The sequence below is a fragment of the Rutidosis leptorrhynchoides genome, chromosome 5, assembly GCF_046630445.1.
Source record: "Rutidosis leptorrhynchoides isolate AG116_Rl617_1_P2 chromosome 5, CSIRO_AGI_Rlap_v1, whole genome shotgun sequence".
Classification (NCBI taxonomy): domain Eukaryota; kingdom Viridiplantae; phylum Streptophyta; class Magnoliopsida; order Asterales; family Asteraceae; genus Rutidosis; species Rutidosis leptorrhynchoides.
The window spans coordinates 89,013,648-89,085,736 of record NC_092337.1 but is presented as its reverse complement, the minus strand read 5'-3'; the positions used below and the strand labels follow the sequence as shown (position 1 = coordinate 89,085,736).

General features: G+C 35.6%; 2 protein-coding genes across 2 annotated transcripts; one reads left to right on the top strand and one right to left on the bottom strand.

Annotated features, from left to right (window-relative positions):
• Positions 1–35,955: 35,955 nt before the first annotated feature.
• LOC139847560 (UDP-N-acetylglucosamine transporter UGNT1-like) lies at positions 35,956–39,137 on the top strand. Its single transcript, XM_071837247.1, has 10 exons — positions 35,956–36,226; positions 36,790–36,866; positions 37,037–37,186; positions 37,287–37,420; positions 37,545–37,675; positions 37,770–37,814; positions 37,913–38,010; positions 38,108–38,215; positions 38,482–38,538; positions 38,610–39,137. The coding sequence occupies exons 1-10, from the start codon at positions 36,094–36,096 to the stop codon at positions 38,682–38,684; spliced, it is 1,008 nt and encodes a 335-aa protein (XP_071693348.1). The 5' UTR covers positions 35,956–36,093; the 3' UTR covers positions 38,685–39,137.
• A 164-nt stretch (positions 39,138–39,301) lies between these two features.
• Positions 39,302–71,316, bottom strand: LOC139848825 (uncharacterized). The gene is made up of 7 exons (XM_071838515.1): positions 71,187–71,316; positions 40,910–41,122; positions 40,727–40,826; positions 40,516–40,615; positions 40,170–40,258; positions 39,780–40,038; positions 39,302–39,512 (listed from the first exon to the last, which is right to left on the bottom strand). Exons 1-6 carry the CDS (start codon positions 71,314–71,316, stop codon positions 39,792–39,794), a joined length of 879 nt encoding a protein of 292 aa, XP_071694616.1. The 3' UTR covers positions 39,302–39,512; positions 39,780–39,791.
• Positions 71,317–72,089: the final 773 nt, after the last annotated feature.

Here is a 72,089-nt window from a genome sequence, read left to right as displayed (position 1 = left end):
ATCAGAGATCCAACGGGCACTCTTAAGTGGGTTCCGTTAACCCTCAAAAGTGGAGGTTGAGCATCCTTGAAATTTTTGTAGAAAAAGTCTCGTCTTCTCACATTATCTTCGTGAAGAACAACTTTTACTTGCTCCTTCACTAGATTGACCACTTGCTCGTCAATCGAATCTAAGAACATCTTCCTAACATCCTCCAAAAAGGCTGCGTGACACCTTTGCATAATGGCCTCAACTTTGGCCATGAACTCGGCGTCCTCACTCGTACCTCCGTCATTAGTGTCGTGTCCGTTTCTCATCTTCATTCTATAAAACGGAATAGGTTAAATAACGAAACAAAATACATGACACATATATATTCACATATACACCTCACCGCCCCATCTTGCTCAACAAGCATCGTACATCGCTTGTTTGACACGATTTGAACCCGTAACAATGGTAGCTAATCATTGTTACGCGAGCACATCGCATCAACTTACTAGTACAACGTCTATCTTGCTTGATGATTGCAATTACAACACAAAACAAGTAGCGAATGGTTAGTTCACATAAACCTATGCACTAACCAAACCCGGTCCGACCCGTCTCCTACAAGTCCCGCATAAAACGCATACACAATAAAGTCTAAGTCTAGGCACCTATCTCAAGTTGCCTAAATCCCTTAGACCATGCTCTGATACCACTTGAAACATCCCAACCCGTATTCAACCGGTTATTTTTTTTAAATAAATAATCATTTACGCGCCATTCGAGTGGTCGCAAGATGTAAAACGTTCAATACAACCCATTTAAACTCACAACAAGTTAAATGTTTACAAAAGGCACGAAGGCCATTAATTAAATGTAATACAAGTTCGACCCATTAAAATGATAGTTTTAATCCAAACTACACCCGAGCATGGTTTGGGGCTAAACTACCCAAAACACTAGGTCGATTTGCAAAAGCTTCAACAAGCATCCAACAAGGGAAATCTAGTGCCCAACAACACCCTTCCCTCTCTCCGCACCTGCATCTAAAAAGTAAACAACGAGAGGGGTAAGCTAACGCTTAGTGAGTGCAATAATTATACATATACATATTATCCATTTACTTGCAATCACTTACACAATACCGCATACAAGCTAGCAATTCAATTATCATACCAATCTCAAGTATAACGCTACTAATCTACGACCACAAAAGCTAGCATAACAATAGTAATGGTGTATCCTATCGTATACATACATAAGGGTACAATATTCGCATGAAAATAGCATCAGGAAGACTGGGAACAACAGTTTTGTGAAACTGTCCATCAAGCGTTCTCCGCTGTGCAGGCTGCTTCCGTCACGCGTAAGCCCTGAAGGCCGCCTAGTGCTTAAGTCCTGACCGGAGAGCGTCACATTCAGCATAAATTTTGTATCACGAATAACAGAACATATCACCATCTGACACGTGTCCCCGAACCATCCGGTGGATCTATCACTATAAATAGACCCCTTGGGTCGTCATTTTACACACTCAGACACTCTGACAACCTGTGAGCAAAGGTTTCACCTTTCTCTCTTACATAGTACTTTCTCTCACTAGAAGTCATCTGGCTAGTAGCTCAGCGCTCAATGAACAAAAGATTTATTAAGCCACCCCACAAGTTTCTATACTTGTGAACTGGTCTGCAGGGATTATTTCTCGAGGGTAAACATCAATCGGCAACACTCCCCCACTTTTAGCTAGATACTTCTAGTGCTGTGCTGATACACTAAGCCTTGCCTCGTAAGGAAATAGGTATCAACAATAGCGCCATCTATTATCAAAAAGAATCATCTCACCAATACTGACAAAGAAGGCGAGGATAAAGAATTGGTACCCATAGGTGTAGGCATGATACATCCATGGAAAGCTGGACAGCGGAGGAAGGCAGAAGTGTTGGAAGATTGGAAAGAACAATTAATAACATTTCCTTCTATGTTTAACACAAATCCGTCCGATAGTCCAGTAGTTATAAAAGCACGAGTTTCTAATTGCAAAATAGGCAACATTTATACTGACACAGGAGCCGGAGCAGATATTATGTATGAACATTGCTTCATACAACTCCCTAAATACGTACAAGAGACGATGAAGGAAATGTATGTGCCGTTAGCAAGTTTTACAAGTGAATAGTCTTGGTCTGAAGGAAGTATTCTTCTTGAAGTAGTTTTGGGCAAGCCACCCCTTAAACGCACAGTAAACATCGAGTTTCTGGTGGTAAAAGCTAATTTACAATACAATCTAATTTTGGGAAGAACTGCCTTGATGACGTTTGGGGCTGTGACATCAACTGTGCACGGCATGATGAAATTTCCAACGCCTGGCGAAATAACAACGTTATACGCAGAACGGCAGAAGTCAATTGAGTGTTCTCAAGTAACAAAAGCAATAATTAAGCTAATAATACATGAAGATGGGTCAATCTCGCCAAATCTACAGTTTCCAGATCAAAAGATCATAATTGGGCATACGTTATCTATAGCATGTAAAGAAAAGTTATACAATATTTTGGCAACGAATTTAGATGTCTTTGCATGGAAACCGTCTGATATGACCGGTGTTCCAAGAGAAATCACAGAACATAGGTTAAATGTGAATCCTAATATACATCTTGTTTGTCAAAAGAAACGGGGCATGGCGCCAGAACGAAATAAATTCCTCTGTGATGAGGTACGAAGTTTGGTGGATGCTGGAATCTTGCGAGAGGTTAAATATCAGACGTGGGTGGCCAATCCGGTCATGGTAAGGAAGCCGGACAACTCATGGCGAATGTGCGCAGATTTCACAGATATCAATAAAGCATGCCCAAATGATAATTATCCTTTACCTGAAATAGATTGGAAGATTGAATCATTGGCAGGATATCGATTTAAATGTTTTTTAGATGCAGCTAAGGGGTATCATCAAATACCTATGGCCTTAAAAGATGAAGACAAAACGGATTTTCACAAGGCGGAAGGCATATTCTGTTACATGAAAATGCCTTTTGGTTTGAAGAATGCAGGAGCAACATATCAACGACTTATTGATATGGCATTTAAGGATCAAATTTGGGCGAAATTTAGAGGCTTATGTCGACGGCATTGTCATAAAAAGTCATACTGAAGAAAAGATATTGCGAGATATACAAGAGACATTTGCGTCTTTGCAAAAAATCAAAATGAAGTTAAATCCCAAGAAGTGTACGTTTGGCGTAGAAGAAGGAAAATTTTTAGGTCATATTGTTACAGAACGGGGTATTAAAGCTAATCCTAAGAAAATTCAAGCAATTGAAGACATGAAATCGCCGGCCAGCAAAAAGGATGTTCAAAGATTAAACGGATGTTTAGCAGCATTAACAAGATTTTTATCCAAAGCAGCAGAAAAGTCCCTTCCATTCATGAAGGTGTTAAAAAGTTGTCTCAATAAAAAATATTTTGGATAGACGGCGGATGCCGAAGGAGCATTTCAGGAAGTCAAGCAATTATTGAAAACATTACCTACGTTAACAGCACCAAAAGAATGGGAAACTTTGATTCTATATTTAGCTGTCTCAAAAGAAGCAATTAGTTCTATCTTAATTGTAGGACGTAATGGCGTGCAAATGCCTATATATTTTGTTAGCAAAGTATTGCAGCTCAGTGAAACGAATTATCCACCAATTAACCGCATGGTTTATGCCCTTGTGCATATTGCACGACTTTTACGAAGGTATTTTCAAGGTCATCCTATCTTGGTGTTAACAGACCAACCGCTAAAACAAATACTCCAGCGTCCAGAGTCATCTGGCCGTCTAGCGAAATGGGCCATTAAATTGGGCGAATATGAAATCAATTTTGCTCCCAGAAATGCGGTTAAAGGACAGATATTGGCAGATTTTCTTCTAGAAACAAATAAAAAAGTGGAATATGACAATAAAATGGCATCACAATAGCATGTTTGGGAATTGCACACTGATGGGGCCTCCAGTGAAGAAGGAAGAGGTTCAGGACTGGTTCTAACAAGTCCAGATGGAGAAGAGTATACCTATGCATTGAAATTTTGTTTTTATGCGTCCAACAATGAAGTAGAGTATGAGGAATTACTCTCCGGCTTGCGCATAGCAGTAGAAATGGGCATAAAAAACCTAAGGGCATATGCTGACTCTCAAATTGTGGCTCAGCAAGTTAATGGAACGTTTGATGCAAGAGATACATCAATGAAGCAGTATGTAAAGTTAGTAGAAGTAATTTCAAAGAAATTTGATAATCTAGAGGTCGTGCAAATCCCTCAAAATAAGAACAAGAAGGCTGACGTCTTAAGCAAGTTAGCTACTTTAACCTTTGATCATTTGCACAAGCGAGTGTTAGTTGAGGAACTTAAGGAAAAATCAATACATGAAAAACCATTTATGACAATAGTTGAAAGTGCCAAGGAAACTTGGATGACTCCATATTTGAGGTATCTGCATGACGGAGGGTTACCCATTGACAAGGCGGAAGCCAGAAGGATAAGAGTAACGACACCAATGTATGAAGTAGATAATGGTGTTCTTTATCGAAAGTCTTACAATGGTCCGTTGTTAAGGTGTTTAACCAATGATGAAGCATTGAAAGTGGTCAAGGAGATGCATGAAGGAGTTTGTTCTCAACATTTCGGCTTTCGTGCTGTGGCATCACGGATTATGCGACAAGGATATTTTTTGCCTTCCCTTTATCGAGATGTTGCGAAGATCATAAAAACATGTGAGAACTGTCAGAGGCATGGTACGGTTCAGTGTCTTTCGAAGTATGACTTGATACCAGTATCATCCGCTTGGCCGTTCTACAAATGGGCAATTGATATTATGGGACCATTCAATAGAAGTACAGGTAATGCTAAGTTCTTGGTGGTAGCAATCGATTTTTTCACAAAGTGGGTTGAAGCAAAGGTTTTAGAAAAAATAACAGGAGAAAATGTTAAGAAGTTTGTCTGGCATGATATTGTGTGCCGTTATGGGGTTCCAAATGAAATATTCAGCGACAACTGCAAGCAATTTGCAGAGAATGAATTTCGAAGTTGGTGTGAGGAGCTAGGAATAAAGCAAAACTTTACATCTGTTGCTCATCCTCAAGCGAATGGGCAAGTAGAGGTTACTAACAAAGAAATTGTTGCTGGCATTAAGGCACGGTTGGGATTAAGTCAAACTGGTTGGGTAGATGAACTACTAAATGTACTATGGGCACACCGTACAACTCCAAAGCGGAGCACGGGGAAACACCCTTTAGTCTAGTATAGGGTACAGAAGCAGTAATACTAGCCAAAATATGTGTTCCAACACAACACATTATGGCATTTGATATTGAAGCTAATTCTGAAGCATTAAGGGAAAATCTCAACTTGTTTGAGGAAAGAAGATTGATGGCCGCCATCCGACAAGCAGATCACAAGCATAAGATGGCAAAATATTACAACAAGAAAGTGAAGCATACACAATTTGAAGTTGGTGATCTGGTGCTACGAGATAATGAGGCAAGTAGGCAAATCAAATTTGGAAAGTTGGCACCAAAATGGGAAGGACCTTATAAGATCACAAAAGTAAACCAGAATGGGTCATACATGCTTGCTGCGCCATCCGGCGAGCAATATGAAAGAGCCTGAAATGCAATGAATTTAAAGAAATTTTATGCGTAGTACTATATGCATGGGCAGCTTGATCACCTGTCAAATGCATGAGATATAGTCATGAATGTAAAAATTTCTTTATGAATATGAATAACAGTAATTATTCTTATGGCAATATCTTTCATAAATTTTATCCGGCCAAGGATTTTTTTTAGCCCAGGTGTCACATAGCTATGTGTCATCCCTACCTGCAGAAAGAAAGATAACCTTTAGGTGGTAGAAGTACAATCATACTCAAAATGGTTGTATCGATAGTGAGACATGTAGAACTCACTAAAGCATCGAAGCGTTAAAACGTATCTACAAATGTCATGACACAACAATTATACACAAAAATACAAAGCAAAACGGATAATGGACTATGACGTCCTGCAAATTATTTGAAGGCAAAAATACATAAATTTCATGACGGAAAGCGTATAACGGAAAACATAATTTCAATATTAAAAGGCATAGTGGTTACGAAGTAAAATATCAATACATAAACTACGGCATCTTCATAGCAATTACAGCAAATATAGAATTAAAAGTTATGCAAGACATATATACATGAAAGCATAATATTTCATTCATTTCGAGGGCTATAATTTAATATGTCATCAATGATTACATTTGGATTTTTACAAAGGTTTTCAAGATCAGAAATTTTCATATTTTCTATTAAGGCACCGGCTGCATTAGCTTCTATGGCAGTGGATTTGGAAGATCTGGTAGTTTTCTCTTCATAAAATTAAAAAAATTTAACCGTTCAGTAGACTTCGCAAGGTGGACAAACTCGCGTATCCTATGAGATAACGCTTGACAGTTAAAAATACGGTTCACAAGAGCAGGAATCCCAGCAATCATACGTTTTTCATTCTCTTCTTTAGCCTTAAGCTGTTCTTTCAGAGAATTATTCTCCTTTACTAATTCTTCAATCCTGCTCAAATGTTGCTTTTCTCTGAGTGATAGTTCTTTCACTTGTTTACTAAATTCTCCCCTCTGAGTGCTGCAGTTTAAAAAATTCCTCTTCATCGTATCATAATCTCTCTTTAAGGTTGAAGCCACTTGTTCCAGCTGGGTTATTTTCTCCTTTTCAGCAGAAAGTTTCTCACTTGTGGTAATTTCATTTTTTTCAAATTCGGATAAGCGTTGAAGGTCATTCAGCCCAGAAGCAATATTGAGGATAATACTCTGCGCTTTAACCTTCTTAGCATCTGCACCAGACAGGTTATTGAAAAATTGGGATAGTGATGGACATACCATGGCATTCAGATAACTCATGAAACCCTCATAAGAGTGTGGTGGTCCTTTGAGAAAGGAAGAAAGAATATCTGTGTCAAGGTTGGGAAGAATAATTTGTTTTTGAGAAGAACTAGTGCCAGCTTCTTGTTAAACGGATGACGGAACATTTTGACCAGTTCTTCTTCACTTGGCGTTGGACGGAAGAGTTGCTAGTGTATTATCTTGGTGTGATGCAGTAGCTGTTGGAGATAAAGGGAAATTGTTACTTATAAAAGAGTTCCAATAGGACTCACAATACTTCAAGGGTGGCATAATGTATAAAGCAGGGTTTGGATTATAAAATCCACCAGTACTGGGTCTAAAAGAAAACAAATTTGGGTTTTGGTTTAGTATTTCATATAATTTAGTGTTATCATTATCATTACCCGAGGCACGACGTTCTCTAGAAGCATTCGGTTGATACCTATGTCTATTTCTTCTTCTTCTTCTTCTTCTTCCTCCCTTGCAGCATCCTTTTCAGGAATGGGAGTATTGTCAATAATTTTTTGTGTGATGAATTTAAGTTGTGGATAAGACGATGCGCATGGCGGTAAGTGGGCTAATTTCTGCAGAGTTTACATAGTCAAAGTAGTTAGTTGAATACGCAGAAAGAAGAATGTTATTAGCATACATGGTAAAAATAAACTCTTACTCTTTCTCCCAAGAAGGACACAAGCATAGCCTTGTGTGATATCCCAATCATGGCTTACGGATGTCAATGAAAGCATATGTTCCTCATATTTGACATCGTTGATCTTTTCGACTTTCAGTTTTCTAAACAAAGCACTCTCTTTGCTATTTAACCTTGGAAATGTAACTGATACGGGATGAATGTATTTACGCCAAACACGCACAGATGAGTATTTGTTAGCAATTGCGTCTTCATTTATGAAGATAAAAGAATGATGCCAATCATGGCAGGGATGATCAAGTGCAGGTCTCAAAAATCCATCAACTTTACTAAATGTAAACCAACCTTTTTCGTACGATGCTATGCGTACCAAAGAGCAAAAAATCCGAACAGATGGCACTATGTTACTCGCATGACAGTACATCTCAAATATGAGAATTTTTCGAATAGATGCTGGTTCAAATTGGCCAACGGCAACTCCGTAAAACTTACAAACTTCTAAGAAGAATGGTGTAAACGTCAGTCGCAAGCAATAATTGAAAAATGCATAGCCATAGACAGCAACCTTACCAGGAGGTGGCGAACAAGCTCTGGCATCAATTGAGGGAATTATCGGCTCGACACCAGCTAATCTTGGAAAACGTTGCAATAGCAGTGTCAAATATTTGTCATTCACTAAACTGCGAGTAATTGTAACGTCTTTTATGGTTGCCATTAAGGTTTTAATGAAACAGGGAGTGCAAAGGATATTAATGGTGAAAAATGAAGATTGGTAAGAAAAAGCTGTAAAAGTGAAGTTCGATTAGGGTTGTTCGGTGGTTAAAAAGGAAAGAAGGACGTGACAGCTATGACTGATGGTAGTTTTGGGGGCTTTATTTACACCCACACACGTGTATGGTTAGAATTTATTCGATAAACGCGCCTATTACTCCCAGTAAACTCAAAGAATCAACCTATTTCGAAATTCAAATTTTAAGTTTAATAACTTTAACTTATTGCTAAAGTTTAAGTCATTAAACTGGGGGGGGACTTAATGGTGTATCCTATCGAATACACACATAAGGGCACGATATTCGCATGAAAATAGCATCAGGAAGCCTGGGAACAACAGTTTTGTGAAACTGTCCGTCAAGCATTCTTCGCTGTGCAGGCTGCTTCCGTCACGCGTAAGCCCTGAAGGCCGCCTAGTGCTTAAGTCCTGGTCGGAGAGCGTCACATTCAGCATAAATTTCGGATCACGAATAACAGAACGTATCATCATCTGACACGTGTCCCCGAACCATCCGGTGGATCTATCACTATAAATAGACCCTTTGGGTCGTCATTTTACACACTCAGACACTCTGACAACCTGTGAGCAGAGATTTCACCTTTCTCTCTCACATTGTACTTTCTCTCACTAGAAGTCATCCGGCTAGTAGCTCAGCGCTCAGCGGACAAAAGATTGATTAAGCCACCCCATAAGTTTCTATACTTGTGAACCGGGTCTCCAGGGATTATTTCCCGAGGGTAAACATCAATCGGCAACACTCCCCCACTTTTAGCTAGATACTTCTAGTGCTGTGCTGATACACTAAGCCTTACTTCGTAAGGAAATAGGTATCAACAAATAGCATATAACACGAACGATATAATACGCTACACTACAACATACAACCATGGTTAACCAATCGTACAAAGGAATGGTACTCGAATTTCCCATCCGTGTTCATAACAACCGTTAGTGTACAACAACATATATCACTAACCCTTGGCGGAACGACAACATATATCCGTTCATAAAAACTGTTAGTGTACAACGACATATATCACTAACTTGGACAACACATATCCGTTCATAAAATCCGTTAGTGTACAACGACATATATCACTAACTCGGACAACACATATCCGTTCATAAAAACCGTTAGTGTACAACGACATATATCACTAACTCGGACAACACATATCCCTCCAAACAAATAAATACATTACATACATACATGTATAGTTATCCCACTCACCTTAACACCAAGGTGATGATTATAATCCGCACGCCTCAAGCAAAGTACCTAATACATTAAGTACCCAAATCAACATACAAACTTGTGGAGCTTACCACCAATACATAACTCTTGAGCATTTAATGACCCAAACGCATTAAATGGCTCACTTACACCAAAACCGCCCATCAATGGCCTAGACTCATTGTAAATCACTAAAAGCTTGTGATTAAAGTCTACTAACACTAAATAACACGAATTATGAGTATTTCATACCCGTCTTACCCAACTAGGTCAACAATAGCCCATTTACCCCATTTTAACACTTAGACTAACAAATTTTGGTCAAACTTAACCCATTAACAAATCTTCCATCATTTTACATGTGTATTAGTGACTAACAACACAATTAACACTTAGAAACCTCAACTTACCTGACCAAACCCTAGATTATAGCTATTAGGGTTTTCCTTACATCAATTTAACCCAAACTTACCCATTTAACCCCCAAATGGGTCTTACAAGTCTCAAATGGATCAAACCCTAGCCATAAATCAAATAAACTCAAAACTCAGAGTTAAGACTTACCAATACAATCACAACATAGCTAGAGACGTAGGGAATAACTTTAAAACTTGGACTCGGGTGAGATGGTCTCCTTCTTCTCCAAGTGAGCTTTCTCCCACTAAAACCTTAACTCTCTCTCTAAAATTGAATGTGGTGTAGATGGAAGTGTGTTAAATGAGTTAGGATCACCATTGCATCATTTTTCTAGATCTAAAACCGTCCACAAGTGAAAAGACCATAACACCCCCAAAAGATTCCATTAAAATGGACTTAAAAGTCATTTCAGCGACTTACATCGCATTTTGCGACCATGTGTCGCGTTTCGCGACGCCCAGAACTTGACAAACCCCATTGAAACGTGATAATGTGGACAGTTCGGGGTTTCAAAAGTTGTCGCGTTCCGACACGACATGTCGCGGTTCGCGACACAACAGAACGCGATACACCCATTTAAAACGCGACAGTTTTGATCAGAAATTCTGGGCTCACCTAATGTCGCGTTTCAACCTCACCTGTCGCGGTACGCGACATCCTCAGATGCCACACAACACAACTAGATGCAACAGTTTGCATGAAGGTGCCCCAACTCAACTCTTAAAGCATTTAGTCACATACACAAACAAGTATTAACGTTCTAAGGATTAAATAGGTACCTTATGACATGTACGAGGAGAAACGGGGCATTACAGCCGGAGTTCTCGAGAGGCATTTAATGCGCTTTTAGGACACGGAACTTAGGAATTGAGACATGAATGACCTAGTATACCTATTGACTGTTCCAAAGAGACCTCTTATGAGCTGTTAAGATCTAGCTAGTGCCCTGACTGTATGATCCAAACCTATTGCATGTTCTTGTTTGATTGTTGCCCTAGGATTAAGTCATATCAACTGTCTAGGTACCTGTTAGGTTTCTATCTGCTTTACTTTCAGTATATCAACTTTAATGCTGTATAATGTTTGTCTTGGTTTGATCTCATTAGTATGATGAAATGGTTGTTAGTTTTCATTTAAGGTTTTGTCAACTTAACTCGACGGACTCCTTCCGTTTGTGATCAGTGTTCAATCAACAAGACACGTTGTTATTCAGTTAACCAAACTGATAACGAGGGTTAGGATTAGAACTCAACTCACTAATAAACCTAGTGCTTTACTAAGGATAACCTCCAAGGTATAGTCACATTTCAGTTATACAACCACGTGACATACTTTTCACTACTCAACGAGAACTCTGAGACTCTAGAGATAAGTAGGTCTGTGTAATTAGCTCATCCAACCAGATCTACACCATTTCAATCATAAGCTTTAATATCAACATAATTACCTTTCCCTAACCCAAACTAATATCTTGGTCAACATTTCCTTGATCTGCATACTCCGGACATCCTCCCACTTTATTTACCTTCCTGCAATTAGGACTTTAGCTTAAACCAACTACTATCTTTTATCCAGGTAATTTAAATAAAAGACAATTATCCACTTGATCTTCAATTCGTTAAACCATTCAAAAGCACGACCCTAGGTTAACTTAACGACACCGCATGAAAGCACGACCTAACGACACCGCACGAATAAAACCTTCCGTTTTGGCTATATCAATGACTAATATCAGTAGCTGCAATTTAAATGTCAAAAATTTTAGTCTTAGCAAAGTTTATTCTGAATCCCGCAACATCTCTAAAACATTTGGTAATTTTAATTAGTATTGATATGTTACTACGCGACCACTCTCCAAAAAATAGGGTGGCATTCGCGTATTGGAAATACGCGAGATTTACATTTTCTGGCCCAACGAAAATGCCCTTATACAACCTAATGTTGGAAGCATCACAGAGGATAACAGACAAAGCTCTGGCCACAATAATAAAGAGGAATGGTGAGAGTGGATCGCCTTGACGAGGGTCTTTTAATTTTTTATAGAGAATTCCCTTGTTGGGCTTCCTTTTATAAGGATTGATGCCCGACATGATTTTAAACAACCTTTAATCCATTTTCGCCATTTAGAACCGAAATTCATAAGTGATAATATCTTGTCCAAGAATTTCCACTTGACACAATTGAATGTATTTTAATAGTCGCTTAATAACTTATTTTTTGACCTTTCAAAAGACTTAACGACGACCTTTCAAAAGACTTAACGACTTCATTTGCGATAAGAATTCTATCACAACTGTACATTGTAAAGTATGTTTGTTGGAGTACAGTAAAAATAACTATATCAATCTTCAGTCATTATATATGTATGTATATATATATATATATATATATATATATATATATATATATATATATATATATATATACATGTATATATATGAACTGGCCTAATCAAGAGGGATGTGAATTTTAGGAGGTAAAAGGGAAGTAGATTCTTATTTTTTTATATATCTTTTTAAAATTTAGTTATGAATGTCAAGATCAAGTGAAAATATGAACATTTTTTAAAAGACATTTTGTGATGAATGTTATTATTTTGTCTAGAAAACGCTCGACGAATAACATCTATTACAATGAATAATATCTGACCTCACCAAGAATAACATTCATCGTGATGAATCTTATTCTTCATGCGTTTTCTGGTCAAAATAATAACATTCATCACAAAATGTTCTGTTTAAATGTTCATATTTTCATCTTATCCTAATATATGTGAAATTATTTTAAACAGTGAAAATTAAATAAATTGCTTCCCCCATTCTCTCCTTAAATCTACTTCTCATATATATATATATATATATATATATATATATATATATATATATATATATATATATATATATATATATATATATATATATGTGTGTGTGTGTGTGTGTGTGTGTGTGTGTGTGTGTATGTGTGTGTGTGTGTGTGTGTGTAAAATAACATAAACTTCATAACTAAGGAACTATTATAAACTGGTGAAAGAACCTTTGAACGATACAAAGGAAGTCTTGGCAAGCCTCACAACTAGAAAGTGAAACTAAAACTAAATTAGCTCGATGAACTATCTATAGAAGTAGGGATGACAATGGATCAGATATGTATCGGATGATGTTGTATTCATATCCATATATCCATTTAATTTAGTTCATCCTTCCATACTTATATCCGCTGGATTGATCGGGTTAATGGATATCCATTAAATATAAAAAATATGTTATAATATTTTTTAATATGCGATGAAAACAACAACGTGTGATAGCATAAATAATTATAACATGACATAACTAAAATCTATTCACAAAACTGTATAATCTTTATCGAAGGTAAACACAATTTGTTGAATTTATTATTAAACATAGAGTATGAAAAATTAGATATGTGATTTGTATGTTTATTTTGCTAGATATACATGTTTTATTGTATAATCTTATGCCTCCATTCTTAGACTAATTGTAACGGTTGCAAATAATGGGGTCACTTGCTGATGTGGACCAAAAGAAACGTCATTTTTGGCTGTAACAAGATATCACTTTTGGTGTCACTTCGGTAGTTGGATAGTGACGAGAAAAGAAACGGATGTTTCTTGTATTTTTTTATTTTTTTATTAATTTAAAAATATTATTTTTTTCCTTTTTAATATTTAACTCAATTATATTTTAACACATCATCACAATACTCCTAACCAACACCAAAAAGAAACACCACAATTACTCCACTCAAAAAAGAAACATGACCAACTCATCAAAAAAATTGCAAAAAGCAAGAAAAACGACAGAAAGAAATGCTACATCCGTAACAAATGGTCTTATTGAAATTCAACTTAAAAGTTTCGAGGGGATAACAAATAGTCAAAAAAAAAAAACTAAACATTGATTGGCAACAATGGATTGCACAACCGCTTCTTTTTTATTCGGCCGTTTCCAATAGGGTTGGCGTCAGTTAATTTGGTTTCCCGTTTTTTTGGATCTCCTGGTCTCGGCTTTTAAATGTATTCGTAGCAACAGCTTTCATTCGATGCTTGCTGTCGTCTTCGCTGACCGAGCCTTGCAGCTTTCTTTCGGTGATTTAGGTGCAACTAAATGGGTTGTGATTGGAACACTATGTCGATGTTCTTATTAGGATTGTTCCCCGCTCTCATCCCTACTTGTCTTTTCGAGTTCGTGTTTAGTCAGTTTCGATTTTCTTTGTAATTATAGTTGGTCGTTTGGTTTAGTTCCTTTACTTTTGTATTGATGATCCACATTGTATTCTTTATAGTTTTCTTTAATAAAAGTTTCTTACCTTAAAAAAATAAAAGGTTGAAAGTAACATGTAAATTCAACGGTAAATGTATTTTTAATAGTAAATATGTAAGCATATGTCTATATTTATGTATTTGTATATGTATTTCAGGTGTTAATGAATATATTTAATGGTTGAAACTTTTCATTCATATCCATATCCATTTAGTTCATCCATATCTGCATCCATATTTATTTAAGTTTATCCATATTTATGATAAAGCGAGTGAATCGGGTGAATATCCAATAGATCGAGTGACGATTGTCATCTCTATCTAGAAGCGTGTCGAGCTGAAGGAAAGTTAAAACCCGGGAGGCAACGAAACAAAATTTGGACTATATAGTTACAACAACGAACAAACAAAAGTTGTTTTACATTAAATATTCCAACTCATCATATCTATTAGTAACAACAACGAAATTTGGACTGTATATATGCTTTGTTAGGCTCTTTATAACTCTATAGGTCTTCAACAACAATTCTTGGACATCTTCGGTTGCTCTATGTGAAATACAAGTTAGATCATTCGAATGGATCTCGAAAAGATGTAATTCTAAAAAGATTGAGTGGCATGAGTGGCTTCATAATCCTAAGTGTATCATTGTTTAATTTGTTAGCACAACGCCTCGTTAGTTAACATTGTGAGGATAGGATTAAAGCCAATGTCTTGTGAGTTGTAAATTTTGTATTGTTGCTTTGAGTAAAATAAACTCTACTGCTTTTAAAAAAAAAAAAGATAGATGCTTACATACATCATTAATATCTTGTTATGTTCAAAGAATATGAAAATGGAGTTTGGAGAATAAGATTTTTTTTTTTTTTTTTTGTCGGGTGGGAAGTGAACATTGATGCCAATTGTGGGAACGAAAAAGGGAAATAACATAGGAGTGGTGGGGGCAAACCAACATCCTTCCTACTTATGTTTTTTCTACTCTTTTTTATGTCCACGTTTAAGGTTACTTATCTCACTTTCTTTTTACTTTTCGCTTCTTAGTTTCTACGACTAATTCCACTATTTTTTTTTCTTTTTTACTTTTTGGTTGTTAGTTTTTACAAGTAAATTACTACAGTATATAAATATTCAAATGAAACTAACTTTTAAGTTGAGATCCAAGGAATTAATCAGAGTGCGACACGTGGCGCGATAATCACATGTGATTGGAAAAAAAATTCAAAAAAAAAAAATTCAAAATTTTTTTTTAAAAAAAAAAATTTCGAAAATTTTTTTCGAAAATTTTATTTTTCGAGTTTTTCATTTTTGAAATTTTTTTTCCGACATTCAGTAAATCACATGTGATTCTGAATGCCAATCACATGTGATGGTAAAACCAATCACATGTCATTCTGCATGTCAAATCCAATCACATGTGATTAAATTTTTTTTAGTAAAATGACGAATTTCAGTAAATTTGTCCTAAAACCTTTAAACACCAAGTTTTTGACCAAAACTTGATAAAATCACCGAATTATAGTTTGGAATTTTGAATATATGATCACGAAATGCTAACTTGATCAAATCACCCAATTAAAGTCTATTTTCGGTTGAAATTTTTTTTTTTTTAAAAATTTTGATTTTTTTTTTTCAACATGCAGAATCACATGTGATTGTGTTTTACAATCACATGTGATTGGGTTTTACAATCACATGTGATTGAATTTGAAATGTTAAATTTTTTAAAAAAAATATTATTTAAAAAAAATTTGAAATTTTTTTTTTATTTTTTTTCTAATCACCTGTGATTATCACGCCACATATCGCGCTCTGATTGGTCCATTGAATTTCAAGCAAATTATTGGATTCAAATGATTACAACTCTACTACAATAATTAATACTCTTGTAAATTCTCTTTTCACTTTTTTGTGTTGTTCCTAAGACCAACTAATAAATGGTCTATTAAACTTTTTATTTATATATAAAAAAATAATAAGTTTTTTCCCAACGCGGCCATTTAAAATCGTCGTCAACGTATATTAACATGTTATACTTAACAAATCACTATATCATCACTATCACTATCACTATATTATACATTAAAAGATAGTCTCGATTAGCTAATAATTGTTTTTAAAACTCCCTTAATTACCGTTAGATTAGAAAATGACGTTCCACTACCCCTTAATCCAACGACCCTTAAGCAATCATTAAAAATATTAGCTAATAAATCAATTTGACATAAACTCCATGTCTAAAATACTCCTCATTATACAAAATAACACGGAAGGTTAAGTTAATCAATCGTCTTTTTATATTGTTTCTGATGATGTTTCTGTTACTCCGTCAATTCATGATGATCTTTAAACTGCAACTTTATCTAATTACCCTAATGGGTTGAATACAGCTGGTATGTATGTTTGTTTATGATTCTTTTCCTTATTTTGCTTAGGTGTTTCTTCTAAATGTGTTTCTCATTTTTGTGTTATGTTCGTTTCTTATGATAATTGCAGAAGAAATCTTTTCACCATCAGGTCAACCTTCGACTAATAGTGATCAAGTGTGCAACTCGCCTGTTTCTCATGGTCACGTCCTATTAAATTCGGATCATCTATTATGCACTAAAGGTTATACTTTTTTTTCCTACTTATATGTTTGACTATGCGTTTTAGGACTGTTTCAATTGCAAATCCTTAATAACAAACACTGACCCAGAGATCTTGAAACAAATACCACCACAACTCAAAGCACTAAAAGGAACATCCCACCTGTTTGAATTTCAGCACACCGACAGACCAGAAGAATTAAAAGCTACTGACGTTTTCAACCTGACGCCAACAAACAACATGAACCTACAAGGTAAACACATAACTCAACTACAACTCTTCACAAACTATACACTAACAAATATAAACGATCCAGGAGCAACATCAACCGAACCGACATCCTCAAACGCCAACACACTGCAACAACCCGACACACCAGCAAAACGCCAACTATCACATATTGCTGTAAACATTCACCTTCCTATGTTAGTATATCTTTGTTCATTATTTATATCTTAGCTAGGTATCTAATTGATTTGGAATTGTTTATGAATATTTCATATTTTTTATGTTATTGCATTTGTTCATAATTAATTTGTAGTTTTTGATTTGATTTCGTTGAAATTGATGATTGATTTTGTTAGGTTCTAGGTTTTGATATCTTCAAAGTTACAATGGGTAAATGAAGAAATCAAATAAAAATGATCACACGCATAGATTTGTAATGTGGAGGTCAAACTAAAATTCCATCAGTTGTGGTAATGTGTAGCTTAAACTAAAATTCGTTTTGCTATATGGCCAATGCACTTTAAAAAACATTCCTTTTTGTAATAATAGGTGCTCAATAAAAGCTCTTTCTTTAACCATAATAGGAATAGGAACTTTTATATTACAACATGGGTCAAGACCAGTAAGATACATGGATGCAAACAAGTAATGGATGTTATAGAGGATATATAGCAATTTGGGTGGGGCATGCATCAAAATGAGTTGGGAATCTACATAAGTTATAGAGATTTTTAAATAGTATATGTGGCAAAAATGACTATAAAGTTATAGCTTTTCATTAATAATCTATTTGTTTTCCCGTATCTACCATAATAATGATTACCTCAAGAGGATTTCCTTGTATTTATCCTATATACTAATACTCAACGGTTCGGGTGCCGTATTATGATTCGGATAGACAGGGCAAATGATGTTTAATTATACGGATACCATATTATGTTTTAGGTTAAAAAGAGCAAATGACGTTTAATGCTTCTTATGTTCCTATCTGGTTTATGTAATTGTGAGTTGGTTGTATAATGTATTAAATATCAAATTACTGTAATTTGGTTGTGGTTCCCGGTGTATTCTTAAATTTGGAATTTATTTCACGATTGTACTATGTATATTATAAATTTAGCTTGCTTCCATTTGTTTAATGTTGTGGATGCAACAACGAAGTTGATACGGGTTCTAGAGGATGGTTACAAGAATTTGAAGATAGTATCTATGAGCATGACACTGAAATAGATGTAAAACAGCAGCTGAAACTTATAGATACTCCATTATATATACACCAGATTCTGTATGTATCATGCAGTTGTTAGCATAGAACACTAATATATATTGATGGAGCTTATAATACTTTGTGCTTAGCATAGAACACTAATATATATTGATGGAGCTTATAATACTTTGTGCTTTAGAATGAGTGATTTGGGTCATTGTAAATGTCTTACGGATAAGTAAAAATAAACTTGAACATGATATGTGACAGGTGACAGGTGGGTTGAAATCTTTCCATGAGTATTTATTAATACATAAGAAAAGATGCCCATCATTGTTATATAGTGAGAATTTAGACCAAAATTGAATTATTATATTTTGCAACCATTTTTGTTACACAAAATAAATTAATTTCAATATTTTGATGTTTTGTGTTTTACGCAATTTCATATCCCGTAAAACTCTCTGTAAGTCCATTCCTTTTACCATCAAAGTAGACCATAAATATTATAATTTCAAATGAAAATGAGCTTAATTATGTAGATTGGTGCTGTTGTCGTTCTCCTGGATATATCACCAACAACACTGGAACAAGATGGAGCAAAATGAATACTAAATGTTCTGGCTGCACAGAGTAAAGGTATTTTATAACCAACTCTTCCCGGCCTTTATTTCTTAGACCATTCTCATCGTGTTTTTGAAATTAAAGGTTTTCATTTGATACCAATGACCGGAGATTACGAAAAACTTATTTTGCATGTTAAATATTGGTAGCGAGGACAATTCACCAAGAAGACGCTTTAATGTTAAACGGAAATTTCAACCCTCACTGTTGATGTACAGCAATCACAGTTCGTGCAATATAAGAAAAGATCTACCGATAATTTTCATGAAGGTTATATATTATGTATATTTAATTTTTTTCTCTCATACATGTAATTTTGTTTTAATGAAATAACGTTTCATGATATATGAACATTCATTCATTCTTCGTCATAGTTTATACTACGTATTATTTAGGCTGTGTTCTAGAGTTTTATGATAAAAGAAATGAATAGTAATGGAAGGAGATGAAAAGGATGGAAATGATATCCTTCCATTTTGGAAGGAAAGATTATAGGGGAAATTAGACTAAATTCTCCATCCACTTCTCTTACCTTCCTCTTAAATGAAAACTAAGGAACAGACTTGCTTATTACTTTCTTCCCACTTACTTTCTTTTCTTTTAAAAATACAACTTGGGAACAAACCCTTAGGGTAGGGAAATTAACTTTTTGTTCATCTTAGCGTTTGGGGTTAGATTTAGGGTTTAGATTTTAGGGTTTAGAGTTTAGGTTTAAGGTTTTGGATTTAGATTTAAGGTTTATATTTAGGGTTTAGATTCTAGGGTTTAGATTCTAGGGTTTAGGGTTTTTAGGGTTTAGGGTAGGGTTTAGGGTTTAGATTTAGGATGCAGGGTTTAGAGTTTAGATTTAGGGTTTAGATTTAGCGTTTAGGTTAGGGTTTAGGGTTTAGGGTTTAGATTTTAGGGTTTAGAGTTTAGGGTTTTTAAATTTAGGGTTTAGGGTTTAGTTTCTAGGGTGTAGGGTTTAGATTTAGGGTTTAGATTCTTGGGTTTATATTTTAGGGTTTAGGGTTAGGGTTTAGAGTTTTCTAGGGTTTAGATTTAGGGTGCAGGGTTTAAAGTTTAGGTTTAGGGTTTAGATTTTGCGTTTAAGGTTTTTAGATTTAGGGTTTAGTTTCTAGGGTGTAGGGTTTAGGGTTTAGATTTAGGGTTTAGATTTTAGAGTTTAGGGTTTATATTTTAGGGTTTAGGGTTAGGGGTTAGAGTTTTTAGGGTTTAGATTTAGGGTGGAGGGTTTAGAGTTTAGGTTTAGGGTTTAGGTTTAGCATTTAGGGTTTAGATTTTAGGGTTTTTAAGTTTAGGGTTTAGGGTTTAGTTTTTAGGGTGTAGGGTTTTGGGTTTAAATTTAGGGTTTAGGTCTAGGTTTAGATTCTAGGGTTTAGGGTTTATATTTTAGGGTTTAGGGTTAGGGTTTAGAGTTTTTAGGGGTTAGTTTAGGGTTTAGATTTAGGGTGCAGGGTTTAAAGTTTAGGTTTAGAGTTTATGGTTTAGATTTTAGGGTTTAGGGTTTCTGGATTTAGGGTTAAGGTTAGGGTTTAGTTTCTAGGGTATAAGGTTTGGGGTTTAGGGTTTAGATTTTAGGGTTTAGGATTTATGTTTTAGGGTTCAGGGTTTAGGGTTAGGGGTTAGAGTTTTTAGGGTTTAGGTTAGTGTTTAGGGTTTAGATTTAGGGTGTAAGGTACGGTGTAGTGTTTAGGGTTTAAGGTTTAGGGTTTTGGGTTTAGATTTAGGGTTTGGAGTTTGGGTTAGGGTTTAGATTTAGGGTTTAGTATTCAGATTTTAGGGTTTTGAGTTTAGGTTTAGGGTTTTGGGGTTTAGATTTAGGTTAAGGTTTAGGCTTTAGATTCTAGAGTTTAGCTTTTAGGGCTTAGGGTTTAGATTTATAGGGTTATTTAGTAAGTTTATTCATCTGAATAGTGTTATTCTTATAACTCAGCCAAATTCTCGTTACTTATGTCAGAGATAGTTATCTCCATTATTTTAATGCCTTTTATCATAATACAAGAAAAGTAAAATAAAAAAAAAAATAAAAAAAATAACATTGTTGATGATCTTTTAAGTCATTAAGTTACTCATAGTTTTGTTTTTAAACATTTCCACAGTAAGAAGAAAAAGTGTATATAGCGAAGTGAATATCAGGGCACGTTTTCATTCCAAATCTTCTTGAAAGACGAGTCCTCCACTTATATAGTGTCTATTATTATATTATTTTTTGATCTTTGTGATTTTAGCCATTATGAAGAAGCAAATATACCAACAACAGTAGCTGATTATTAACGTATCCAACATCAGAAACAAAAGGCAGATGACAAAAGGCAGAAGATGTTGTAATACATATATTTACCATCTACAAGCAATTTTATAAAAGTATTGGTTGTGTTAAGGGGCGGAGCTTATTAGGGTCAAGAGGGGGCCCTCGCCACTCCAAAAGTTTCAGTAAGTAATGGCATTTTGTATCCCTTTGAGTTACGGACGTTTTGGGCTTTTGAATCACCTAAATCGGAGTCCATATGAAGAAGATATGACGAAAATGGTGAAGGCGCCCATATTTTGTTTTCATCAACAATCTACTTCATTCTTTCATATCTCTTGGGCATGTTTACCTTATCAATTCTAAAGCTAAATTTTAAGAAGTTAAATTAGATAATGTACAATTAGAATCGGTATTGTCACCTAAAATGCGTATACAATATGCGATTTTGTCCACCAAAGTTAGCATTTTTTCTTGCTAATCACATATCACACATTAGACAAAATTTGGCCCTTCCAACCGTAACGTTTAAGCTCCGCCACTGGTTGTGTTTACCCTAATTACAACTTTAATGTCAAGTAATTTGTGTTGTTAACCTATTAGCAATTGTTAACAAAACACCGGTGCAACGCATGACCCATTAATATTATTGTATAAATTTCGTAGTAGTACAGTATGTTGATAAAAGTATTTGTTGTCACTTACTGTATGCAGGTACCTCCTATGTAAGCTGTCACATGACACTCAAAAAAGATATGTTTGAAGCTTTATGACAAACAATTTTTTTAACCAATCTCCCGAATTCGCGGGTGTTTTCCTGATGAAATGGATGATAGTCTTTTTTACAGTGTTAGACTTTCAATTTTATTTTATATGTATTGGTTTTAGGTGAAAAAAAACATACATTGATTATAAGTCAGGTAACACTAATATTGCAACTGAATTAATTTATTATAAACCTAACAAATAATATACAAGATATAGTAATTCATACAAGTCAATGGTGATTCATCCCTCAAAAATCTCCATGAATTCATGGGTCTATATAATGGGTCAATTCTTGTGACGTTCATGCTAATGAAATATTTATATATGTATCTATTTAGTATTTTCATCCATGATTAAAAAAAATCGTTTAATTTCAGCTTCGTATGTACTTTTACTCATAAACATTTCTTATTACAATTCTTTGATGGTTAAATATGTGCAACGTATTATGAGGTCTATCTATCTTTTATCTTATTGAATATATCACATGTGGTTTATCTAATATTGTTTTCTTTCTAATCAACTTAACAAATACTCTATTAAATTCTATCATTTCATAAAACCCGCGAAATCGCGGGTCTTTAACTTGTATATATAAATTGACGGTTATTAAACTACACGATAGTTTTATGCATGATAACAACTATAATTGTTATTTGACAAAATTTTGTCAACTTTGTACCAAACAGCGCAGGTGACCTTAAACTTTATTTTTGACTTTGTTGACTTCGAACTATTAAAATATCTCACAGATGACCTTGGAGAAAATGCTAGTTAACTTTTGTCCGTTAAGTTAGAACACGGGCACAGCATTCAAAAGCTCCATTCTTTTGATAAAATTGATTGCTGTGGTGATTGCTGTTGTTGTTCTGCCATTGATGAGTGTAGGATGAAGATTTGAAGATTGAAGATTGAAAAAGTTTTGAGAGTAAAAAAAGTGTGTGTTTTGAAAAATGAATAACCGAAGGTTATTATGTAAGATGAAACACACTTTTATCCGTTGTGATTGGGTGAAAAAGTGCATGAGAGAGAAAATTACTGTCATCTGCAGGCGCGTGGGCAGATGTGACAGACTGGCACGTTTTCAAGGGGAGACAGACTGTTGACATGACATTTATACGGCTTAAACACTCAACAGAATAAAGATGTTGTTATTCCTACTGGTGATATTGCTGCCTCTGCTACTGGTGTTGGTGCTACTATGGAACGTCAAGTTCTTACAGAATCTGCAGTTCGTCATCCTATTGGTCCAATTTTGGTTGCTACTGAACCAACTGCTGAGATGGAGTTTGAAACCATTCAGCCGAATGCAGCTAATGTTATTGTCATTCCTGGTTCTGATTCTGGTATTGTTACAGCTGATGCTAGTGCTAGTGCTACATTTCCATCTGATTCTACTATGGATGCTGGTACTAGTGCTACTTTTCCTTCTGATACTGGTGCACAGGTTGCTGATGTTAAGGATGCTGGTACCTCTGCTGACACAACTACTGATTCGGCTAAGGCTCCTGTTACTGAAGAAAACAAGCCATATGTTGTGCAGGTACCAGATCCAGATGAAGTTGTTCCTAACTTCATTTTCAAGGGAGCTTCGATCTCTCCCAAGATTGCTATGCTGGTCGATCAGCTGACCATTGATCCCGAATCTGCAATAGTCTCAGCCAGCAGATTACTTCGTGAAGAGATGGTTGAGCTATTATCTCAGCTTGATAGACCAGCTAGAGAAGAAATTTATGAGAGGATAGCCCTGCTGGAGCAAATCAATGAACAGCCTTACTATCATGTTTTTGGTATGGCTCCAGCTGCTTCGCCATTTCCTGGTACATGGAGGCCTCTCAAGTTTGTCATCGATCCTACTACTGGTAAGTGTGTTATGAAAAATGTCCCTGATTCGCCAGTACCTTCTTCTTCCTCAGCTTCTTCCTCATCATCTTCTTCTGATGGTGATGCTGATGAAGGTACTGGTAAGGGCGAACCAGTCATTCATGATAACGTGACTGGTTCCAAAGACAAACCAGTGGATCTTACTGATGACAATGCTGATAATGATGCTGACAAGGATATCAATGGTTCTAAGCCTTCGGGCGAAGGTAAAAACGATGGTGATCATGGTGATGAGTCAGCTCCTGACCTTCCACCTCCACCACCCCACGGTGATACTCCTCTGTTAGCTGGTGCTGACCAACCTTCAACCTCTGCATACTTAAAGTTCAATGCAGATGAGGTTGCTGATATTTCCACCTTTGCTGTCTATAAGACACTGCAAGGGATCACACCAAATTTGGAGGAAACTATTCGCAGAGCTATTGTTGATAGTGTCTCTGCTGCTGTCAGATCTGCTGGAGAGGCTGTTACAACTCCTATTGATCTTAAACTCCAGCAGGTGTGTGTTTTTGCTGATGTGGCAGTCGAAGCAATCACAAAGCACCACGAAGATGAAGAGGAGCTTGAAAGGCGAATTATCTCTTACAATGAGTACTGTGAAAATATCACCCGACTCCAAGCTGATTTGGATGCTGCTAACCGCAGAAATACTTTCTTAAATGAGGAGAACAGGGTGTTACATGAGAGATTGGAATCGCAGGAAGCTCAAATGGCTAACATGATTCCTGCTGCTGCCTATGTTCAGATGGTTGAAAACATGCAACGAATGGCTGCTTTGCAAGGTGATGTTCGAGCCATCGTTGAACAAATGGCTATGGGTGTAGCCAGGAATGAGGTTAGATCCTCCAATCTTCTGCTAAGACAATTTGGTGTGGATCCTGGTGCCCATCTTACTCCAGAGGTTGCTGAGTGGAACAATTTTGCCTTCTCTGCTCCTCAGTCAGACAGTGATCTTGATGCTACTGTCTCCCATTCTATTCACCCTACTGCCCGTGCTGATGACAAAAAGGGGGAGAAAAAGTCCAAAAAGAAATCTAAAAAGAGAAAACAGTCTGAGGGGGAGCATGAACATGAAAAGGCTCCTAAACAACCCAGGAGAGATGGAGATGGTGATGGTGATGGTCAAGACACTGGCCCTAAGCCCAGCAACGCTCATACTGAAGCTGGTGGTGCACAGGCAACTGGTGGTACTCAACCCAGTGTGTCTGCCACACCAGTGGATGATATTGGTTCTGGCAGTAAGCCCAGTGATGTTTCTGATATGGCTGTAGCTGAAGCTTTTGTGCTGTCTCAATCTATTGAACGTAAAATGAAGAGGAAGTTAGAGAGACATCAAAAGCGACAGCAGGAACTAGATGATGCCTTCAATGCCAAGTTTGAGGCCTTTGCTGAACTTAAACGTCGTAAGATTATGCACAGAAGATGGCTGAGTCCAAAAGCAATGGAAATCGATGATGACCTGACTGCCTTTGATAAACACAGAAAAGAGGCAAGAAAAAGAAATGCCAAGTTCATGGTCAAATACGACAAACAGAGGGCAAAGCTGTATGCACAGAGAGCAGAAAGAATCAGGAACATGACTCCTGCTGAGATGAAGGATTACCTTGATTCTACTGAGTCAACTGGTGGAGTTAGAGCTGATATTTTCATGAAATGGGTTGATGCTATGTTAGAAGCCAGCTCTACTCCTCAACCAGCATCTGCTGCTCAGCCAGCTACACAACAAACACAGCCAACAGAAACAATCATCCTTAATGATGATGATTTTATTAGTCAGGGGGAGCATCTTGCTATTGTTCCTTACCTGCCTCCTATTCAACCAGTATCGACACAAGAACCATCAGCTGAACCCAGGCCTATTGACAAATACAGGGTGAAATCTGCTCCTAGGGACAATCAGCCCCTGAGGAAAGGACCCCTATTCGAGGCAGCTGATGAAGGTACTGAAGTGGTTGAGCCAGCTGATACTAATCAGTCAGCTGGCATTGAAGACACAGCAAGGAGTGCTGTGATAGAAGACCCAGCCAGAAGTGTGCTGCTGGGTAGTACAAGTGTTGAAGACCCAGCAAAGTCGGTTGAGCTGGGTCCTAGACAAGTAGATGATGAAACGGTTGATCCTGCTGACTTCACAGTCTGGGGAAGAGACGGCCAAACATTTGTTCTATCTCCTCTTCCTCCCCAGATTCAAGTTTATTTTGACAGAACACAGGATAACCGGGTCAATCAGCATCCAGTTAGTTCATCTGGCAGCTATGAATCATCTATGTATCCTCCATCTTCCCCAAGGGTTCATGACAAACATATCACTTGGGAAGATGACTCAGTAACCCATGGTGAGCCGAACATCAGAAAAATGAACCCAGATGAAAGAGATGCCTACAGACTTCAGATCACTGTTCCAGAGTTGCTTGAACAAAGACAAATTGAACTTAATGAAAGAATTCGTCAAGTCAGGCTGCTGCATCATCCTCTTGATCAGCCACGCTATATTGTTGCACTAACCTTTGGCGACATTAGGGTGTACTTGAATAACAGTGGTCTCAGGCTCTCCACTACTGATGAAAGAATTCATTTTGAAGATGCTCTCCAGCTGGGTATGGATATAAGGGAGTATTGTGCTGCCCTTAGTACTGAAGAGGGTAGAAAGATGGTTGAAGCAGTAAGATCCCTGAACATTTCTTATGATGATTATCTGATGGGTTTAGCTGCTGAAAGGGAAGCCAGAGAAGCTGCTGATGCTGAACTTGCTGAACGATCAAGGCTTCAGGATATTGAAGACAGATTGGCTGCTGACAGAAAGCAACAGGCTGAGTCCCTCAAACTAGCCAGAGCCATTGTCAAAGAACGGGATAAGGTTTTTGATAAGATAGAAGCTGCTGAGAAAGTACCTACCACTGCTCCTGTAGTACCTGATCACAATATTGAGTTTCCTGATACTTATTATAAGAGCAGGTATGGTAATGTGATGAATAGAAGATCTAATCCCTGCAGAATTATCAAGGTAAACAGAGGGACAAAAAGGGCTTTCAATATTGTCAGGGATAACAATGTTCAAGAAAGGATTAGTTTTGATGACTTAAGAACTCTTGGATTCAGTGAATGGATAGAAATCTTGGAGTATTTCATTGGCAAACGTGAGAGTGCTATCAAGAGTGCTCTTAAGACTGAACTCCAACAGCTGTTCAAGAAGGCAACTAAGTTTGGGAATGCACCAGTAGTTGATGTTGATGAATTTCTTGCTCAAAAGCCTAAAGGGAAGCAACCTACTGGTGAAGGACCAACTGGGAGAAGCCGAATTGTTCTACCTCCTTTCATCCCTGTTTTTGACCCTGCTGAATTACCTCTCCTGTTCCCTGAAGCCTGGAAGATTAAACAAGAGGAGCTCTCTGATGAAAAAAGAGAAAGAGAAAGGGATAAAGATAGATAGTCTCCTATGTGCTTAACTTGTATCTTTTGTAATTTACTTTTCATTACGAATTATCTTGTAACTATTGAATATATCTGTTGTAACGAAAGTAAAGTGAGTTTATCTTCAAAATCATATCAAATTATAAGATATAGATAACTCATCAAAAGATCCCAAAACAAACTTAAAGGGACGAATTTACTGTCTACTCTCACTAGGTCCCTAAGTGCTGGCTTTAGTGTTTTCTCTTCAAGTCATAGGTTTTGTCATCATCAAATAGGGGGAGATTGTTGAGTCCCCAAAATAATTAAGGATTTAATTATGACAAAACAATATTTATTTGCACTAAAGTGTTATGTGCAGCCAGCACAAGTTTGTTTATGTATAGTCAGCTAATATAGCTGACTATACATAAACAAACTTGTGCTGGCTGCACATAACACTTTAGTGCAAATAAATATTGTTTTGTCATAATTAAATCCTTAATTATTTTGGGGACTCAACACACACCCATTGCCTGGTTGCACCAACACCACTGCATCCGTACGGTTGCACTTGCACCCGCACGGTTGCACAGTGTACCCGTGTGGTTGCAAGCTGCAACCGTACGGTTGTGTTCATCGAGCAACAACAGCAGAAACTGACTGGTTTCGAGCCAAAATTACCCAAATCTCGAATTCTAGACGTTTTGACACCAAAATTCGTTTAGAAAACATTTATAACACTTATAGAAACTTAAACCCCAACAAATTATGCCAAAACAACACCAAAATCACAAGATTTGACCAAAAACCCCATTTTGAACCAAAACCTAATTAACAACACAAAACTCACTGATTTGAACACGAATTCAGTTGAGATTTACCTTGATTAATATACTGAAATCACAAAGAACTGATTACACACAAAGATTCAACACAAAAACGAGATTTAAGAGATTAGGGTTCTTGAATTAGGTTTAAGTGTGTGTGTGAAAATGAAGAATTTGGAAGGAACATCACAAATGAGCTGGTACAAGCTTATATATTTAAGTTAAACACCATACCCCATCACACACGGGTATTTATCAGTTATCTGATATCTTTCGCACATCATTTGGCAACCCAAACAAAGTCCAAAATAAAAAAATAAACCTGTTCTGTGACTCTTGTCACAAACTGGTCCTAACCATATCATCACATAATAATAAATATTGAATAAAAATAAAAGCATATATTGACTTAATACAAACTTAAGGGCAAACTAGTAATCTTACAGCTAGGCCCGATTGAGGATGTTACAGATTGGTTACGTGTTCCCATTGGACGAACTTTAGATGAATTCACATAATTAAGCAATATGGTCAGGTCATTCTCCTTCGATTTCAGTTTCCAAGCAACATGGAAGTGGGCTCTCGCAAATAATGGTATCTTTACGGTTAATAAACTTGCTAAACTCATTAAGAGTCGGGTTCTCGGAAATGAAACTACCGCATCACAAGAAACATTGAGAAACAATCTTGTACCAAAAAACTTGAAATCTTTGTGTTGAGAGTATTAAAGAAAAGGCTACCGGTTCGTGTTGAGATCAATAAAAGAGGTACTGATTTACATAGCCTCCGATGTCCGATTTGTGATAACAATATTGAATCGGTGGAATACACTTTGATACATTGCAAGCTTTCGTTGGATGTTTGAGATCGTATGTACAAGTGGTGGAATTTTGGCAATGGTGCGAATTTAAACTTTTCCGATATCCTCCGAAGGAAATCTCCTCATACCATGACTTCCCTTGGCTAAAAAATATGGCAAGCGGTGGGGTGGGTATGTACGTACCTTTTTTGGAAGAATCGCAATATGTAAGTTTTTCAAAACAAAGGTTCGAATGCGCCGGCCGTGTTAAATGAAATTCAAGTCAAATCTTTGAAATGGATCCCGAGTAGGCTACTAGGAAAAAACATCGATTGGCAATCTTGGCTCACTAATCCTTTCATTTATTTAGTTAGCTAAATTGTGTAGGGGTTGCAATCTTTGCACCCTAAATGTATTGTATTTTCGTGTTTTGGCTCGGTCCAAGTTTGTAGGACCGTGGACTCTTTAAATTGTACTTTTCGTTGATGTTTATATATATAAATCCACCTTGCTTTTCACAAAAAAAAAAAACAAAAAACAAAAAAAAAACAAAAAACAAAAAAATATTTATATACAAAATGCCTACGCATATATTCTACTTATTAAATACATACATAATGTTGTACATTTGAAAATTTTGAAAAACGATATTTTTGATGTGATGTTTTTTTGCTAATTCCTTCTCTTCTTTATTTCTATCAAAATAAAATACAGACATAGTGATGCATTATAGTGTTTTCTTTAACTTTCATCAAGGAAAAAAATTTACCTAATGACCCGCGCGTTGTAGTGGAATATATTAATGTCTTCTTTGAAAATAATGCAGGAGGACTTGAACCCAAGTCTTTTCTTTTACAAACCCGTAAACTTACCATTTGCTTTAGTCATCCACTATGGGCGCGATCCATGACTAAGCCTAAAAACGAATAAGAATGGATAAGCAAAATTTCAATTTTTTTTTGAAAAAATTATCTTTTTAGAGTCTCTTAATATACAGATTGAAGAAAACGCAAAAATTACAAAAATAAAATAAAATAATGAAATCGTTAATTAATCGAAGATGAATGATAATAATCACGATGAATGATTAATTTATCATTCATCTGAATATTGATGAATGATTAATTTATCATTTATCACTATTCAGATGAATGATAAGTTAATCATTCATCACGATTATTATCATTCATCATCGATTTTTAACGATTTTGAATATTTTTAGCTTATAAAAATGTAGTTTATGAGAGCAATTTGATGCAGATTTATGAATCTAAAAATATTATTATTATTATTATTATTTTGATTTTACTTATCCTCACTTAGCGACTAAAGTTGCTTAACTATGGATTAAACCAATATATATATATATATATATATATATATATATATATATATATATATATATATATATAATTCAAAATGTTTCATTTTTAAAAGACAAAAGCTCCGTATCGAATATAATTAGTTGCGTTTTGTTCGTAAAAATATTTCGTGTTGAACGATGATGACGGAGTAACCTAAATCGCGGCGAAAAAAAGGTTAAGTTCCGTCAAAGAAATTTGGTGAGTTTTAAATAGTGATTATTATATTAAATTGTGATGTTACAAGTTAGCCCCCATAAGTTACCATTCACTACAACTTTTATCCCTAAAAAATTACATTATTTACCCCTTCGCTATAACTCATATGACACATTTCTTCCCTACTAAAATTGACATCCATTAGATCACAAAATGACCAAATTATTGGTGATAATTAGTGTATAAGGACAATGTGAAGGCTATATATACGTAAAAAAAAAGTTCCCAATTCCGAATGAATATCTTTCTTCTTCGAGGTAATGAAGGTTTTTTCATTTTACACTACTTTATAATTTCCCTTATGAATGATAAAGACAAATTAAATCTACAAAATGGTCCTATATCGTTAATCATTCGTAGTGATATCCAACATAAAATCATTCAAGTTAAGTAGTTCCATACTCAATATCATTTCGTTCGACATCTCGAATAGCTTTCCAAAACGGATACCGTTTCCGTCGTTGAACCTAGACTAAATGGCGAAAATTTTGTTTGAAGGTTTTAATTTAGGATTTGGACTTGATATGGGATCTTGCTAACCAAGTACCCGACAATGTGACAAAATTAGTAAAACTAAGAACAAAATAGGAAAACATGGACAATAAAACAACATAAAATGGGAAGTCAAAGGCACATGGTGTGTTTGTTCAACTAGTTGCCTTGTTGGGCTTCTCATATTGACTTGTAATTGTCAATATATAACTCCATCCCCCTATTGGGTGGGATCCTAGTATTGGTCAAATAACAAAATTATAGATACAAATCATGAAAACTTGCAAATTATCATATAAATTTATGTAAAGGTGTATAGCCGGATGTAAATATATAAATATAAAAATGTTATAATGAAGCAAAAACCAACATTAGAGATATGCCTCTAAGCCAAACAACCAATGAACCCAATCAACAATCAACCCACGAACACAAGAATGGGTGACCTATTAAAAATAAGAACGTTATGAAACTTTTCAATCCGCTTTCATCTCTTGCACTTGCCTATAATCCTTTCATTTAATCGACATGATTTTCAACCTAACCGTAGCATATATTGAATCAAGCACTAGATCACTAGCTCTCGCATCTTTCTTGTAAATTAAGCCTTTCGTTCCTCTCCCTCCAAATACCGTAAACATAAGCACCAAAGAGGAGCTTAGAGGTAATAACATGCGCCGTCTTCTTAGCAACTATATGATAAAAGCACCTTAACCACATCCTTCCAAGACACACAACCAACGTTTAGAGGAATGTGATTCTCAACTAACTTTCAAACCTGATAGCACGGACACTCAAAATTACAAATGTCCAAGAGAGTCGGCCTCTTGCAAACATAAAGAACACACTCGAGGGATACCTGAGTAATCTCCCATGCTTTTAGCATATCCCGAGTCTTCAACCTTTCCTCTGTAAGAAGCAACACCGAAAGCGAATGTTTGGAAATATAATGCGCGTACAATACAATAGAGTACCATCGAACCACATCAACTATATTACGAATAACCCGCCACACCAAATTAACACTGAAATCATGAAGATCCCTTTCGAAACTTCTTCATATAAGAATATTTGTGTCATGTTGCCAGTGGCAGAACTAGAAAATATTTTCATCGAGAGCAAAAAAAAATTAAAAGCGTAGCAACTTTTTTTGGTTTAAATATGGAGGCATTTTGGCAAAAAATATGGAGGTTTTTGGATAAAACACGAAGGCTTATGGGCAAAAATATGGAGGTTTTTGGATAAAACACGAAGGAGTATTGTGACGACCCGCCAAAATCGCCATTGACGGCGCCGTCAACTTAGGTCCCGTTACGTGGTCATAGTCCCTAAATGAGACGCGTTTGACCAAAATTATGTCGCATTCATTTGAAACGTACATGACTTGTAAAGTTTTAAGTTACCAAACGGTTCGACAACAAGTTTAAGTTTCAAAAGTTATAAAGTATAAATGAAATAACTTGCGACATAATATAAGTTGAAAATCACGAATGCTATCAATAGCATATGCATGTATGCCTTAAGTTTGAATTCAAAGGTGCTATCAATAGCGTATGTATGTATGCTTGACCCCAAGCAAGTAATCAAAGTGTGCGGAATCATGTATCAAGTAGCCAATCATGAACTTGTGAAACATATAGAAAATTGTCAAAGAAAAACGTTGGTGAAATCATAGGTGTATTTGTAAACGTTGTTTTTGAACCACAAGATTTAGTATAAGTTGATTATCCAAAACGTTTGCATTCCAAAGATGTTGTTTGTTTGTCGAGCACCCAATTATCAAGGCTTAACTGAATGGTACCTCTGAATCATAGTGTTAGAACCTACACTATACCCAAAAATATATTTCATCCGCTAAAGGTAGCGAACCGTCCGAATGAGGGCTCGTAAAGTGTAACTAATGATAATTGAACTTGAGGATTTTTGTTCTAACTCGTACGTGGAATGTTTGTTTTCGTACTTGTGTTCAAAGTATAAAAGTATAACACGTATATGTTTCTCATCCCATGATTTAAAGAGTAAAAGTTGTTGAAAAGGTGGGACTATGATCTCACCGTAGTTGCATGCCAAAGTACTTCATTTTAAACGTTGTGCAATGAAAATTGTTTAGTCTTGACCTAAACAAGTAAGTTATATCAATACTGGGTAAGACACAAGGTCGGTCGAAATGTTTTCAATTAGTTCTATGGCTCGTTACGACTCGATTATATAGCATGTGAGTCACGTTGTCAAGTTTCATGCAAGATATAAGTATAAAAGAAGGTTATAACGATTAAACAAAGTATTGGTTAAGTTTGAATAAAAGTCAACTTTGGTCAAAGTCAAAGTCAACGAAAAAGTCAACGTGTTCAGGTCAGGTCTCGGACAATTTTTCTAAGTTTCATAATCATATATGAGCAAGTTAGAACAAGTTTTATGTCAATCGGAGGTGCGAAGCGTAGTTAGAGTTAAATGAAAATTGTAAATTTCGGACAGCCCTTTTTCCAGGCTCAGTGCGCGCCGCGCATATAAGTGCGCACCGCGCATTAGTACACAAAAGATGATGTTTGCTGAAAAATCAAGTGCACGAACCAAAACTCTTTCAATCACAACTTATGAACCGAAAACACTCAAAACGCATACTTTACATCGTTGGAAAGGTATTTCAACGAGGAATGCAACTAGATACATATCATCAATCAAATCTAACATTTACAATAATCAAATCCACATTGAATGATCATTGAAAGTTCATCATTCAATGCTTCAAGTCCATAAACGCATAAGATGATTTGGGAATCCAATTTACACATACGATATGCCGTTTCGAAGGTAATTAAACATACATTGCAACTAAACACTTACCAACAACATTTCATAGCATTCAATGCATCAAAAGTTCATATTTAAGTCTATCAAACCCTAACCAAAAATCACAAAGTCAATAATTATGTTAGTGAAGTTTTCCAAGTCAACCTACACATCAAATTGAAGCTAATGATGCTAGTAACACATTTAATACATGAACTTTAACATCTAACAACATTTAATCAACCAAAATCAAGAATTTAACAAACCCTTTTCAAGTGTTCATGCTAGTCATTCAAAACAAACAAATCGAGTAAACCATTTACATACACAACAACCTAGTGAGCCATAGACACTAACTAACACCATTTCAAGTCCATATATCGAAATTAGAGAAATCTAGAGTTTTTAGAAACCTTACCCCAAGTAGTGAAATTAGTATCAAAACGTAGAGGATGAAGAGAGGATTCCAAATATGCAAATTGTTTTGTTGTTAGCCTCATAGTTTGAATTTAGATGATGATTGAATTAACTTGAGGTTTGAGAGCAAAAATGGAAGTATCAAATGGAAATGGTAGGTGAAAAGTGAATGAGTGGTGGGGAGGTGATTGACTAGTTAACCACTAGTTACATCTTTGATCAATTGGCAAAGTTAGTCCCTCGAGTTTTAAAAGCGGGTGCGTGAATTAACCAAACGAATTATTTTAAATACGCGAGAGTAAACGGGAGATATTATAATTAAATAACGGAAATTTTAAAACGTTAAAATAACGGAAGATACGAATTTAGATATCGAAAGGTATTATCTAAAATAAAAAGACGGGTGTTAAAATAAATTAACGAAAAAATGCGGGTTAATACAAGTATGGGCAAAATATGGAAGCTTTGGGGGCAAAATATTGAGATTTTTTAGAAAAATAATTCACTGGGTGCAAAATGAAGCCCACGCCAATTACTAGGCCAATTCCACATGCTTTCACTAACAATATCACCCACAATAGTATAATGATTAAAACCCACACCATGAATAACTCGGTTCGAAATAATGTTATCGAGTAATCGAAGGGACCCAAGACACACCAGTAGTCATGTCACACTGAAACATAAGCACCATTTCCACACTTGTAAATAAATCTCTGATAGACAACATCATAAAACTTTAACAAATAATATCCCGGATGGCCAACAACGTACGCCACCCAACACTAGAACCTGCAACATTCGAAGCCTTCCAAAAATTCGTACGCCTGAGACGGTACACATGAACCCAACGAACCCACAAGGATTGTTTACAAGTAAGCAAATGTCATGTATGAGTGGTCATAAAGGCCGTAGTCTAATCATGTGATCGTTTAATACCTTAACTACACTTTTTAAGAAAACAGACCATAAACCACTTCACCTTAGCCTTCCCATGTTTAAACTCCACTCGACTCCAAAGTAAACCACGCACCTCAATTTCCATGATAAAAGCTCGAGTAAGTAGAAAAACAGATTGTCAATATAATTATAGACGTGACATTTGAAGTAAACAACTCTACCGCAAACGATAAGAATATGTTAATTCAGTCTTGAATTTTACATCTCACACGATCAACAAGAAACTTACAATCACGATGTAAAAGACTAGACGAGACCAACGACACCCCTAAATATTTCACTATGAGCTTACCTTCGTCAACTGGAGGATAACAAGGATAACGCCTTTCATAATCTGAGAAACATTAGCGTTAAATGACGTACTTTTTTCCATACGTTGCGCCAACCCCAAACATAGCTTAAACTCGTTCAAGGCCTCAAAGATCACTCGAACAGAATATGTATTTGCATGAGAAAATAAAAAACAATCTTCTACAAAACAAATGTTAATAATACCTACATATAGCTACAAAACACTCATTGATCACTTAAAGAATACCTACATATAGCAAATTTTTCTCGCTAATTGTCACATGAAGTTGTGTTCAAGTTTTGATGCAATTTTGTTATAAACTGTACAACCCGACAATTTTTACCAATCCATAACTCATACGTAATTGACTCCACTTGCACCTAACCGGTCACTAATCCAGTTCCCGGTTCGATTGATTGAACCGGTCAACTCTTAAAACGTTGGTTCAAAAGTACACGTCATCAAAGATACCAACTCAAAACTAAAAACCGGGTTAACTCGGCTTCAGTTTCAACGTTCCATTGATTTCACCAAAAACAAAACATGACTTGTATATTCGGTTACATAATTAAATTAAATTAAATGAAGAAAAAGGTAAAAAAAAAAAAAAAATTAGAAACTGAAAAATTATTCCAGCAAAGGTAGAAAACGCACGCAAGTGGCAAATAGCACATCTTCAATTCAATGGTCTACTAATCCTCATTGATTTCTCAGATTAGGTAGATCGATACATAATTCAACTATTCAATTTCATCGCCAATTGATTGATGATGTCATCAAACGACCGAATTAGTTTACCGGTGTCGGATCCTCAGCTAAAAGGCGATCAAAGACTTTTTAAAGGATCCACCATGACGTCACGTGGTGCTTACGCCGCCCTTTCCTACATGTCTTGCGCTGGTATCCATCTATATATCTATATACTCATCTCTGTATGTATAGTTTTTGTATATATCTATACATTTACTATCCATAAAAAATGATCCAGGATAAGAATTGACCACAATTGTGTTATGTGCTGATGAAATTTTCAGTAATTTGATTTTAGGGTTTTGTAGAATTAAGATAAATTTTCGATTTTTGGTTTAATTGAGGTTTCATCTGAAATTAACATTATAAACATTTTATTTGACTTTAACATAGAAAGTGATAGTAATTAGCTATGAAGTAGCAAGACTCTTGTTTTAGATGCTATAGTTAGGGTTAGGCTCCCCATTGAATATTGCTTTAAAAAGGTAATTGATTTAATTTTTATAACGATAACGATTATAGGCAGGAGCTATATCATATATGAGGCATAGGTGTGCAAGATCATTAGTAAATGATTTTGTTCTAATTGTTAACAATCTGTATAGTTTGAACTTAAAATTCTATATTAGAGGGTAATCTATCATTTATGCATAAAAGCTTCTCCTGGTCTTGTACAAAATTGACATGTTAGTCTTAATTTTTGGTGTTTATAGTGATGCTCGTATTGTTCAACAAAGCAGCCCTCTCATCTTACAATTTTCCATCTGCAAATGTCATCACTTTATGTCAGGTACGAAAGCACCTACTTTTATTTGTTTCAACTTCAAGTTCCTTCACATAATTTTTCAATTTTTACCCGAAGTGAAAGAATAATGCTATGATTCATAGTTTAATCGATTGAAATGCGATTGTCCTGTCAGATGATTGTATTGAATAATTTTTATCTTCCATTTTCTACAGATAATATGCTCGTGTTCTTTTCTTTACATTTTACGCCGTTGTAAAGTAATATCTTTTAGTTCTGGTGAAACTGATAACTCAACGGGGCTCGTGTCGTTACAGACGGTTGTTCAGACTTCACCTCTTGCTTTGACTTATTTGCTTTATATGGTATGCACACTTGCTATCGTATACTTTTTTCTCAAAGTATTATTACTTCTATCTGTAATTGTGCATGTCATGTTTCAACCTTTTTGTTTCTTGCCGAAAGCTAGCCACTATGGAGTCTGTACGAGGAGTAAATGTACCCATGTACACCACGCTCAGGAGGACGACAGTGGTATTTACGATGTTTGTGGAGTTTATCTTGGTTGGTCAGAAGTATACCCGGTCTGTAATTGGCAGGTAATTAATTTGACAGGTCAATCGCATTATTTGGGACGGAGGGATTAGCTTTTCAGATTATTTATTCTTAAGGATATTGGGTTTATTAAATTTAAATCAAGTAATAAAACCTCATTACTTTCAGTGTAGCCTTGATTGTATTTGGTGCATTCGTTGCTGGATCACGGGACTTGTCGTTTGATGCCTACGGCTATTCCATTGTTTTCTTGTCAAATATTACTACAGCAATATATCTTGCAACTATATCCCGCATCGGTAATCTTGCCTTTGCTTCCTTTGACGATTCTTTAAACCTCTGGATATACTTTAGTCTTGACTAAATAATATATATGTCATTCACATTTCTCAGGAAAAACAAGTGGACTCAATAGCTTTGGCTTGATGTGGTGCAATGGTGAGTTAACAAGATTCAAATATCAAATATTGTGATTATTTATGTACCAAAATTAAAGACGTTTTCTTGTAATGATCTTATGATTATTCCATACGCAGGAATTTTATGTGGACCTGTCCTGTTATTGTGGACATTTATACGGGGCGACTTGCAGATGACTATGAACTTCCCGTATTTGTTTGCTCCAGGATTTCTGGTAAACGTTGCGCTCCAGTCAATATTTCTATTGTTATTACGTGCACTTAAATATATCGTTTATGATTTTAATTCTATTTATTAATTCTAATGGGCAGTTTGTATTGCTTCTGTCTTGTATGCTTGCTTTTCTCTTGAACTACTCTATCTTCCTGAACACAACTCTCAATTCAGCAGTCACACAGACGATTTGTGGTAATCTGAAGGTTTGTTTTTGATCCATTTTTATTTATGAGTGAAATTCATGTATATGGCTTATGATCAGATAAAGATTTTACCTTTTTTAGTATAAATCTCAAATCTTCCATTTTTGTCTCTTTTTCACTCTAGCAAAGTTTCACTAAACTGATGAATCTTTCAGTATCTTGAACCCAGTTGAATGTATTTAGAAGGCTTTGGTATGATAGATTTCTTATCTAATTACAGAGGTATTTTAATAATATGTCTTCTTGTATCCGGTGATTGCGTGTAGGATCTTTTTACAATCACGTTAGGCTGGATATTTTTTGGTGGCCTTCCATTCGATCTTGTGAGTATTGTAAATGGTTTTATATTTCGATCTATTGAGATTTCATTGTTACTGACAAGGTATTTTTACAGTTAAATGTGATAGGGCAACTTCTTGGATTTGTTGGATCAGGATTGTACGCCTACTTCAAACTCTTTGGGAAATAAATAAATAAATTACGATTGTTACAGGCAATTACTCAGTTACTGCCTTAAAAAGGTACATATATTAGTTGACACCAGAGGGTAAAAGTATACTACAAGTCAAGTATGGACATGTTTGGGGCATGATATGGTGTTAACTTCTAAGGTCGAGAATTAGCGATGGGCGAGTTTGGGTACCGTATCTGGAAAAACAAATTGATTTTTGAAATGTAATTTTATGATTTGATTTTTGCAACAATGTTCTATAAAGAACATTGATAGGGATATCTTTTACATCTATTAGTAGGATGAGTTCATTAAGCATACAATCACATCTGTAGTGTGCGACAGAAACGGTGTATCAAAATATGACAGTAAGTTATTGCTGTAGAAATTTAAACCTGAATCTCATGTGCGCGTGCATGTTAAGTTTGTATGTTTTCCGGTGTTCGGTATAGATGCTCTGATAGTATTTCACTGTTGCTCATACCAAAATGTTTACAAGTCAACAAGTCCATGTTATGGAAATTTTACAGATCATAATTAAATAAATTTGCAATTCTTGAAACAACATATAAATGAATTTAAGAAACAGTAAATTCATCATGCCAATGGCCTTCAGGTTAACTGACACATTTCTGTAGACTGCTAATGCTAATAATCTTGTTCTTTTAACCAAACAAAGCATTATTTAAGAATCCCAGTCCCATGTTTGAGAACTCGAACTAAACGTGCTAGGTTGTCGGGCCAATGCGTGCACGCCTGATCACACTTTACTAGGATAGCAAGCAGTCACATACCTTGATATAGGTTTGTAAAAATCATGCTCCTAATCTCCATTTGTATAGTTGACTACAAAACAGACAGAATAATGATGAGTAACTAATTTAACAAATAGGATTTTTTTTTGTAACTGACTATGAAATAGAGGTCACGAGATGATTTTGTCAATTGGGTTGGGTAACGGGTCAAAACATGTTCGGGTTGGAATGAATCTTTTTTAGTACATTTGATGTGCATGATTGGGCGGGTTAGGTTGATACGCAAACACCATTTTGTCCAATTCTAAGATCTTCATAACTAATCAGTGTGTTAATGATACTTGTAATAATCCCTAACCTTTTCAAAACTTCAAGATGAATTTAAACTAGCAAGCTCTTCATAACTTGTATTCGAATGTTTTCTTCTTCGATACGAAAATAAGCGTCTTAATAGATGCGCCCAACTGCATTGACATGTGATGTTAACAGCAATCTCATCACAACTATCCTCTTCATTTTCCTCATTGTTTAACTGCTTTCGATTTTCTTGCACGTTACCAGATTGATTATCCACTTCTTTCTGCACATGTTTCTGCACTTCTTGTTTGCCTGATGACCTATCAGAATCCCAAACTTATTTATATCATACGTTTTACAGGTGAACTTTTTGTGGATTTAAAGTCAAATGTACATATTCATCTTAACATGAAGCAATGCATATGCAAATAAAAATTAATAAAAAACTTACACCTGGGATTCTTCGTGGTCATAGTCATGCTTCTCTGATCGTTCCTTTACAAGATTGTAACTAATGGATGTATGCCGGACAAACTGAAGCTGCATCCAAAGTCAAAGAAAAGTCAATCCTTTAAAAATGATTTTATAAGAACATGATGATCTTGAACATATGATGCAAATAAGTAGGTGGTAAAACAGGGCGGGTCAGATGAGCAGGTTAATGGGTTAACCTATGGCCATGATCTTGTCTATTTTTCTAAACAAAGTTCATATGAACAAGATATTAAATATAACGATAACAAACAATACAATTATAACAATGATCCAGTTGAGTATCTAATGAGTGAAATATAAACCTGATCACCATCTTTGATTCCATGAAGAATGACGGTATCTTGGTCATGAAGAAGCTTCTGACCATCAAAACATAAGCAGAACTGCGCCCATACATGTGACCTTCGCACATGATCAAAAACAATTTTACACATTTTAAGCGATACGCTTCGTCACATATAGAAATGTACAGAATAATTCAGCAACTAGGAAAAATATAAATTTTGGACATACCAAGAAACCTTGCCAATTCCATGTTTAGGTAAATGACTAAATGCATCCTCCACGGCCTGTTTCAACTGTGCCAATGTAGGATTCTTCACAACACTAATATCTGTATCACAAAATTGGAATAATTATTGTAATTGTAATCAATTTTTCTTTTTAAAAAAAGGCTAAAAGGAAGTGGTTAGTTACCAAAGGAAGATCCATCTAATTTGAGAACAGTAAGTTTAATAGGTTCTAAAGGAAGTTTTCCATATGAAAAGCTTTTCCTAGATAATGTTTCAATAAGTAACAATGGTGAAAAAGGTCGTAAAGGTGAAGATGAAGTAGACGGTCGTGATCCAGTTATTTCGAATGAGAACATATGAGTAGTATCAAATTCATCATGGTTATATGTGAAATGATCTGCAGAATCATGAATGTGTTGTGAAAGAAATTGCATATCAGTTGTACTATTGTGATGGTTTGAGATGATGATGATGGAGTAAGGTTTGATCAGAAGATGAAAGTTTGATGTGAATTTGATACATTATTAATCTTAAAAATTTTAAAAAGAAGACAAAGGAGAATGATACTTGATACTTTGCTTTGAGTGGAAAATGATTGTGTTTGTTTTGCTTTTGGGTTGGGTAACCTGTTAGTACGGAGTACTTGTTTTTACTCTTGTTACAAGGTATCTGAATTTTTTAGAAAAATTAGATATAATAAAAAAAACTGCCTTCTGTTTAATTTTTAATAAAACATAAGTTTAATGTTACATGTGTTTCAAAAAGAATAACAAAACTAAATCACATATCAGAAAATGTTATATAAGTTGGGGTGTTAGTATAGCTTTCGTGCCTAAAACGGTAATGACTCCGGATTGATCTTTGAATCGTGTGTTTACTTTCCTAATCGAATATTTCGATCCACTTAGCCACGGGTTGCATGAAGTTTCGATTGGGATAAGACAAAGATGAAATTGTTGTCTTGGCTAAAAGAAAACAATCTAACAATTGCATAAAGTATCTTCTAATTGTTCTGAGTTGAAAGTGTGCAAAAAGGTTGAAAAATCTGGAACTTTTTTCAAATACAAGATATACGTATTTATAATGGGTCAAAAGGTTTCATGAAGAGTCACAACCTTTGATTCATACCCATATATGACTTGGAAGTTAGAATTCATGTATTTGTGTCTAAAATGGTCCAAATACATGAAAAAACCGTATAGGAATGCCCTGGAACAACCCCAAAACGTTTGGGGATCAAATGCACCTTTTGGGTTGAAAAGACACATTTTCAGCGTCCGTGTGTTAAGCCACGCTGCGGCCCAAAGACCCGCGCCGTAGCTTAACAAAGAACCAAACACCCAAAATAAACAAAACTCTCGGCCAACATTTCACCCTCTAAGCCGCGCCGCGGCTTAAAGCTACGGCACACCAACAACTTTTTAAGCTTAATTCCAAGCGCGTTTAGCCTTTCAAGTCGCGTTTCGCATTTCTAACATTCCTAACATTATTTCCAAGCTCACTAACATAACCACAAACCATTTTACACTTTACGAACGTGTACTCCACACTCCCCAAATTCGTGTAGCGTTTCAATAGTTCGAGCACTTTCAACTTAGTAATCCAATCACTAAAATGACATGTTGGATCATGCTAAAATCACCAACAGAAAATCTTTTTGATAAACTCACCTTCTTACCCTTATTTATATAAAGTTTTAAACATGGTTGTGTAAGGATTATATGACCCAAACAATAGAGTAATTCCAGAGAATTACCCTTCCACAATCAACAAACGAAAGAACAATAATTAAAGAATTAAAGACGCGAGATTTAACGTGGTTATATGTAATCGAATGTCGATTACTTTAATCCACGGACCAACTAGAGAGATTTTATTGATATAATTCGTAGATACAACTGAGGGTTACATTAGGATGCTTATATAGGCCAAAAACACCTTGGAGAACAAGAAAAACATAAATTTGGAAACTTCTCGTCAGACGAAGCTGCGCCGCGCCATTTGAGCCCGCGCCGCGCCTCAAAGGCTAATCTCCGGACAGTAGGTTTCCCAGTCTGATGCTCTGTTTCATGTAGTAGGCCGCGTCGCGCCTTCCAAGGCCGCGGCGCGCCTCCCCTGTTCGTCCGAATCCTTTTGTTTTGATATCCTTCACATCCAATAATCTCCCACTTGAAGATAGTCAAAACCATGGCTCACATTTTGTCAACCCATCATACCAAACTAACCAAGATCGCCAAAGTACCCTTTACCGCCAAACTCCATTTGGGACACGCACACTCCTATCACATACGCAAGATAAGCAGACTTTCGATACAAGGTCTTCAACACTTCTTGTTAGAATCGAATCATCATCTCTCTATCTCCCTAGTCGGTCACCACCTTCTCATTAGTTCATGAGAAGACCTGTTGAAGCTATGCAAAACTTCAACTTGTCCATTGACACCACCTTAGTAAACATATCCGCGGGATTCTTTATACCAAGGACTTTCTCCAATGTCAAAGTACCATCTTCAATACGTTCTCGAATAAAATGATACCTCAAATCAATGTATTTCGTACGATTATGAAACACCGAATTCTTTGCGAGATTGATTGCACTTTGGTTGTCACAATATAAGACGCAATTGTCTTGTCTTTTACCCAACTCACACAAGAAGTTCTTCAACCAAACAAGCTCCTTAGAAGCTTCCGCAATAGCCATATACTCGGCCTCGGTGGTCGACAAAGCAACACTCCTTTGTAGTCTAGACATCCAACTAACCGTCATCTTAACAACCATGAACACATATCCTGTAGTACTTTTACCCGAATCACCAAATCCACCCAATTTGCATCCGCATAACCTCTAAGTATAACATTGCCCTTAGTGAAACATAATCCCATACTAGAAGTACCTTTTAAATAACGAAGCAACCATTTGACCGCTTCTCAATGCTCCTTCCCCTGATTAGACATATAACGGCTTACAACTCCCAATGCATGAGCTATATCATGTCTCGTACAAACCATGGCATACATAATACTTCCTACGGCTGATCTATACGGAACCTTTTCCATCTCTGCTTTGTCTTCTTCTGTTTTAGGTGATTGATTCTTCGATAACTTTATCGCGCTACCCAAAGGCATAGTACGAGCCTTTGCTTTATCAACGTTAAACTTTTCTACTACTTTCTCAATATACTTAGATTGAGACAAGTATAGAACACCTTTAGCACGATCACGCACAATACTCATTCCAAGTATTTGCTTAGCACTACCAAGATCCTTCATCTCGAACTCTTTTGAAAGCATACCTTTCAACTTATTGATTTCGGACATGTCGGAACTTGCAAGAAACATGTCATCAACATATATCAACTAGTCCGTGTCCGGCCCGTGCGATGCGGCGGGGGCTTTCGGCCTGCGTATTCATATTTAACGTAGCTTTATGTATTTACAGAAGGGAAAACGGCCCATGTGTTAAGCGTCGTTGTTGGTGTTGTCGTCTTTACTATTTTTTAAAATCCGTCCGGTTCGAACGTAGTTAGTTTCGTTTTGTTGATAAAATTTCTTTGAGTCTGACGATGCTTGTGATGACCCGGAAATTTCTGACCAAATTTAAACTTAATCTTTGTATGATTAACATTTTCGACACGATAAGCAAAGTCTGTAAAACTGAATCTCAAAATTTTTGAACTACTTTTATATATTTAAATACCCTTCGGTTATTTTCGACGATTCGAGAACAATTATATGTAAATAGATACATATATACTATAACATGAAAAGGTAACAATGTATTAATTGTTTGATACCGTACATTAAACTTATTGGTTTAAATATCTATTTGAATGTATATGATAAGTTGAAATATTTATTATTAAAATTTATTTATAAATAACTTCCAATGTGTATTTAAAAACTGATTTATGTATATTAAAAAGATATATACATATATATAATAAACGATAGTAACATTCGTTTATTGATTCAATTGATATTTAGATAAGTTAACTAAAGCGTTTAAGATGAACCAGTTAAACACTAATTTGTTACAGTATTTTCAAATTGCCACATTACTCAAAATGCTACAGTGTTTTCGAAAATCACTATTTGCTACAGTGAATTGCTACAGTAAAATTTGACTTTGCTACAGTAACTTTGCTACAGTAAAACGCTATTATAAAAATGTATTTTAACAAATAGCGAGACGATGATTTATAGAAGTAAATGACCAAAACACTCGAAAGTTTAAGATACACTTTGAGTGATATAATTAAGGGATAATTTAAGGCTATTGATAAGGCTAAAAAGGAACATATATTTCATAGCATTATCCCCCAAGAAAGACAGGATTTTAGTTGTAATTGTTCCATATTCAAGTAATATTCGTTTATATTTAATAAGTGCGAAGACAAAAGGCGAAAACGAAGAATTGAAAACGGAAAGGTCCAAAATGCTCAAATGTACAAGATACAATTAAAAAGGTTCAAATTATTGATGAAGAACGTCTAAAAAATGACAAGAGTACAAGTTGCGGAACGCAAAGTACACGATATAAAATAATACGCAAGGACGTCTGAAAATCCGGAACCGGGACCCGAGTCAAGAAGAAACGCCCGACGCAACGGACCAAAAATATCTAGTCTACTATGCACAAGAATAAAATATAATATATAAATAATTATATTAATTATTTATATATTTATATTTATTTTATATTATGTCGACAAGCTAGGAGCCAAAACAATGTGAGCTGTCCCTGGTCCTCATGCGAGTCGCATGGCCAGAAGGCCATTTCCATGCGAGTCGCATGACTCCAGATTTCAGGGCACATCTATAAATTTCAGTGTTTTCGCTCGATTTAAATCACACACATACACAAATATATATATACTCCGTAATATTATTTATTATTTATTATTATTATTATTATTATTATTATTATTATTATTATTATTATTATTATTATTATTATTATTATTATTATTAAGATTATTATTAATCTTATTATTTTTTTATTATTATTAGTGTTATTATTTTTGCGATACAAAAATAATAATGTACAAAAAATATTACGACGGAGTGCTGTCCAAGTAATTTTCAAAATGAGTTTTCGAGCAAGCTAGAGCTAAGGAAATTATGGGTTATTGCCAAGGAGGTTATGGGTAATGTTCGGGGGTATTTTTTTGTGAATCAAACCTCGTGTTTATCATCTCCGATGCGTCTACGTGCTTTCCTACAATATTGTATATCAATATTTAACTGTGAGTTTCATATGATCCCTTTTACTCTCTACATTTTTGGGCTGAGAATACATGCAAATCCTTTATTAACTGATTTACAATATATATATGCGTGAGTTTCATTTGCTCTCTTTTTAAATGCTTTTGCAATATATATTTTTGGGCTGACAATACATGCACTTTATTTTAAACAATGGACACAAGTACATACTAAATTCTACACTGAGTTTGAACCGAAAATCCCTTATCTTTGGTAACTGTTAACTGCCAGTTATAAGAACTGGTGGGCGCGAGTAGTAGTATATGGATCCATAGGGCTTGATATCCCCGTCCGAGCTAGAGCGCTAGCCTTTTAACGGACGTATGCTATTTGAGAAGCGTACACGTTGGTTTGCGTGTATTATTAAGATGATTATACAAAGGGTACAAATAATATAAGCATTAAAGTTTAGTTACCAGGGTGCTCAATTTTGTAGAACCGATTGATAAACGTTTCGGATGAAACAACTGAAATCTTGTGATCCACCTTTTATGTAAAACCTATTGATAACGTTTTAAATAAAACAACTGAACTTTTGTAATCCACATTGATATACGGATTATGTGTAATATTAAAACTATGAACTCACCAACCTTTGTGTTGACACTTGAAGCATGTTTATTCTCAGGATTCTAGAAGTCTTCCGCTGTTTGCTTATACGTGATACAAGATATGTGCTTGGAGTCATACATGCTATATACAAGAAACTTGCATTCACCAAACCATTACCATGTATCTTATTTTGACTGTATTGTCAACAGATGTATTATTGTAAACCATTAAATGGTGATTGTCTATACGTAGAAATCATCAGATGTTAAAAACCTGGAATTTATATATTCATTTATGAAATACCTTTTCAAACGAATACAATGTTACAAAATGTATCACATAGAGGTCAAATACCTCGCAATGAAATCAATGAATGACGTGTTCGTCCATATGGATTTGGAGCGATCGTCACAATGCTGGCGAAAAAATATAACTCGCGGCGAGCAGAAAGATACGGGCTCTCGTTGTTTTTAGCGTTTTTTAAAAAGTGTCCATTTCAAACGTACCTTTTATCGTTTTGTTCATAAAATTATTTCGAGTATGACGCTCATGTCGAAAAAATTTAACTCGCGACGAGCGGGAAGATACGAGCTGTCGTTGTGTTTAGCGTTTTTTTTTGAGAAGTGTCCGTTTCGCGTATATAGTTCGTCACGTTGGTTTCGCAAGATTTTTTTCGAGTTAAACGGTGGTCTCGGAAAAATTTAACTCGCACCGAGCGAGAAGGTAGGGCCCGTTATAAATTCAGGTGGAATTAATTTCTTTTATTTTAATAAAATTATGTATTTACACTTTATACCCCTGAAAAAGTGTAAACTTAAGGAATCGTTGTGTAAATATAGTCAAAGTTGAGGGACCGGTTATAATGTGAACGCAAACTCAAAACGACAATTGGGTATAACTGAACATCGAAATCCCCTACCACTTTTAGTATATAAGGATTAATAAGATTATGTAAGAAGACTTGAATTTCTTCAAGTCACAACAATGGTCCGCTTCACATTTTACAAAACCAACCTTCTTCATAAACTCATCAAATCTCAAGTACCATTGCCGAGGTGCTTGTTTCAATCCATACAAACTTTTCTTTAACATACAAACCCAATTCTCTTTACCCTTTACCTCAAAGCCATCGGGTTGCCTCATGTAGATCTTCTCATCAAGATCCCCGTGTAAGAATGCGGTCTTCACATCTAGTTGTTGTAGATGTAAGTCCTCGGATGCGACCAACGAAAGCACCAAACGAATAGTAGTTATCTTCACCACCGGTGAAAATATCTCTTGGTAATCAACCCCTTTCCTTTGTTAAAACCCTTTAACCACTAACCTTGCTTTGTACATCTTCTTGCCATCCACCTCATTCTTTATTCTATACACCCATTTGTTTTGCAACGCCTTTTTATCATGAGGTAATTTCACTAGTGACCAAGTCTTGTTCTTCTCAAGTGACCCCATCTCTTCTTTCATAGCAAGCTCTAATTGTATGGATTATTTGGACTTTCTTGCTTCAAAGTAACTTTCGGGTTCACCATTATCGGTATAGAGCAAGTAGTTTGTTGATGGAGTATACCAAGGATTAGGTTTGGGCACTCTAGTCGAGCTTCTAAGTATAGGAGCAACCGGTATGGTTGGACCGGTTTCATTAGCCTCCTCATTACTAGAACTCGCACTATGTTCAGAATTATCACCGCTATCCGAACCATCCCCATCATTGTCAAGATCCGACTCATCACCATTAATCGGCAATTCATTGTTCCCTGAACTCCCACTAGAACCCGCAAGATCATCAAGAGAAACATGATCCGGTTTTTGACTCCCCGTTTCCGGTTTGCCATAGACCGAATCTTCATCAAAGGTAACATCACGCTATCGAATAACCTTTCTAGCTTCATTATCCCAACAACGATAGCCCATCTCATCCGAACCGTAACCAATGAACGTACACTTCTTTGACTTAGCTTCAAGTTTATCTTTATCAATATCTTTGGTCTTCACATAAACATTACACCCAAAGATTCTAAGATGATCATAACTAACCTTTTTACCTAGCCATTCTTCTTTGGGAATTCGAAAACCCAATGGTGTTGAGGGTCTCCTATTAATCAAATAAGCCGCCGTATTAACCGCATCCGCCCAAAACATCTTAGGCAAACCGGCATGTAGTCTCATACTCCTAGCTCTTTCATTCAACGTACGATTCATACGTTCGGCGACCCCATTGTGTTGTGGTGTTTCCGGTACCGTTTTCAACATTCTAATACCGAACTTTGTATAATGGTCTTTAAACTCAAGACTACCATATTCTCCTCCATTGTCCGACCTTAAGCACTTGACCTTTAAATTGGTCTCATTCTCAACCATAGCTTTCCACTTCACAAAAGTACCAAAAACTTCGAATTTAGCTTTAAGAAAATAAACACATACCTTTCGAGTGGCGTCGTCAATGAAGGTGACATAATAACGAGAACCTCCATGTGATTCTACATTCGTTGGCCCAAAAACATCCGTATGAACTAGCTCCAATTTCTTCAACTTTGGTGAATTCCCCGATTTAACAAAAGTTACCTTCTTTTGCTTCCCATAAGTGCATGGTTCGCAAAACCCAAGCTCTATCCTTTTCAAATCCGGAATTCTCCCACTCGAACTAAGAACCTTCATACCCTTCTCACCCATATGCCCGAGTCTTCGGTGCCATAGAGTAGAACTAGCCCCAACGTCAACCGTAGCAATCACCGTGTCTTCTTCAAACACCTCAACCATATAAAGAGTTCCCCTTTTATGTCCACGAGCTACGACATTACTACCCTTAATCACCTCTCATTGGCGATTCTTGAAAGTAACCTCATTACCTTCTTCATCTAATTGACCAACCGAGATTAACTTCCTTTTTAACTTAGGAATAAAGACCACGTTCTTCAAAGTCCAATTAGAACCAAGAGTAGTCTTCAATACAACATCTCCTATACCTTTAATCTCGAGAATTTTGTTGTTTGCCAATATAACTTTACCTTGATACGCCCGAAAAGTCCTCATCACGCTCTTAGTGGGTGTAGCGTGAAATGAAGCTCCCGAATCCAAGACCCAAGACTCCACCGAACTTTCAATACTACATAGTAGTTATAACGACCCTCATTTTTCCATCTATATAATGCCCGAACAAAAGATTTAAGTATAATGAATAAACTCTAAGTACTAATAAAAGGTCGTTATATACATACGAAATTAACGAACGTTAAACGAATAATAAATTTTATTCAACAACGTACGCGTAAGAATTTTTATAAAAAAAAAATTTATGTCATAACATGATTACATATAAAATACTTATATTAATTTTGTATTTAGTTAATATATTATACAATTAATAAATACAAGTATATATAAATGTAGTAACATATATAAAACTAATAAAATTATAAAGTAATAATTTAATTAAATAAAAACCACATTTAGTAATTATAATTTTATAAATACCGAATATATATTTATATTTATCAAAATTCTTATTTAATAATTAAATAAAAATAGAAATTTAGTTAGTTAACATTTTTAGAACTATGAAATATATATATATATATATATATATATATATATATATTTAAAGTAGTATTTTTTTTATATATAAACTAGATCTAGATCCACTTTTATTTATTTTATTCCTACTTTTAACTTTACTTTTATTTATTTATATTTTGAAATGGTGGCATGACTGGCCATAAATACTTTTAATTTTTTTACAAGACACTAGTTATTTTTTTATATAAACTTTTGTATTTTTTTATTTTCTCTTTACCAAAAATTGTAACTATAAATACCATAGCCTAGTTCACAAATTTTGTACACCAAAAACTTGAAGAATTCTCTCTCAAACCTCTGCAAAAATTATTTTTGTAAGTTCTCTATATTATTTTTATAGTTTTTATTTAGTTTTTATCATATTTTTGTGCTAGTTTTATGTTAAATACCAAATAAATACGAAATTAATTATAATAAATAATGTAAATACATGATAATTAGTATTAAGTATCCTAATGACTATAAAAATTATTTTTATGAATTATACATTCGAATTTATATTTATTAAAAATCAAAAACTGATTTTTTTTATATTCGGTATATATAGATAATGAAGAAATAAATAGTAAAAAATTTTATATATTATGTTTTATAATTTTTGCTTGTTACTTAGGTCATAAAAGTAATTATAAAAATTTATGTTTGATTTATTTGTCATTTTAAATAATTAATTTGTATTTTCTTCTAGTTTTGCTACAGTACCGGAAAATCTGTTTTAAAAAGAAAAATAGAATTTAATGATATAACATGTTTATAACTACAATAATAAATTGAAATTACTTAGGAACTAATAAGAAAGTTATAAAAATTATTTTTAGAATTAATAATTATATATTTCTATTTAATTCCGAATTTAAACTAAAAACAATACAAAAGTTGAATTAAATAGTTAAACTATTAATATAAATGTACAAATAATTTTTCTAAGCTTAATACGCTATATTAGGCATACGAAAATTTTAGATGAATTAATTGAGTTGATATAATAATTATTACTTTATAAACTTTGATTTATCTTGAACCGAAAAAGAAATTAGAAATAAATACTTTTGCACCATAACAAAAATTTATAAATTTTTCCTAAGTTTATTTTGGTCAGTAGAACCTAAGAAAAATATAAAATGTGTTGTTAAACTTGTTTATCTATTTATTTGTATTTTAGCTATAAAAAAAATTTAATATTTAATACATAAAACTTAATATTTATGTATAGAAAATTTTTATAATGTTTTATACATGTCACTTACTGTTATGAAATCAATAAAACACTTGTTAGCATTTTTAGATAATTATTGGTACTTATATTGACATAAAACTTAAAATTAAACTATACATATTTTAACATATAAGATATATATATATATATATATATATATATATATATATATATATATATATATATATATATATATATATATATATATATATATATATATACACATATTAACTTGATATTAATACATACCCATTCATAAAACACAATTTCTATGTATAACACTTGTTTACCTACTTAAATATATCCTACTTATTATTAGGATTTAAAAACCAAACAATCTTAATAACGATAATACAATCGAACTTAAGTAAATACTTATTGTATAAAGTATTTAAAGTGTTGTATTCCTATGCGCACCTAAAAACGTATTGGAACGGTATATTAGATGGGTATAGATCTTGATCTTTCTCGAGTGGATGGACGCTCGAAAGTCTAGGCGGAGAGTTTGGATTACCGAGTTAAAGGATCCTGTGGCTCAGAAACCTATGACCTGAAAAGGCCATTTTAAATTGAAAGTGTTAGATTGGAAGCTTGTCTAGTATGAAAAGCCTTTCCAAAACGATAAACCTTCTTTAAACTTACTATAAAAGAAAATACTTACACTTATCATAATACGAGCAAAACATCTAAACTATTCTCAACTTATTCTTAGTTTGACTTCTATGTGCTTCGATCATCCATACTTTCTATTTAAGGAATACTTTCACTCACCGAATTACTAAGGTGACTTTCATAGCCCCACTCTTATTGCTATAACACTTTTTATACTTACTGGGGTGAGACACATGCTGCTTTTATACTTTAAACAACTTAGACACAAGTACGAACCTAAACTGTACTATGACTAGCTTATGCTACTAAGACCCCACAGTGATATTTTTTAATTGCTTTCAGGATAAGGCATTCTTAATTATTGGGGGTAGGCCTATCGGGAGTAACGTCCCCGATACATTTGACCGCGATGTCTTTGTATTACTTAATAATGATTTAAACATGGTGATAAGGTACTGTCAACTTATCATCGGGGCAACAAAACAAACGTTTAGTCTAAAATATCACGAATCAGTACTACTTTTGGATCTGCGTGATCTACTTTTATAATAAATCTTGTGGTCTAAGAACAAACGGTCAATCATATTTGTTAAACCTATGAATTTCACTCAACCTTTTTGGTTGACACTTTTAGCATGTTTGTCTCAGGTACTGAATGATCAGGACCTCTATATCTACTGCTTATGTGATGACTTACTTGGCTAGGATCAAGACTTATCGCATATTTACTTTTCTGCATTTGAACAATTTATAATTCTTGTAACGACATTATTAATCCTTCCGCTGCAAATTTGGTTTTATTCATATAGTATTTGTTCTCATTTTATAATATGTTGGTATGTATTATGATATTGAATCACATTTCGCCCAGGCCCTAACTGGGAGTGTGATAGATTGGTATCAGAGCATAACCAGGCTGTTATAGAGAACCAGGATTGCATTTTATGTGTGCCTTACTTGTTAGCTAGGGTACCTTAGCGATCTAGGAAACTATAACATTTCCTGCCTTAGACTTTAAATCACTTAGGATTATCTTAGAATGTTAAAGCAAAGAGTTCAACCCTACCTCTCATTCTTTACAATCCTAGCTTAAAAATCTAATCAAAATCTCTATCTTAATGTTAGGATGTCAAGCTATCATCAAATAAACAAAATGACTCTTTTCAAACCAGCTGAGAAAGATACTGAAGGATCTTCTACCGAAAAATCAGTTCGAAGCCCACTTTATAGTCCTCCTTCACCACCAATGAACTATAGCCCGAACACTCGTTACAACTCGCGTGGATCTCCCGAATATTATCCAATCCCGAGAAATGAAAGCAAAGGAAAACATCATGCCAATACTGCTGAATCTCATCAACCGATGAATACTCCCAAACGGAATGCTCTTCAAGACCTCCCTAACTACGATAGTGACTTCTCAGGTTATGAGCCTGAAGAAGAGCCTATTAAAGAATCATCTGAAAACTCATCTCGAAAGAGAAAACAACCCGAACCCGCCGCCACTAGAGAAGCCGATCCATTATTTTGTAATAACATGGAACACGTAAGGGTGAAGTCTGATATCCTCAACCTTCAGCGAAGTTGTGATAAGAATAAAGAGTATAGTAGGCGCCAAGTTGCTCGGATAGAAATGCGTCTAAACAACCTAGAAAAAGAAAACACAATCTTGAAAGAAATCATCAAAGAGTCCTTCGACTCTCAAACTGAAAAACTAGAAAAACTTGTGAAAAATAACATGGACAAAGTAATGGAGACAGTAATGAAAGTGAAGACTGAGGAAGAACGGAATACCCGTTGGGGAAAGCAATCTCTTGCCTACCTCCAAGAACTAGTTGAGTCTAAGATGAAAATAGAGAAAAACCGAATCAATCATCAACTGGCTATCAAGGATTTCAACAACAACTTTGTCAACAGCCGCATCACTAACCTCTACGATAATTTTGAATACCTCCACGAGAAATAAAAGGAGAAAAATGAAAAGATAGAGAAATTTATGAAGGAAGCTGAGAACGAGAAAAAGAAGAACTAAAACCTACCTTTTGTTTTCCTATTTTCCATTTACCCATCTATGTAAAGGCTTATGCCTAAACTTTTTCCATTCCAAACTCGTGTAATAAAGGTTTATATAATGCCTCGTTTCCAATAATGTTAAGTGTTTATTTAAGCATATTGTCTTATTCACCTATGTGTGTTGTGCAAACGTTATAAATCATGATTGTAAACTTATAACATCTTGATTCTTCAACTAATAATGTATTTATGTATTGAAGATCAATGGCTCACTCAACTCGTGGTAACAACAACAACAACAACAACAACAACAATCTTATACCAAATGTCACTCTTTCTACTGCGCAATTTCAATTGCTGCTAGTGGCCGCCCAAGGCAATAACAATAACAACAACAATCATAATGTTCCTTCTAAAACTTGCTCCTATAAAGATTTTAAGAACTGTAACCCACCCACTTTTAGTGGAAAAGAAGAAGCCGTAGAACTGGTCCGATGGTTTGAAAAGCTAGAATCAATCTTCCGTATCTGTAACTGCGGAGATAATGATCGAGTGAAGTTTTCCACAAGTTCACTCACTGGCAATGCTATGACATGGTGGACTGCTCATGCCAAATCTGTGGGAATAGATAATGCTAATACTACCCCATGGGATGAACTCAAAGGCATGATGATCACTAAGTTTTGCCCAAGAAGTCAAGTCCAAAAGCTCGAGGCTAAGTACTGGGAACTCAGAGTTAAAGGAACCGATATCGAAAGCTATACCAATCGTTTTTTGGAGCTTTCTACCTTATGTCCCGAAATGTTCCCAACTAAAGCCCGCAGGATAGAGCGGTATATCGAGGGTCTACCCGAGTGTAACATCCCGCGTTTTTCCGTTAAATTTAATTTTAACACCGTCTTTTTTTTAAAACATAATCTTTCGTATTTAAATTAATAGTTTCCGTGAGTAACGTTCATTATATTCCCGCTATTTAATTTTGACATCACCCGTTTACTCGAGCGTTTTAAAAATATTCGTTTGGTTAATTCCCGCACCCGACTACAAACATGAGGGACTTAAGTTGACAAGTGGGCAAAGTGGTGACTAGGTCAACTAGTCAACCACTTCACCTCCTCCATCCATTTCCATCCATCTCCCTCATCTCTCTTTCTCTCTAGCAAGAACACACACACACAACACCCAATTCAATCATTCATCATCTAAATTCGATTTAGGAGGCTTACAACAAAACAAATTACATATTTGGAATCCTCTCTTCATCCTCTACAATTTGATACCAACTTCATCTCGTTTGGGTAACATTTCTAAAACTCTAGATTTCTCTAAATTCGTGTTTTTGATTTGAAATGGTGTTAGTTAGTGTCTATGGCTCAAGTCTAACATGAATATATGTTTGGTTTGCTCGATTTGTTGTTTTTGGAGTAACTAGCATGAACTTGAAATGGGTTTGCTTAATCCTTGATTTTGGATGAGTTAATGTTGTTAGATTGTTAAAGTGCATGTTTTAATTGTGTTACTAGTATCACTAGCTTCGTTTTGATGCGTAGGTTGATTAAGAAAACTTCAAAAACATGAATATTGATTTTGTGATGTTTGACTAGGGTTTGATAGTTCTTGACATGAACTTTTGATGCTTGAATGCCATGGAATGTTAATTGTTAGTGATTAGTTGTAATGTATGCTTAATTACCTTCGAAACGGCATATCGTATGTGTAAATTGGATTCCCGAAACTTAAAATGCAATTGATGAACTTGAAACTTTGAAAATGGACTTTTAAACGATCACTTGACGAGAAATCGGTTGTGGAAAATGTTGTTTTTGTTTGATGAAACATGTTTAGTTGTGTTCCTTGTCAAAAGAGCTTTCCAACGGTATAAGATATGCTTCCTAATTGTTTACGGTTTGAGTTTTGCGTTTGTTTGAAATTTTACCAAGCCTTGAACAAGTGAAACAGGCCAGGGACCAGGCCACGGCCATTGTCGCGCCGCGGAGCAATTTGTCACGCCGTGGCCCAAAGGGTGATTTTAGAACATGTTTTTCAAGCTTTCTGACCTTCAACATAGGCATTTGTCGCGCCGCGGAGCAATTTGTCGCGCCGTGACAATTGCCTGTTTCATCCGAACTTCAGCAAACTTGTTTTGGCCATAACTTTTTGACCGTAACTCCGTTTTCGATGAATCAAATATCGTTGGAAACGTAATAAGATTTCCTTTCTAATGGTAAGGTTTTGAAATGTCAACTCAAACTTTATTACAATCGTTCTAACATGCTTTTATACTTGATTCTTGCATGAAACTTGACAACGTGATTCACATGCTATACTATTCGAGTCGTAACGAGCCATAGGACTAATTGAACACATTTCACCCGACCTTGTGTCGTAACCGGTTAATTGATATAACTTACTTGTTTAGGTCAAGGCTAAGCAACTTTCATGCACACGTTTACTTGTTGAAGTACTTTTATACTCGTGCACTCGAGGTGAGATCATAGTCCCACTTTTACTCTTTTTAAACTTATATTTGGGATGAGAAAACATAAACGATTCTTTTGAACTAAGTGAACACAAGAACGGGAAAACAAACATTCTACATACGAGTTTAGAACAAAAATCCTCAATTCGATTATCATTAGTTACACTTGCCGGGTGTAAGCGAGAACTTATGTTATATGGCCATATGGGTTGACAACCCTCATCTTTGACGGTTCGCTACCGTCTACGGATGAAATATATTTTCGAGAATCAGTGTTTGTTCTAGCACTAAGTGATGGGGTATACAATGGAAGGAATGTTAAGCTTTGATAATTGGGTGCTCGTGAAACAAACTTTTGGAATGTATTACTATTATTTCATTGATGCAAATCTTGTGGTTCACTTGTACTTACTTACTTAAACCTATGATTTCACCAACGTTTTCGTTGACAGATTTCTATGTTTTTCTCAGGTCATGCACGATATGTGAAACATGCTTCCGCTTACTATTTGATACTTGCATCCGATGTCGAGTATACATGCATTTCATGGAGCGTCTTTTGACTTTACTTTAAACCGTGTCGCCTAGATTTCAATCGTACTTATAACGTTGTAACTTAACTTTTGGTTGAACAATTCTAGTAAACTTTGAAACAATCTTTATTTTGAAATGAAGGCGACATATTTTGGTCAAACGTTATCTTAAAGACTTATAATCAGGTAATGGGACCCACGTAGCCGACGCCGTCACTTGACGATTTGTCGGGGTCGCTACAGTTGGTATCAGAGCCTTGGTTGTAGGGATTTAGAGTTCATTTGTGTCCACCCCGAGTCATAGGGTACATAGGTGAATCTAGACTACAACCGGCATATAGACTGAAGTAGGAATTATTTGACAAATTGTGCATTTATACTCGAACTCTTCTATCATATCTAACTCGTATTCGATCTTGATCTTACGTTGATAAATTTTGTTGATGCGCCACCTTGACTTTATGAAGTAATGTTAAATGCACATGAGAATCAGGGTAATATAATTTCCGGGATTATATTACGGTGATTCACATGGACGTTCCGACATTATGACGTAAAGAATTTAAGGCGAGTCAAGGAAAATTTTCTCTCTATCCTTATTCCATACTGTGGTTAGTATTGTTGAAAATACTAACCAACGATATTCTTGTGTCATGAAGGAACAATGGCTCACCAAGGTCAACACAACACTCCTCTCGAAACTCTTGAACAAGCTCTTCAACGAATGATAACCACCGCCGTGGGTACGGCCGTGGCCGATCACTTTTCTAACAACAACAATCATGGAGCCGGTAATTCAAGCGAAGGTTGCTCCTACAAGAACTTCATGAAGTACAACCCTCCCACTTTCGATGGAACCGGAGGACCGGTTACTCTCACCCGATGGTTTGAACAAATAGAGACCGTTTTTAACACAAGCGGCTGTCGAGACCAAGATAAGGTCAAGTTTTCCACCCTCACTTTCACCGGCATTGCTCTCTCGTGGTGGAACAAGTACGTACAATCAGTGGGTATCGATGAAGCCCTTACACTCTCTTGGGCCGAATTAAGAGAAAGAATGATCACCGAATACTTCCCGCGCGACGAGACTCGAAGGCTCGAGCAAGGGCTAAGGAATTTGAAAACGGTCGGGAATGACCTCAGAGCTTATAATCAACGGTTTACCGAACTAGTCTCAATGTGTCCGAATCTCATGGCTCCCGAATCACTAAGAGTCAAACTTTACATGGATGGCCTCCCTAAGGGCATTCAACACGGGGTAATGGCATCCCAACCCACTAACCTACAAGAAGCTTTAGCAAAGGCCCACCAAACTTTAGAAACGGTAACTGAAATGGAAGCACCGGCACCCATGATCGAGAACCAATCGAGCGGCAATAAAAGAACATGGGAAGCCTCTCAATCAAGCAACCACAACAATAACAACAACCCCGCCAAGAAGCCTTTCGCCTCCAACGACAAGAAAGGCTATACCGGAAAACTACCTTTTTGTAACGAATGCCACAAGCATCACTTTGAAGGATGTGGCAGGTTTCGCCACCGGCGCCAAGGACCCGTCACTCGAAAGATGCCCAACGCACACAGAACGGGTGCTTGCTTCGAATGTGGCCAACCGGGTCATTTTAGGAATGTGTGCCCAAATAAGAAAATCAACCCCAACGCACGCCATTGAACTTTCAACATCGACACCTAGGATGCCCGAGACGACGATGGACTAGTCACGGGTACGTTCCTTCACAACAAACCATATATTTCATACTTATTCGATTCGGTTACCGCTAGACGTATTACAACCGAGGCTTTGACTTGTACTCTTTACATTCCACCTTTTTCCCCTAGATACTACTTAGGCAATTTAAGCGACCAATGGATAAATATTGTGAGCCTATAAATTTTATTGGAGGATATACGTTAAGAATTATGACTTGACGCCTATAGAACTAGGGAGCTCGAAACCTATTTGTTAAGGAGAAATTTTTCCCCTACAATTATGTATAGAATATTGTGAACTAAGTAATTTTCGGTTGGAAACCGATACCCTCTTCCTCGTATCCACAATTGGGGGTTAAGGGAGACGAGTTTTCCGAACTCGCAACGTTAGTTGTAAATCTCTCTTAGTACCATTCGATTTATTTAGGACTCTGTCCGTATTCATGAACCTCCTAAACCACGTATGCAAACTTATCTAGACAAATCTGTTATCGTATTTATAGATGACATCTTAACTCATTCAAGTAAAGAAGGAAAACGAACAACATCACCATCTTAGTCTCGAACTTTTGAGAAAAGAGCAACTCTATACCAAATTCTCCGAGTGAGAATTTCTGTTAAACGAAGTCAAATTTTCTAGACCATGATGTTAATGGTCAAGGCATTACAATCAATCTCGAAATCAAGCCACACGTAATCATGAAACTCTCTCAACTCAGACTTGTATTCGTAAAATCCTAGATCTCGTCTATTTTTACCGAAGATTCATTCCTGACTTTTCTCGTGTTACACGACTTTTAAACTCGTTAACTCACTAAGGAAAACTTTAAACCTCTTCATGTCTGAGCCTTGAATGTGATTCTTCACACCAACCTTCCTAGCTAAATCCGTATAGCACTAGATGGAACTCAAACATGGAAATATTTCTACTTGAACGCCGAAAGGCATACTCTCTCGTCTCAAAAATCAACATAACTAAAATTCGTTATTTTGCACGAAGAATTCGAATACTAAATTGTGGATCCGATCAATTTTCTCGTCATCCCGTACCACACTACCTACCTCTGTTATTTCACCGTCACCGTCTGATATTACTGGGATTTAAGATAACACACAATCCAACGATACTTCACTCTTCTTTGACGTAACGCCCTTGTGTTTCTGATAATCGGTCAACTATTATTCAACCCCGAACTATACAACTACGTGTACTACCTCGTTTCTCTTTCAGACTTCAACTTTTGACAACTAGAGGCACGTTATGGCAACCTCGAGATGTAAACTCATCCTATTCTAAGTCCTCATTTCACTACTATCTTTACCGTTCGCATTTCCGTTTAAAGAAACTCCTTGTAACATTTCTCCATGGATAGAGAAACTCCTCATATTACATAAGTATTCGCCACGAGGGTGAATAGTCCTAACGAACATTTTTTTCGAACCCTAACTGACTCGTTCAAACATATCTTAAGAGATTCTATTCCAACACGGTGTATCTTTGTTAATTATCCCGTATCGAAATACTCGTTTCACTTCTAGTTTTACAAGAAGCCTCGGGACCGCGTTTAGACATGAGTACCGCGTACCATCCACAACCCGACGGACCGAACAAACATGTGATTTAAACCTTGGAAACCATAATACAAGTTTGTATTACCAACTTCAAATTTACTTGAGAAAAGTATTTTCCTTTAACCGAATCCTCGTACTACAATGATTTTCATTCAAGTTTTAACGTCACTCCTTTTGAAACCACATGTGACCGGAAACGTCATTCTCCCTTGTCGAACCAAGTAAACGATGATCAATTCACCGGGGCCGAGGTTGTTCATGAGCAACCGAGAAAATTTATTCATATTCAGGTAAAACCCTACGCGACTCGTAATCACCAAGAGCTACGCCGATGTTAGACGTAAACATTTCAAATTCCACGTGAGAAACCGCGTCACGTTAAGAGTCGCACCTTGGAAAGGTGCAATCCGTTTCGGGAAACGTAGGAAGCTAAATCCGCGATATTTTGATCCTTTAAATTCTTGGGGTGTTTTGGACCCGTCGCTAGCCGTTTAGACTTTTCCGACTCATTTTGGGTCTTCGTTTATCCTACATTCGATGTATCAACTCAAAGACGTGTTTTGCGAAACGAGAACTTGTTATCTCCTTTGATGAACTCACTATCAACGATAACCCTCACTTCCTAGGAGGACCGGTTGAAACCATAAATCGTGAAGCCAAACCTTAAAACATCGTATGATCCCGACCGTCAAAATTCGTTGAAATACCCTAGAACGTACTTCTCCCTCACTCGTAGAATTGGCAACGCAAGATCTCGAGGAAGATTCAACAACTACTACTTCCAACTAAATTTCGGGACGAAATTTCTTTTGAGGTGTGGATAATGTAACATCCCGCGTTTTTCCGTTAAATTTAATTTTAACACCGTCTTTTTTTTTAAAACATAATCTTTCGTATTTAAATTAATAGTTTCCGTGAGTAACGTTCATTATATTCCCGCTATTTAATTTTGACATCACCCGTTTACTCAAGCGTTTTAAAAATATTCGTTTGGTTAATTCCCGCACCCGACTACAAACATGAGGGACTTAAGTTGACAAGTGGGCAAAGTGGTGACTAGGTCAACTAGTCAACCACTTCACCTCCTCCATCCATTTCCATCCATCTCCCTCATCTCTCTTTCTCTCTAGCAAGAACACACACACACAACACCCAATTCAATCATTCATCATCTAAATTCGATTTAGGAGGCTTACAACAAAACAAATTACATATTTGGAATCCTCTCTTCATCCTCTACAATTTGATACCAACTTCATCTCATTTGGGTAACATTTCTAAAACTCTAGATTTCTCTAAATTCGTGTTTTTGATTTGAAATGGTGTTAGTTAGTGTCTATGGCTCAAGTCTAACATGAATATATGTTTGGTTTGCTCGATTTGTTGTTTTTGGAGTAACTAGCATGAACTTGAAATGGGTTTGCTTAATCCTTGATTTTGGATGAGTTAATGTTGTTAGATTGTTAAAGTGCATGTTTTAATTGTGTTACTAGTATCACTAGCTTCGTTTTGATGCGTAGGTTGATTAAGAAAACTTCAAAAACATGAATATTGATTTTGTGATGTTTGACTAGGGTTTGATAGTTCTTGACATGAACTTTTGATGCTTGAATGCCATGGAATGTTAATTGTTAGTGATTAGTTGTAATGTATGCTTAATTACCTTCGAAACGGCATATCGTATGTGTAAATTGGATTCCCGAAACTTAAAATGCAATTGATGAACTTGAAACTTTGAAAATGGACTTTTAAACGATCACTTGACGAGAAATCGGTTATGGAAAATGTTGTTTTTGTTTGATGAAACATGTTTAGTTGTGTTCCTTGTCAAAAGAGCTTTCCAACGGTATAAGATACGCTTCCTAATTGTTTACGGTTTGAGTTTTGCGTTTGTTTGAAATTTTACCAAGCCTTGAACAAGTGAAACAGGCCAGGGACCAGGCCACGGCCATTGTCGCGCCGCGGAGCAATTTGTCGCGCCGTGGCCCAAAGGGTGATTTTAGAACATGTTTTTCAAGCTTTCTGACCTTCAACATAGGCATTTGTCGCGCCGCGGAGCAATTTGTCGCGCCGTGACAATTGCCTGTTTCATCCGAACTTCAGCAAACTTGTTTTGGCCATAACTTTTTGACCGTAACTCCGTTTTTGATGAATCAAATATCGTTGGAAACGTAATAAGATTTCCTTTCTAATGGTAAGGTTTTGAAATGTCAACTCAAACTTTATTACAATCGTTCTAACATGCTTTTATACTTGATTCTTGCATGAAACTTGACAACGTGATTCACATGCTATACTATTCGAGTCGTAACGAGCCATAGGACTAATTGAACACATTTCACCCGACCTTGTGTCGTAACCGGTTAATTGATATAACTTACTTGTTTAGGTCAAGGCTAAGCAACTTTCATGCACACGTTTACTTGTTGAAGTACTTTTATACTCGTGCACTCGAGGTGAGATCATAGTCCCACTTTTACTCTTTTTGAACTTATATTTGGGATGAGAAAACATAAACGATTCTTTTGAACTAAGTGAACACAAGAACGGGAAAACAAACATTCTACATACGAGTTTAGAACAAAAATCCTCAATTCGATTATCATTAGTTACACTTGCCGGGTGTAAGCGAGAACTTATGTTATATGGCCATATGGGTTGACAACCCTCATCTTTGACGGTTCGCTACCGTCTACGGATGAAATATATTTTCGAGAATCAGTGTTTGTTCTAGCACTAAGTGATGGGGTATACAATGGAAGGAATGTTAAGCTTTGATAATTGGGTGCTCGTGAAACAAACTTTTGGAATGTATTACTATTATTTCATTGATGCAAATCTTGTGGTTCACTTGTACTTACTTACTTAAACCTATGATTTCACCAACGTTTTCGTTGACAGATTTCTATGTTTTTCTCAGGTCATGCACGATATGTGAAACATGCTTCCGCTTACTATTTGATACTTGCATCCGATGTCGAGTATACATGCATTTCATGGAGCGTCTTTTGACTTTACTTTAAACCGTGTCGCCTAGATTTCAATCGTACTTATAACGTTGTAACTTAACTTTTGGTTGAACAATTCTTGTAAACTTTGAAACAATCTTTATTTTGAAATGAAGGCGACATATTTTGGTCAAACGTTATCTTAAAGACTTATAATCAGGTAATGGGACCCACGTAGCTGACGCCGTCACTTGACGATTTGTCGGGGTCGCTACACCGAGGATGTTCAAGGGAATGTGATTTCTGTCGAGAAGGTTACTGTGGATGATGTGATCCACATGGCACAGAGTTTAATGATGGCTAAACGTAGGAGAGTTTCGGTTAATAAACAAGTCGAAGTTAAAAACGGTGACAATAAGAGGAAATTTGAACCATCTCAGGGTTCAGCTCAAAATGTTAATAAGAAACCGGCGAATGGTACGAGACCCGGTTATCAGGGTACTAATCCGTTTTGTTCTAAATGTGAAAGGCATCATCCGGGAAAGTGCACTGCTGTGTGTACAATATGTAAGAAGATAGGCCATGCTGCAAAGACTTGTAGAACCCTACCTCAGAATAGAGCCATTGTTCTGGCTAGAGCTCCTCCAACATGCTATACTTGTTGTGAAAAGCGGCATATTAGCCCGAATTATCCAAAGAAGAAAGATACTCCAGCTACTGAGCAAATGCTACTGCCAAAGGTCGTGCTTTTGTGATTACTGCTGCAGAAGCCAGTGATGAGGATGAGGTCATTACCGGTACGTACCTCGTCAATAATTGTTATGCCACTATTTTATTTGATACGGGAGCCGATAAGAGTTACGTGTCAAATGAGTTTTGCATCCTTTTTACTGAAAAGCCCCAAACCCTACAAACCAGACGATTAGTAGAAGTGGCTAATGGGAAGTTAATGAAAGTTGATAAAATATATAAAAACTGCAACCTAATTCTAGCCGATAAGGAATTCAAGATAGACCTTTTGTCGGTCGAGCTAGGTAGTTTCGATGTAGTGGTTGGAATGGATTGGTTAGGTCCATTGAGAGCAGCCATCATGTGTTTCGATAAGACCGTTCAAATTCCGTTAGGAAGTGGAGAAACTCTTATTATCCAAGGCGAACGAAGTTGTTCCAATCTTAATATCATCTCATGTCTTAAAGCCCGTAAGTACCTTGTGAAAGGTTACTCCGCCATACTAGCTCACATTAAAATGATCGAATCCGAAGAAACGCGTATTGAAAACGTCCCGGTTGTTAAAGATTTTCCCGATGTGTTTCCCGAAAATCTTCCTGGTCTTCCACCGCCTCGTCAAGTTGAATTTCAAATCGATTTATCTCCAGGTGCTGCACCCATTGCTAAAGCACCGTATCGTTTAGCACCTTCCGAAATGAAGGAACTTTCTAACCAACTCCAAGAACTTTTGGATCTAGGTTTTATTCGTCCAAGTTCGTCCCGGGGAGATCCTATCTTATTTGTCAAAAAGAAGGATGGTACGTTGAGAATGTGTATTGATTACCGAGAACTCAACAAGCTTACCATAAAGAACCGTTACCCGTTACCTCGCATTGATGATCTATTCGACCAACTTCAAGGGTCAAGCATTTATTCTAAGATTGATTTAAGATCCGGTTATCACCAGCTCAGAGTCAAGGAGTCCGACATTCCTAAGACTGCATTCCGCACCCGATACAGACATTACGAATTTTGTGTTATGCCTTTCGGTTTAACCAATGCTCCAGCCGTATTTATGGATCTTATGAACCGTGTTTGCAAGCCTTACCTTGATAAATTCGTTATTGTTTTCATCGACGATATCTTGATCTATTCTAAAAGCGAGAAAGAACATGAGCAACATTTACGATTGATTCTTGAACTCTTAAGAAAAGAAAAACTCTACGCAAAATTTTCTAAGTGTGAGTTTTGGCTTAGAACCATACAATTCCTTGGACATGTTGTAGATAGTAATGGAATACATGTCGATCCCGCTAAAATCACCGCTGTTCAGAATTGGGAAGTGCCAAAGACTGCGAAGCATATTCGCCAATTTTTGGGACATGCCGGTTACTACCGAAGATTTATTAAAGATTTTTCTCTTCTTGCAAAGCCTCTCACCAAGTTAACTCACAAAGGGAAGAAATTCGAGTGGTCCGAAGAACAAGAGTCTGCATTTAAGATTCTGAAAGAGAAGTTGACCACTGCTCCGATCTTATCTTTACCTGAAGGTTCCGACGATTTTGTTGTCTACTGCGATGCCTCAAAACAAGGGTTCGATTGTGTTCTAATGCAACGCAAGAAGGTTATCGCTTATGCCTCCCGACAATTAAAGAAACATGAAGTTAATTACACCACACACGATTTGGAGTTAGGTGCTGTGGTATTCGCTCTGAAGATGTGGCGACATTATCTATACGGTACTAAGTTTACGATATTCACCGACCATAAGAGTCTTCAGCATGTCTTTAATCAGAAACAGCTAAACATGAGACAAAGACGATGGCTCGAATTGTTAAATGATTATGATTGTGAACTAAACTATCATCCGGGAAAGGCAAATGTAGTTGCCAATGCTCTAAGTCGAAAGGACGAAGTTAGGCGTGTTCGTGCCTTGAATCTTAAGATCAAATCGAATCTCATCTCTCGAATCTGCGAAGTTCAAGTTGAAGCTATCAAACCTACACTTATCGAAGGAGAAGGACCTATAAATTTCGAAAACCAACTGCAAGTTAAGTCCAATGGTACAAGATACTTTGGTAATCGAATTTGGGTTCCTCGTTATGGTAATCTCCGTGAACTAGTCTTGGATGAAGCACATAAGACTAGGTATTCTATTCATCCCGGTTCTAGTAAAATGTATCAGGATGTGAAAGAGTTCTACTGGTGGCCCAACATGAAAGGCGACATTGCTACTTATGTGAGTAAGTGTATTACTTGTTCGAAAGTCAAAGCTGAGCACCAAAAGCCTTCTGGTCTTCTAACTCAACCCGATATTCCACAGTGGAAGTGGGATGGTATAGCTATGGACTTTATCACAAAATTGCATAAGACTGCAAATGGCAATGATATGATTTGGGTCATAGTTGATCGTCTCACTAAGTCTGCACATTTCATACCAATCAAAGAGACTGACAGAATGGAAAAGTTAGCTCGACTCTATGTTAAAGAGATTGTTACTCGTCATGGTGTCCCTACTTCTATTATCTCGGATCGCGATAGTCGATTTACTTCCAATTTCTGGAAATCCTTGCAAGCGTCTCTTGGAACTCGACTCGACATGAGTACATCTTATCATCCGCAAACGGACGGTCAAAGTGAACGAACTATCCAAACTTTGGAGGATATGCTACGAGCATGTGTTATCGATTTCGGTAAAGGGTGGGATAAACACCTACCTTTAGTCGAGTTTTCTTACAACAACAGCTATCACTCTAGTATTAAAGCTGCACCATTCGAAGCTTTATACGGTCGCAAATGTAGATCTCCGTTGTGTTGGGATGAACTTGAGGACAGAAAATTAACTGGTCCTGAACTTATTCATGAAACTTCCGAAAAGATCGTGCAAATCAAGAAGCGTTTAGAAACCGCTCGTAGTCAACAAAAGAGTTATGCCGACCCTCACCGAAAACCGTTAGAATTCCAAGTTGGAGATAACGTTATGTTAAAAGTATCTCCTTGGAAAGGTGTTATCCGCTTCGGTAAACGAAGTAAACTCAGTCCGCGTTATGTTGGACCTTTCAAAGTTATTCAAAGAATCGGTCCCGTTGCGTATCGATTAGAACTTCCAGCTGAACTAAGTCAAGTACATGATGTGTTTCATGTCTCAAATCTGAAAAAGTGTCTCGCCGAAGATACTCTTGTTATTCCTTTGGATGATATCCGCATTGATGAGCAAATGCACTTTGTCGAAGAACCTATAGAGATTATGAAAGAAGAGGTCAAAGAGACTCGTAAGAGCAACATACCTATTGTTAAAGTCCGTTGGAATTCGCGTAGAGGCCCCGAATATACCTGGGAACGCAAAGACCAAATGATACGAAAATACCCCCATCTCTTCCCAACTGTTGATGAAGCAGACGGGAACTCCACTTAAAACTTCGGGACGAAGTTTTCATTAACGGGGAGGTACTATAACGACCCTCATTTTTCCATCTATATAATGCCCGAACAAAAGATTTAAGTATAATGAATAAACTCTAAGTACTAATAAAAGGTCGTTATATACATACGAAATTAACGAACGTTAAACGAATAATAAATTTTATTCAACAACGTACGCGTAAGAATTTTAATAAAAAAAAAATTTATGTCATAACATGATTGCATATAAAATACTTATATTAATTTTGTATTTAGTTAATATATTATACAATTAATAAATACAAGTATATATAAATGTAGTAACATATATAAAACAAATAAAATTATAAAGTAATAATTTAAATAAATAAAAACCACATTTAGTAATTATAATTTTATAAATACCGAATATATATTTATATTTATCAAAATTCGTATTTAATAATTAAATAAAAATAGAAATTTAGTTAGTTGACATTTTTAGAACTATGAAGTATATATATATATATATATATATATATATTTTAAAAAGTAGTATTTTTTTATATATAAACTAGATCTAGATCCACTTTTATTTATTTTATTCCTACTTTTAACTTTACTTTTATTTATTTATATTTTGAAATGGTGGCATGACTGTCCATAAATACTTTTAATTTTTTTACAAGACACTAGTTATTTTTTTATATAAACTTTTGTATTTTTTTATTTTCTCTTTACCAAAAATTGTAACTATAAATACCATAGCCTAGTTCACAAATTTTGTACACCAAAAACTTGAAGAATTCTCTCTCAAACCTCTGCAAAAATTATTTTTGTAAGTTCTCTATATTATTTTTATAGTTTTTATTTAGTTTTTATCATATTTTTGTGCTAGTTTTATGTTAAATACCAAATAAATAAGAAATTAATTATAATAAATAATGTAAATACATGATAATTAGTATTAAGTATCCTAATGACTATAAAAATTATTTTTATGAATTATACATTCGAATTTATATTTATTAAAAATCAAAAACTGATTTTTTTATATTCGGTATATATAGATAATGAAGAAATAAATAGTAAAAAATTTTATATATTATGTTTTATAATTTTTACTTGTTCCTTAGGTCATAAAAGTAATTATAAAAATTTATGTTTGATTTATTTGTCATTTTAAATAATTAATTTGAATTTTCTTCTACTTTTGCTACAGTACCAGAAAATCTGTTTTAAAAAGAAAAATAGAATTTAATGATATAACATGTTTATGACTACAATAATCAATGGAAATTACTTAGGAACTAATAAGAAAGTTATAAAAATTATTTTTAGAATTAATAATTATATATTTCTATTTAATTCCGAATTTAAACTAAAAACAATACAAAAGTTGAATTAAATAGTTAAACTATTAATATAAATGTACAAATAATTTTTCTAAGCTTAATACACTATATTAGGCATACGAAAATTTTAGATGAATTAATTGAGTTGATATAATAATTATTAATTTATAAACTTTGATTTATCTTGAACCGAAAAAGAAATTAGAAATAAATACTTTTACACCATAACAAAAATTTATAAATTTTTTCTAAGTTTATTTTGGTCAGTAGAACCTAAGAAAAATATAAAATGTGTTGTTAAACTTGTTTATCTATTTATTTGTATTTTAGCTATAAAAAAAAATTTAATATTTAATACATAAAACTTAATATTTATGTATAGAAAATTTTTATAATGTTTTATACATGTCACTTACTGTTATGAAATCAATAAAACACTTGTTAGCATTTTTAGATAATTATTGGTACTTATATTGACATAAAACTTAAAATTAAACTATACATATTTTAACATATAAGATAAATAAATATATATATATATATATATATATATATATATATATATATATATATATATATATATATATATATATATATATATATATTAACTTGATATTAATACATACCCATTCATAAAACACAATTTCTATGTATAACACTTGTTTACCTACTTAAATATATCCTACTTATTATTAGGATTTAAAAACCAAACAATCTTAATAACGATAATACAATCGAACTTAAGTAAATACTTATTGTATAAAGTATTTAAAGTGTTGTATTCCTATGCGCACCTAAAAACGTATTGGAACGGTATATTAGATGGGTATAGATCTTGATCTTTCTCGAGTGGATGGACGCTCGAAAGTCTAGGCGGAGAGTTTGGATTACCGAGTTAAAGGATCCTGTGGCTCAGAAACCTATGACCTGAAAAGGCCATTTTAAATTGAAAGTGTTAGATTGGAAGCTTGTCTAGTATGAAAAGCCTTTCCAAAACGATAAATCTTCTTTAAACTTACTATAAAAGAAAATACTTACACTTATCATAATACGGGCAAAACATCTAAACTATTCTCAACTTATTCTTAGGTTGACTTCTCTGTGCTTCGATCATCCATACTTTCTCTTTAAGGAATAGTTTCACTCACCGAATTACTAAGGTGACTTTCATAGCCCCACTCTTATTGCTATAGCACTTTTTATACTTACTGGGGTGAGACACATGCTGCTTTTATACTTTAAACAACTTAGACACAAGCACGAACCTAAACTGTACTATGACTAGCTTATGCTACTAAGACCCCACAGTGATATTTTTTAATTGCTTTCAGGATAAGGCATTCTTAATTATTGGGGGTAGGCCTATCGGGAGTAACGTCCCCGATACATTTGACCGCGATGTCTTTGTATTACTTAATAATGATTTAAACATGGTGATAAGGTACTGTCAACTTATCATCGGGGCAACAAAACAAACGTTTAGTCTAAAATATCACGAATCAGTACTACTTTTGGATCTGCGTGATCTACTTTTATAACAAATCTTGTGGTCTAAGAACAAACGGTCAATCATATTTGTTAAACCTATGAATTTCACTCAACCTTTTTGGTTGACACTTTTAGCATGTTTGTCTCAGGTACTGAATGATCAGGACCTCTATATCTACTGCTTATGTGATGACTTACTTGGCTAGGATCAAGACTTATCGCATGTTTACTTTTCTGCATTTGAACAATTTATAATTCTTGTAACGACATTATTAATCCTTCCGCTGCAAATTTGGTTTTATTCATATAGTATTTGTTCTCATTTTATAATATGTTGGTATGTATTATGATATTGAATCACATTTCGCCCAGGCCCTAACTGGAGGTGTGATAGTAGTGCATCCCCCGTATTTTCCGCGGTCAAGTTAACATCTTTAACCTGAGCATTCTTACAATATCTTTGATAATGCCCCTTTTGATTGCAACCCCAACAAATAACGTCACTTCGGCCTTTCGATGGATACCTCTTCTTGAACTTCCCTTTACTCTTCTTCACACCACGATCAACTTTTCTACCACGGTTGTCGGTACTTAACAAAGAACCGGATAACAATTCCCCCGAACTTCTCCTACGAGTGTCTTCACCGAGAATTAAATCCCTAATTCCTTCATACGCAAGCTTAGTAGTACCGGTCAAGCTACTAACCGCGGTAACCGTACCCGACCAACTTTCCGGTAATGATGAAAGCAAGATTAGTGCTTTTAGTTCATCATCAAACTTGATTTCAACCGACTCTAATCTTGAGACAAGATTGTTGAATTCGTTGATATGATCCGTTGCACTCATACCTTCCTTCATCTTCGTGTTGAAAAATTGTTGCATGAGAAAAACCTTATTCGCCGTCGTAGGTTTCTCATACATGTTGGAGAGTGCCTTCAAACAATTAAACGTTGTCTTTTCGTTCATAATATTACCTGCAACGTTCTTGGCGAGTGCAAGACAAATCGCACCCAAAGCTTGACGATCCAAGAGCATCCAATCGGCATCGTTCATGCCTTCGGGTTCAGTCTCCAATAAAGGTTGATGAAGTTTCTTTTGATACAAGTAGTCTTCTTTTTGCAATTTCCAAAAGGCGAAGTCTTTACCATCAAACCATTCGATCTTTAATTTACCGTCTTCCGCCATCGTTCCCAACTCGAACCTTGAGCTCTAGATACCAATTGTAAGGATTATAGGACCCAAACAATAGAGTAATTTCAGAGAATTACCCTTCCACAATCGACAAACGAAAGAACAATAATCAAAGAATTAAAGACGCGAGATTTAACGTGGTTATATGTAATCGAATGTCGATTACTTTAATCCACGGACCAACTAGAGAGATTTTATTGATATAAATCGTAGATACAACTGAGGGTTACATTAGGATGCTTATATAGGCCAAAAACACCTTGGAGAACAAGAAAAACATAAATTTGAAAACTTCTCGCCAGACGAAGCCGCGCCGCGCCATTTGAGCCCGCGCCGCACCTCAAAGGCTAATCTCCGGACAGTAGGTTTCCCAGAATCCCAGTCTGATGCTCTGTTTCATGTAGTAGGCCGCGTCGCGCCTTTTAAGGCCGCGGCGCGCCTCCCCTGTTCGTCCGAATCCTTTTGTTTTGATATCCTTCACATCCAACAAATTGGTGAAAATCGGTTAACGTGGATAAACGGTAAATATGTGACTAGTTTTATTCATATGTATTTGGCTTAATCAGGTTAACACGTAACCGTTTTCAATCTTTTCTCTGGCCACGCTAAATTTATTGTTAATGAGTTTGAATCTGAAAGCTTCTGCAAAAATTATTAGGATGTCAACTCGAGGTAATCTTGTAATGGTTAGATTGATTAATGACTACAAAAATGAACGAAAAAAAAAAGAGAGTAAAAGAAATGCAAAATAAGTAATACAATGAGTA

Coding starts and splice junctions, on each gene's coding strand:
- LOC139848825 (XM_071838515.1), bottom strand. CDS start 71,316: ATGGCGGAAGACGGTAAATTAAAGATCGAATGGTTTGATGGTAAAGAC. Junction 40,616..40,726: donor GGAATTGGCAAGGTTTCTTG/GTATGTCCAAAA, acceptor TCATGTGCGAAG/GTCACATGTATGGGCGCAGT. Junction 40,039..40,169: donor GACCACGAAGAATCCCAGGT/GTAAGTTTTTTA, acceptor GGATTCTGATAG/GTCATCAGGCAAACAAGAAG.
- LOC139847560 (XM_071837247.1), top strand. CDS start 36,094: ATGATGTCATCAAACGACCGAATTAGTTTACCGGTGTCGGATCCTCAG. Junction 37,815..37,912: donor TGGCTTGATGTGGTGCAATG/GTGAGTTAACAA, acceptor TTCCATACGCAG/GAATTTTATGTGGACCTGTC. Junction 38,216..38,481: donor CGATTTGTGGTAATCTGAAG/GTTTGTTTTTGA, acceptor GATTGCGTGTAG/GATCTTTTTACAATCACGTT.